The sequence below is a fragment of the Bufo gargarizans genome, unplaced genomic scaffold (genome assembly GCF_014858855.1).
Source record: "Bufo gargarizans isolate SCDJY-AF-19 unplaced genomic scaffold, ASM1485885v1 original_scaffold_1687_pilon, whole genome shotgun sequence".
Lineage (NCBI taxonomy): Eukaryota > Metazoa > Chordata > Amphibia > Anura > Bufonidae > Bufo > Bufo gargarizans.
In genome coordinates, this window is record NW_025334467.1 from 88,001 (window position 1) to 158,378 (window position 70,378).

A 70,378-nucleotide genomic window follows, 5' to 3' on the forward strand; every position below is an offset into this window, starting at 1 on the left:
ACAATGGACTGTTCCAGTGGTGGGTGACGTGAAGCCTGATTCTCTGCTACGACATGAAGACTGATTCTCTGCTGACATGAAGCCAGATTCTCTGTTACGGGACCTCTCTCCTCTGCCTGGGTGCCGGGCCTAAATATTTGACAATGGACTGTTACAGTGGTGGGTGACGTGAAGCATGATTCTCTGCTATGATATGAAGACTGATTCTCTGCTGACATGAAGCCAGATTCTCTGTTACGGGACCTCTCTCCTCTGCCTGGGTGCCTGGGCCTAAATATATGACAATGGACTGTTACAGTGGTAAGTGACGTGAAGCCTGATTCTCTGCTATGACATGCAGACTGATTCTCTGCTGACATGAAGCCAGATTCTCTGTTACGGGACCTCTCTCCTCTGCCTGGGTGCCGGGGCCTAAATATATGACAATGGACTGTTCCAGTGTTGGGTGACGTGAAGCATGATTCTCTGCTACGACATGAAGACTGATTCTCTGCTGACATGAAGCCAGATTCTCTGTTAAGGGACCTCTCTCCTCTGCCTGGGTGCCGGGGCCTAAATATATGACAATGGACTGTTCCAGTGTTGGGTGACGTGAAGCATGATTCTGTGCTGCGACATGAAGACTGATTCTCTGCTGACATGAAGCCAGATTCTCTGTTACGGGACCTCTCTCCTCTGCCTGGGTGCCGGGCCTAAATATCTGACAATGGACTGTTACAGTGGTGGGTGACGTGAAGCATGATTCTCTGCTATGATATGAAGACTGATTCTCTGCTGACATGAAGCCAGATTCTCTGTTACGGGACCTCTCTCTTCTGCCTGGGTGCCAGGGCCTAAATTTATGACAATTGACTGTTCCAGTGGTGGGTGACGTGAAGCATGATTCTCTGCTATGATATGAAGACTGATTCTCTGCTGACATGAAGCCAGATTCTCTGTTACGGGACCTCTCTCCTCTGCCTGGGTGCCGGGACCTAAATTTTTGACAATGGACTGTACCAGTGTTGGGTGACGTAAAGCATAATTCTATGCTATGTCATGAAGACTGATTCTCTGCTGACATGGAGCCAGATTCTCTGTTACGGGACCTCTCTCCTCTGTCTGGGTGCCGGGGCCTAAATTTATGACAATGGACTGTTCCAGTGTTGGTTGACGTGAAGCACGATTCTCTGCTACGACATGAAGACTGATTCTCTGCTGAGATGAAGCCTGAATCTCTGTTATGGGACCTCTCTCCTCTGCCTGGGTGCCGGGGCCTAAATATCTGACAATGGAATGTTCCAGTGTTGGGTGACGTAAAGCATGATTCTATGCTATGACATGAAGACTGATTCTCTGCTTTGATATGAAGACTGATTCTCTGTTACGGGACCTCTCTCCTCTGCCTGGGCGCCGGGACCTAAATTTTTGACTATGGACTGTACCAGTGTTGGGTGACGTAAAGCATGATTCTATGCTATGACATGAAGACTATTCTCTGCTGACATGAAGCCACATTCTCTGTTACGGGACCTCTCTCCTCTGCCTGGGTGCCTGGGCCTAAATATCTGACAATGGACTGTTCCAGTGTTGGGTGACGTGAAGCATGATTCTCTGCTATGATATGAAGACTGATTCTTTACTGACATGAAGCCTGAATCTCTGTTATGGGACCTCTCTCCTCTGCCTGGGTGCCTGGGCCTAAATATCTGACAATGGACTGTTCCAGTGTTGGGTGACGTGAAGCATGATTCTCTGCTATGATATGAAGACTGATTCTCTGATGACATGAAGCCAGATTCTCTGTTACGGGACCTCTTTCCTCTGCCTGGGTGCTGGGGCCTAAATTTATGGCAATGGACTGTTACAGTGGTGGGTGACGTGAAGCATGATTCTCTGCTATGACATGCACACTGATTCTCTGCTGACATGAAGACAAATTCTCTGTGACGGGACCTCTCTCCTCTGCCTGGGTGCCTGGGCCTAAATATATGACAATGGACTGTTACAGTGGTGGGTGACGTGAAGCATGATTCTCTGCTATGACATGAAGACTGATTCTCTGGTGACATGAAGCCAGATTCTCTGTTACGGGACCTCTCTCATCTGCCTGGGCCTAAATATATGACAATGGACTGTTACAGTGGTGGGTGACGTGAAGCATGATTCTCTGCTATGACATGAAGCCTGATTCTCTGCTGACATGAAGCCAGATTCTCAATTACGGGACCTCTCTCCTCTGCCTGGGCCTAAATATCCGACAATGGACTGTTCCAGTGTTGGGTGACATTAAGCATGATTCTCTTTTATAATATGAAGACTGTTTCTCTGCTGACATAAAGCCAGATTCTCTGTTACAGGACCTCTCTCTTCTGCCTGGGTGCCGGGGCCTAAATTTATGACAATGGACTGTTACAGAGGTGGGTGACGTGAAGCCTGATTCTCTGCTATGATACGAAGCCAGATTCTCTGCTGACATGAAGACAGATTCTCTGTTACGGGATCTCTCTCCTCTGCCTGGGTGCCGGGCCTAAATATCTGACAATGGACTGTTCCAGTGTTGGGTGACATGAAGCATGATTCTCTGCTATGATATGAAGACTGATTCTCTGCTGACATGAAGCCAGATTCTCTGTTACGGGACCTCTCTCTTCTGTCTGGGTGTCGGGGCCTAAAGATATGACAATGGACTGTTCCAGTGTTGGGTGACGTGAAGCATGATTCTCTGCTACGACATGAAGACTGATTCTCTGCTGACATGAAGCCAGATTCTCTGTTACGGGACCTCTCTCCTCTGCCTGGGTGCCGGGCCTAAATATCTGACAATGGACTGTTACAGTGGTGGGTGACTTGAAGCATGATTCTCTGATATGATATGAAGACTGATTCTCTGCTGACATGAAGCCAGATTCTCTGTTACGGGACCTCTCTCTTCTGCCTGGGTGTCGGGACCTAAATTTATGACAATGGACTGTACCAGTGTTGGGTGACGTAAAGCATGATTCTCTGCTATGATATGAATACTGATTCTCTGCTGACATGAAGCCAGATTCTCTGTTACATGACCTCTCTCCTCTGCCTGGGCCTACATATATGACAATGGACTGTTACAGTGGTGGGTGACGTGAAGCATGATTCTCTGCTATGACATGCAGACTGATTCTCTGCTGACATGATGCCAGATTCTCTGTTACGGGACCTCTCTCCTCTGCCTGGGTGCTGGGGCCTAATTTTATGACAATGGACTGTTACAGTGGTGGATGAGTTGAAGCATGATTCTCTGCTATGACTTGCACACTGATTCTCTGCAGACATGAAGACAGATTCTCTGTTACGGTTTCTCTCTCATCTGCCTGGGTGCCTGGGCCTAAATATCTGACAATGGGCTGTTCCAGTGTTGGGTGACGTGAAGCATGATTCTCTGCTATGATATGAAGACTGATTCTCTGCTGACATGAAGACAGATTCTCTGTTACAGGACCTCTCTCCTCTGCCTGGGTGCCTGGGCCTACAAATATGACAATTGACTGTTACAGTGGTGGGTGACGTGAAGCATAATTCTCTGCTATGACATGCAGACTGATTCTCTGCTGACATGAAGCCAGATTCTCAATTACGGGACCTCTCTCCTCTGCCTGGGCCTAAATATCCGACAATGGACTGTTCCAGTGTTGGGTGACATTAAGCATGATTCTCTGCTATGATATGAAGACTGTTTCTCTGCTGACATGAAGCCAGATTCTCTGTTACAGGACCTCTCTCTTCTGCCTGGGTGCCGGGGCCTAAATTTATGACAATGGACTGTTACAGAGGTGGGTGACGTGAAGCCTGATTCTCTGCTATGATATGAAGACTGATTCTCTGCTGACATGAAGCCAGATTCTCTGTTACGGGACCTCTCTTCACTGCCTGGGTGCCGGGGCCTAAATTTATGACAATGGACTGTTACAGTGGTGGGTGACGTGAAGCTTGATTCTCTGCTATTACATGCAGACTGATTCTCTGCTGACATGTAGCCAGATTCTCTGTTACGGGACCTCTCTCCTCTGTCTGGGTGCCGAGGCCTAAATATATGACCATGGACTGTTCCAGTGTTGGGTGACGTGAAGCATGATTCTCTGCTACGACATGAAGACTGATTCTCTGCTGACATGAAGCCAAATTCTCTGTTACGGGACCTCTCTCCTCTGCCTGGGTGCCGGGGCCTAAATATCTGACAATGGACTGTTACAGTGGTGGGTGACGTGAAGCATGATTCTCTGCTATGATATGAAGACTGATTCTCTGCTGACGTGAAGCCAGATTCTCTGTTACGTGACCTCTCTCCTCTGCCTGGGTGCCGGGACCTAAATTTTTGACAATGGACTCTACCAGTTTTGGGTGACGTAAAGCATGATTCTATGCTATGACATGAAGACTGATTCTCTGCTGACATGAAGCCAGATTCTCTGTTACGGGACCTCTCTCCTCTGCCTGGATGCCGGGGACTAAATATCTGACAATGGACTGTTCCAGTATTGGGTGACGTGAAGCATGATTCTCTGCTATGATATGAAGACTGATTCTCTGCTGACATGAAGCCAGATTCTCTGTTACTGGACCTCTCTCCTCTGCCTGGGTGTCGGGGCCTAAATTTATGACAATGGACTGTTCTAGTGTTGGGTGACGTGAAGCATGATTCTATGCTATGACATTAAGACTGATTCTCTGGTGACATGAAGCCAAATTCTCTGTTACGGGACCTCTCTCCTCTGCCTGGGTGCCGGGGCCTAAATATCTGACAATGGACTGTTACATTGGTGGGTGACGTGAAGCATGATTCTCTGCTATGATATGAAGACTGATTTTCTGCTGACATGAAGCCAGATTCTCTGTTACGGGACCTCTCTCCTCTGCCTGGGTCCCGGGACCTAAATTTTTGACAATGGACTGTACCAGTGTTGGGTGACGTAAAGCATAATTCTATGCTATGTCATGAAGACTGATTATCTGCTGACATGAAGCCAGATTCTCTGTTACGGGACCTCTCCCCACTGCCTGGGTTCCCGGGGCCTAAATTTATGACAATGGACTGTTACAGTGGTGGGTGACGTGAAGCCTGATTCTCTGCTATGACATGCAGACTGATTCTCTGCTGACATGTAGCCAGATTCTCTGTTACAGGACCTCTCTCCTCTGTCTGGGTGCCGAGGCCTAAATATATGACCATGGACTGTTCCAGTGTTGGGTGACGTGAAGCCTGATTCTCTGCTATGACATGAAGACTGATTCTCTGCTGACATGAAGCCAGATTCTCTGTTACGGGACCTCTCTCCTCCGCCTGGATGCCGGGGCCTAAATATATGACAATGGACTGTTCCAGTGTTGGGTGACATAAAGCATGATTCTATGCTATGACATGAAGACTGATTCTCTGCTGACATGAAGCCAGATTCTCTGTTACGGGACCTCTCTCCTCTGCCTGGGTGCCGGGGCCTAAATATCTGACAATGGACTGTTCCAGTGTTGGGTGACGTGAAGCATGATTCTCTGCTATGATATGTAGACTGATTCTCTGCTGACATGAAGCCAGATTCTCTGTTACGGGACCTCTATCCTCTGCCTGGGTGCTGGGGCCTAAATTTATAGCAATGGACTGTTACAGTGGTGGGTGACGTGAAGCATGATTCTCTGCTATGACATGCACACTGATTCCCTGCAGACATGAAGACAGATTCTCTGTTACGGTTTCTCTCTCATCTGCCTGGGTGCCTGGGCCTAAATATCTGACAATGTGCTGTTCCAGTGTTGGGTGACGTGAAGCATGATTCTCTGCTATGATATGAAGACTGATTCTCTGCTGACATGAAGACAGATTCTCTGTTACAGGACCTCTCTCCTCTGCCTGGGTGCCTGGGCCTACATATATGACAATGGACTGTTACAGTGGTGGGTGAAGTGAAGCATGATTCTTTGCTATGACATGCAGACTGATTCTCTGCTGACATGAAGCCAGATTCTCAATTACGGGACCTCTCTCCTCTGCCTGGGCCTAAATATCCGACAATGGACTGTTCCAGTGTTGGGTGACATTAAGCATGATTCTCTGCTATGATATGAAGACTGTTTCTCTGCTGACATGAAGCCAGATTCTCTGTTACAGGACCTCTCTCTTCTGCCTGGGTGCCGGGGCCTAAATTTATGACAATGGACTGTTACAGAGGTGGGTGACGTGAAGCCTGATTCTCTGCTATGATATGAAGACTGATTCTCTGCTGACATGAAGCCAGATTCTCTGTTACGGGACCTCTCTTCACTGTCTGGGTGCCGGGGCCTAAATTTATGACAATGGACTGTTACAGTAGTGGGTGACGTGAAGCATGATTCTCTGCTATGATATGAAGACTGATTCTCTGCTGACATGAAGACAGATTCTCTGTTACAGGACCTCTCTCCTCTGCCTGGGTGCCTGGGCCTACATATATGACAATGGACTGTTACAGTGGTGGGTGAAGTGAAGCATGATTCTTTGCTATGACATGCAGACTGATTCTCTGCTGACATGAAGCCAGATTCTCAATTACGGGACCTCTCTCCTCTGCCTGGGCCTAAATATCCGACAATGGACTGTTCCAGTGTTGGGTGACATTAAGCATGATTCTCTGCTATGATATGAAGACTGTTTCTCTGCTGACATGAAGCCAGATTCTCTGTTACAGGACCTCTCTCTTCTGCCTGGGTGCCGGGGCCTAAATTTATGACAATGGACTGTTACAGAGGTGGGTGACGTGAAGCCTGATTCTCTGCTATGATATGAAGACTGATTCTCTGCTGACATGAAGCCAGATTCTCTGTTACGGGACCTCTCTTCACTGTCTGGGTGCCGGGGCCTAAATTTATGACAATGGACTGTTACAGTGGTGGGTGACGTGAAGCCTGATTCTCTGCTATGACATGCAGACTGATTCTCTGCTGACATGTAGCCAGATTCTCTGTTACGGGACCTCTCTCCTCTGTCTCGGTGCCGAGGCCTAAATATATGACCATGGACTGTACCAGTGTTGGGTGACGTGAAGCCTGATTCTCTGCTACGACATGAAGACTGATTCTCTGCTGACATGAAGCCAAATTCTCTGTTACGGGACCTCTCTCCTCTGCCTGGGTGCCGGGGCCTAAATATATGAGAATGGACTGTTACAGTGGTGGGTGACGTGAAGCATGATTCTATGCTATGACATGAAGACTGTTGCTCTGCTGACATGAAGCCAGATTCTCTGTTACGGGACCTCTCTTCACTGCCTGGGTGCCGGGGCCTAAATTTATGACAATGGACTGTTACAGTGGTGGGTGACGTGAAGCTTGATTCTCTGCTATTACATGCAGACTGATTCTCTGCTGACATGTAGCCAGATTCTCTGTTACGGGACCTCTCTCCTCTGTCTGGGTGCCGAGGCCTAAATATATGACCATGGACTGTTCCAGTGTTGGGTGACGTGAAGCATGATTCTCTGCTACGACATGAAGACTGATTCTCTGCTGACATGAAGCCAAATTCTCTGTTACGGGACCTCTCTCCTCTGCCTGGGTGCCGGGGCCTAAATATCTGACAATGGACTGTTACAGTGGTGGGTGACGTGAAGCATGATTCTCTGCTATGATATGAAGACTGATTCTCTGCTGACGTGAAGCCAGATTCTCTGTTACGTGACCTCTCTCCTCTGCCTGGGTGCCGGGACCTAAATTTTTGACAATGGACTCTACCAGTTTTGGGTGACGTAAAGCATGATTCTATGCTATGACATGAAGACTGATTCTCTGCTGACATGAAGCCAGATTCTCTGTTACGGGACCTCTCTCCTCTGCCTGGATGCCGGGGACTAAATATCTGACAATGGACTGTTCCAGTATTGGGTGACGTGAAGCATGATTCTCTGCTATGATATGAAGACTGATTCTCTGCTGACATGAAGCCAGATTCTCTGTTACGGGACCTCTCTCCTCTGCCTGGGTGCCTGGGCCTACATATATGACAATGGACTGTTACAGTGGTGGGTGAAGTGAAGCATGATTCTTTGCTATGACATGCAGACTGATTCTCTGCTGACATGAAGCCAGATTCTCAATTACGGGACCTCTCTCCTCTGCCTGGGCCTAAATATCCGACAATGGACTGTTCCAGTGTTGGGTGACATTAAGCATGATTCTCTGCTATGATATGAAGACTGTTTCTCTGCTGACATGAAGCCAGATTCTCTGTTACAGGACCTCTCTCTTCTGCCTGGGTGCCGGGGCCTAAATTTATGACAATGGACTGTTACAGAGGTGGGTGACGTGAAGCCTGATTCTCTGCTATGATATGAAGACTGATTCTCTGCTGACATGAAGCCAGATTCTCTGTTACGGGACCTCTCTTCACTGTCTGGGTGCCGGGGCCTAAATTTATGACAATGGACTGTTACAGTGGTGGGTGACGTGAAGCCTGATTCTCTGCTATGACATGCAGACTGATTCTCTGCTGACATGTAGCCAGATTCTCTGTTACGGGACCTCTCTCCTCTGTCTCGGTGCCGAGGCCTAAATATATGACCATGGACTGTTCCAGTGTTGGGTGACGTGAAGCCTGATTCTCTGCTACGACATGAAGACTGATTCTCTGCTGACATGAAGCCAAATTCTCTGTTACGGGACCTCTCTCCTCTGCCTGGGTGCCGGGGCCTAAATATATGAGAATGGACTGTTACAGTGGTGGGTGACGTGAAGCATGATTCTCTGCTATGATATGAAGACTGATTCTCTGCTGACGTGAAGCCAGATTCTCTGTCACGTGACCTCTCTCCTCTGCCTGGGTGCCTGGGACTAAATATCTGACAATGGACTGTTCCAGTATTGGGTGACGTGAAGCATGATTCTATGCTATGACATGAAGACTGTTGCTCTGCTGACATGAAGCCAGATTCTCTGTTACGGGACCTCTCTCCTCTGCCTGGGTGCCGGGGACTAAATATCTGACAATGGACTCTACCAGTTTTGGGTGACGTAAAGCATGATTCTATGCTATGACATGAAGACTGATTCTCTGCTGACATGAAGCCAGATTCTCTGTTACGGGACCTCACTCCTCTGCCTGGATGCCGGGGACTAAATATCTGACAATAGACTGTTCCAGTATTGGGTGACGTGAAGCATGATTCTCTGCTATGATATGAAGACTGATTCTCTGCTGACATGAAGCCAGATTCTCTGTTACTGGACCTCTCTCCTCTGCCTCGGTGTCGGGGCCTAAATTTATGACAATGGACTGTTCTAGTGTTGGGTGACGTGAAGCATGATTCTATGCTATGACATGAAGACTGATTCTCTGGAGACATGAAGCCAAATTCTCTGTAACGGGACCTCTCTCCTCTGCCTGGGTGCCGGGGCCTAAATATCTGACAATGGACTGTTACATTGGTGGGTGACGTGAAGCATGATTCTCTGCTATGATATGAAGACTGATTTTCTGCTGACATGAAGCCAGATTCTCTGTTACGGGACCTCTCTCCTCTGCCTGGGTGCCGGGACCTAAATTTTTGACAATGGACTGTACCAGTGTTGGGTGACGTAAAGCATAAATCTATGCTATGTCATAAAGACTGATTCTCTGCTGACATAAAGCCAGATTCTCTGTTACGGGACCTCTCTCCACTGCCTGGGTTCCCGGGGCCTAAATTTATGACAATGGACTGTTACAGTGGTGGGTGACGTGAAGCCTGATTCTCTGCTATGACATGCAGACTGATTCTCTGCTGACATGTAGCCAGATTCTCTGTTACAGGACCTCTCTCCTCTGTCTGGGTGCCGAGGCCTAAATATATGACTATGGACTGTTCCAGTGTTGGGTGACGTGAAGCCTGATTCTCTCCTACGACATGAAGACTGATTCTCTGCTGACCTGAAGCCAGATTCTCTGTTACGGGACCTCTCTCCTCTGCCTGGATGCCGGGGCCTAAATATCTGACAATGGACTGTTCCAGTGTTGGGTGACGTAAAGCATGATTCTATTCTATGACATGAAGACTGATTCTCTGCTGACATGAAGCCAGATTCTCTGTTACGGGACCTCTCTCCTCTGCCTGGGTGCCGGGGCCTAAATATCTGACAATGGACTGTTCCAGTGTTGGGTGACGTGAAGCATGATTCTCTGCTATGATATGAAGACTGATTCTCTGCTGACATGAAGCCTGAATCTCTGTTATGGGACCTGTCTCCTCTGCATGGGTGCCTGGGCCTAAATATCTGACAATGGACTGTTCCAGTGTTGGGTGACGTGAAGCATGATTCTCTGCTATGATATGAAGACTGATTCTCTGCTGACATGAAGACAGATTCTCTGTTACAGGACCTCTCTCCTCTGCCTGGGTGCCTGGGCCTACATATATGACAATGGACTGTTACAGTGGTGGGTGACGTGAAGCATGATTCTCTGCTATGACATGCAGACTGATTCTCTGCTGACATGAAGCCAGATTCTCAATTACGGGACCTCTCTCCTCTGCCTGGGCCTAAATATCCGACAATGGACTGTTCCAGTGTTGGGTGACATTAAGCATGATTCTCTGCTATGATATGAAGACTGTTTCTCTGCTGACATGAAGCCATATTCTCTGTTACGGGACCTCTCTTCACTGCCTGGGTGCCGGGGCCTAAATTTATGACAATGGACTGTTACAGTGGTGGGTGACGTGAAGCCTGATTCTCTGCTATGACATGCAGACTGATTCTCTGCTGACATGTAGCCAGATTCTCTGTTACGGGACCTCTCTCCTCTGTCTGGGTGCCGAGGCCTAAATATATGACCATGGACTGTTCTAGTGTTGGGTGACGTGAAGCCTGATTCTCTGCTACGACATGAAGACTGATTCTCTGCTGACGTGAAGCCAGATTCTCTGTTACGGGACCTCTCTCCTCTGCCTGGGTGCCGGGACCTAAATTTTTTACAATGGACTGTACCAGTTTTGGGTGACATTAAGCATGATTCTCTGCTATGATATGAAGACTGATTCTCTGCTGACATGAAGCCAGATTCTCTGTTACAGGACCTCTCTCTTCTGCCTGGGTGCCGGGGCCTAAATTTATGACAATGGACTGTTACAGAGGTGGGTGACGTGAAGCCTGATTCTCTGCTATGATATGAAGACTGATTTTCTGCTGACATGAAGCCAGATTCTCTGTTACGGGACCTCTCTTCACTGCCTGGGTGCCGGGGCCTAAATTTATGACAATGGACTGTTACGGTGGTGGGTGACGTGAAGCCTGATTCTCTGCTATGACATGCAGACTGATTCTCTGCTGACATGTAGCCAGATTCTCTGTTACGGGACCTCTCTCCTCTGTCTGGGTGCCGAGGCCTAAATATATGACCATGGACTGTTCCAGTGTTGGGTGACGTGAAGCCTGATTCTCTGCTACGACATGAAGACTGATTCTCTGCTGACATGAAGCCAAATTCTCTGTTACGGGACCTCTCTCCTCTGCCTGGGTGCCGGGGCCTAAATATCTGACAATGGACTGTTACAGTGTTGGGTGACGTGAAGCATGATTCTCTGCTATGATATGAAGACTGATTCTCTGCTGACGTGAAGCCAGATTCTCTTTTACGGGACCTCTCTCCTCTGCCTGGGTGCCGGGACCTAAATTTTTTACAATGGACTGTACCAGTTTTGGGTGATGTAATGCATGATTCTATGCTATGATATGAAGACTGTTTCTCTGCTGACATGAAGCCTGAATCTCTGTTATTAAACCTCTCTCCTCTGCCTGGGTGCCTGGGCCTAAATATCTGACAATGGACTGCTCCAGTATTGGGTGACGTGAAGCATGATTCTCTGCTATGATATGAAGACTGATTGTCTGCTGACATGAAGCCAGATTCTCCTTTACGGGACCTCTCTCCTCTGCCTGGGTGCCGGGGCCTAAATTTATGACAATGGACTGTTCTAGTGTTGGGTGACGTGAAGCATGATTCTATGCTATGACATGAAGACTGATTCTCTGGTGACATGAAGCCAAATTCTCTGTTACGGGACCTCTCTCCTCTGCCTGGGTGCCGGGACCTAAATATCTGACAATGGACTGTTACAGTGGTGGGTGACGTGAAGCATGATTCTCTGCTATGACATGAAGACTGATTCTCTGCTGACATGAAGCCAGATTCTCTGTTACGGGACCTCTCTCCTCTGCCTGGGTGCCGGGACTTAAATTTTTGACAATGGACTGTACCAGTGTTGGGTGACGTGAAGCCTGATTCTCTGCTATGTCATGAAGACTGATTCTCTGCTGACATGAAGCCAGATTCTATGTTACGGGACCTCTCTCCTCTGCCTGGGTGCCGGGGCCTAAATATCTGAAAATGGACTGTTCCATTGTTGGGTGACGTGAAGCATGATTCTCTGCTATGATATGAAGACTTATTCTCTGCTGACATGGAGCCAGATTCTTTGTTACGGGACCTCTCTCCTCTGTCTGGGTGCCGGGGCCTAAATTTATGACAATGGACTGTTCCAGTGTTGGGTGACGTAAAGCATGATTCTCTGCTACGACATGAAGACTGATTCTCTGCTGAGATGAAGCCTGAATCTCTGTTATGGGACCTCTCTCCTCTGCCTGGGTGCTGGGGCCTAAATATCTGACAATGGAATGTTCCAGTGTTGGGTGACGTAAAGCATGATTCTATGCTATGACATGAAGACTGATTCTCTGCTGACATGATGCCAGATTCTCTGTTACGGGACCTCTCTCCTCTGTCTGGGTGCCGGGGCCTAAATTTATGACAATGGACTGTTCCAGTGGTGGGTGACATGAAGCATGATTCTCTGCTTTGATATGAAGACTGATTCTCTGCTGACATGAAGCCAGATTCTCTGTTACGGGACCTCTCTCCTCTGCCTGGGCGCCGGGACCTAAATTTTTGACAATGGACTGTACCAGTGTTGGGTGAAGTAAAGCATGATTCTATGCTATGACATGAAGACTATTCTCTGCTGACATGAAGCCATATTCTCTGTTACGGGACCTCTCTCCTCTGCCTGGGTGCCGGGGCCTAAATATCTGACAATGGACTGTTCCAGTGTTGGGTGACGTGAAGCATGATTCTCTGCTATGATATGAAGACTGATTCTCTGCTGACATGAAGCCTGAATCTCTGTTATGGGACCTCTCTCCTCTGCCTGGGTGCCTGGGCCTAAATATCTGACAATGGACTGTTCCAGTGTTGGGTGATGTGAAGCCTGATTCTCTGCTATGATATGAAGCCAGATTCTCTGCTGACATGAAGCCAGATTCTCTGTTACGGGACCTCTCTCCTCTGTCTGGGTGCCGGGGCCTAAATATCTGACAATGGACTGTTCCAGTGTTGGGTGACGTGAAGCATGTGTAAGAAGGAACAAGGAGCTGTCATTGACGGAAGATACGTGTCACCGAGGTTCCTGGCCTCGGTGAGGTAAGAACCGGATTTTCTTCCTGAAGTGTCAGTTCTGTAGTGCAGTCTGACACTTCAGCTGTCAGAATGGCTGTAAAGCCAATCCGGGCCGGTTCTTATTGGGAGCAGCCAAAGAGCAGGGTGGGTGGCTGTTCCCCACGGTTCCAGGCCGGGTTTTGGCTGGAATATAAAAACCCAGCCAGCATGTTCAGGTGGTGTGGATTATCCTCCATGACAGAGGAGCTGAGGAGTCTGTGGTCTGAGACACTGAGGGATCTGTTTGTGCTAGCCATAGGCTGGGGAAACAGGCCACTAAAGACTGCTGCGGACTCTGGGTGAAAATCATCTGCTGACCAGGTGACGTCTTTTTGCACTGTGAACTTTGTGTGGTGTGAACAGGCACCAAGACTGAACACTTTCTTTTGGCTTGTTTTCTGGCTATGTGTGAATAAACACTGAACTTTGATTTAAACCTTGTTTTTTGCCTCTGTACTGCGTCCGCTTACCCTGCCTACCATAGCGAATCCCCACATTTGGTGTCGGATGCGGGCAAACGCAGTGAGGCAGGCCTGAAGGCCGAAATGTTTTTTTTATCCGGGCACAAGTGCATGTCCTACATTAAGCCGGCAAGGTTACGACCCGTATCCACTGACAAAATGGAGGCGGTCGTGAAGGCCCTCGTGGAGGCTAACTTGCAGCAGCGGGAGGCTAACAAGCAGCAACAAGAAACGAACCAGCTGCTATTGCAACATGTGATGGCGTTGCAGGCGTCAGGAGCGTCCCAGAATGTCCACGATGCCCGGAAAGCTGTCCGCGCGGCGATTCCGAAGATGACCCCCTCGGATGACGTCGAGACCTATCTGGCGGTCTTCGAAAAAGTGGCCGTGAGGGAAAAGTTACCCCGAGACCAGTGGGCTGAGGTCGTTGCTCCGTTCCTAGCGTCCGGTCCCCAGCAAGTATTGTTTGATCTCCCAGATGATCAGGCGGCCGACTACCCGACAGTAAAAGGTGAGATCCTGGCGAGACTCGGGGTGAATGTATTGGTCCGGGCCCAGAGGGTGCATTGGTGGGAATTTAACCCGGCTGAACCCGCTAGACCACAATATTATGATCTGCTGCACCGTTTGCAAAAATGGCTGCAGCCGGACATGTTGACTCCCACTGCTATGTTGGATCGGCTGTTGGCGGATGTGTTTTGGAGGGCTTTGCCGTACCCTCTCCAGCACTGGATCGGCCAGGTGTCTCCGAATAATGCCCTGGAGATGGTCGACCTGGTGGAGCGCTATGAGGCCACCAGAAATCTACAGGGGGGTTCTTTTGGGAGGGGGCCAGTCAAACCCCGGAAAACTCCACCCCAGACCCGGCGGCCGGTGCCAGCTAGACCCGCCCGGGATGTACCCCTTGCCGACCTAAACCCGGTGGTCTGCTGGCGTTGTCAGGAGCCTGGACACATAAGGGCGGACTGTCCCCATCGGGGGGAACCCATGGACACCAACTATGGCTTCCGCCACTCATTATATGCCAGGATGTTGTGTGCCACAGGAACTTCAGAGACTATGGACAATAGCCACCTGTGCCAGGTGGAAGTGGGGGGCACTCTGGCGGTGGCTCTGCTGGATTCAGGGAGCCTGGTGTCCCTGGTAAGAGCTGCCCTGGTGCGGCCGGCTGAGTATACTGGCCGAAAAGTCAGTGTTGTTTGCATACATGGGGACTTAAAGGAGTATCCCACCGCCCTGGTCTCTCTGTCAATGGTGGCCGGCAGGTGGATGCATGAGGTGGCCGTCGCCACAAAGCTACCATATGAATTGATCATTGGGAGAGACTTCCCCGGGTTCCCGGCACTCTGGCCGGATATGAAAGTTACCCGGGAGACAGATGTACCCCTAGCAGAGTGGCCTGACTCAGGGGGGAGGCCAGAACCTTGGGAACCGGAGTCAGAAGGACCAGCTGTAGGGGTGACCGCCACTTCGGTGGAAGAGGGGGAGACAACCCCGTTAAGTGTGATGGTGGGAGACGTAGAGGATTTGCCGCCGGGTCATGAGCTGGCAGACCTCAATGTCTCTAGGGATAATTTCGGTACAGCACAACACCAGGATCCGACTCTATCTCGAGCCTGGGAAAATGTGGTAGTAGTTGAGGGTGAGCCGCAACAGCCGGGGGCCGAATCTATGTTCCCCCGTTTTGTGGTTCAACAGGAGATGCTGTACCGGGTAAATAAACTACGGGGTGAACATATTGAACAGCTGGTGGTGCCCCAGGCATATCGCAAGCTCGTGTTGAAATTAGCCCACCAACATGTTCTTGGGGGACACCTGGGCCAGCAGAAAACGCAGGACCGGATTTTACAGCGGTTTTACTGGCCCATTGTGTTCAGAGAGGTAGAAGAGTTTTGCAAGTCTTGCCCAACCTGCCAGATAACCAGCCCCCAGCCACATTTCCGTAGTCCTCTGGTCCCTCTCCCGATTATTGAGGTTCCCTTCGAGCGGATCGCTATGGATCTCATAGGCCCAGTACCGAAGTCAGCTAGAGGGCACCAGCACATCCTGGTCATCCTCGACTATGCCACGCGGTACCCGGAGGCGGTGCCCCTGCGTCATACGTCAGCCAAACTCATAGCTAAGGAGTTAATGGAAATGTTTTCTAGAGTGGGTCTGCCTAAGGAGGTTCTGACTGACCAAGGGATCCCGTTTATGTCCAAGGTCATGAGGGAACTCTGTAAGTTGCTCCAAATAAAACAGTTACGGACATCCGTGTATCATCCGCAAACGGATGGCCTGGTAGAGAGGTTTAACCAGACGCTAAAAAATATGCTGAAAAGAGTGGTGTCTAAGGATTGGAGGGACTGGGACCTTCTTCTGCCCTATCTCATGTTCGCAGTGCGAGAAGTGCCCCAGGCCTCTACTGGGTTCTCGCCCTTCGAACTGCTATACGGCAGACACCCTCGTGGTTTATTGGACGTCGCCAAAGAGGCGTGGGAACAACAAACCACACCGCACAAAAGTGTAGTTGAGTATGTCACCCAGATGCAGGGACGGATGGAAACAGTGTTACCTCTGGTTAGGGAGCATATGGAGGCAGCGCAGCGAGCCCAGAGTAGGGTCTATAATCGGCAGGCTCGGGTCCGAAACTTTAACCCGTGTGATCGGGTGTTGGTTCTGGTACCGACTGTTGATAGTAAGTTCCTAGCTAGGTGGCAGGGGCCCTACGAGGTACTAGAAAAAATTGGACCGGTAGATTACAAAGTACACCAGCCAGGGAGGCGAAAGCCGCAGCAGGTGTACCATGTGAATCTGCTCAAGCCGTGGAAGGAAAGGGAAACCTGTACGGAAGACAGCCCACGACCAGGGTTCCTAGGGGAAGCGCTTTCGGCCCCTCAGTCTGAAGCAGGGGAAGCGGCTGTCACAGTGAAAATTGCTGACAGCCTCTCCTCTAAACAGGCTCAGGAAGCCAGGGAGTTCATTAGTCGGAATACGGATGTGTTCTCAGACCTCCCTGGACGCACGTCCGTAGTCCGGCATGACATTGTCACTGAGCCTCAGGCGAAAGTCCGGTTAAAACCGTACCGGGTACCCGAGGCTAGGCGACAAGCCATCACGGAGGAAGTGCAGCTAATGCTCCAGCTGGGTGTCATCGAGGAGTCAAAAAGTGAGTGGGCCAGTCCAATAGTATTAATACCCAAGCCAGACGGGACGTTGCGGTTCTGTAATGACTTCCGCAAACTTAATGAGGTGTCCAAGTTTGACGCGTATCCCATGCCCCGAGTGGATGAGCTTATTGAAAAGTTGGGCCAAGCCCGGTATTTTTCTGTGTTGGACCTCACCAAAGGGTACTGGCAGGTACCCTTGACGGAGGCTGCCAAAGAAAAAACGGCTTTCGTCACGCCAGAGGGGCTGTATCAGTACAAGGTATTACCCTTTGGTCTACATGGCGCTCCCGCCACGTTTCAAAGGTTAATGGACATTGTACTCCGTCCACATCGTCGGTACGCTTCGGCGTACCTGGACGATATCGTTGTCCATAGCACCGACTGGGAAAGTCACTTACCTAAAGTACAGGCTGTAGTGGACTCCCTTAGGAAAGCTGGCTTAACCGCTAACCCGAAAAAGTGCTCAATAGGGTTAGAAGAGACCAAGTACCTGGGGTATGTCATTGGGCGCGGAATGATCAAACCTCAGGTGAACAAAATTGAGGCAATTAGGAATTGGCCCCGACCTGTCACTACTCGGCAAGTAAAGTCGTTCCTGGGTATGGTGGGGTACTATATGAGGTTTGTCCCCAATTTTGCTACAGTCGCTGCACCATTGACAGGCCTTTTGAAGGGACGCAAGTCAGTGACGGTCCACTGGAATGAGCAGGCGGAAAAGGCTTTCTCCGCTTTGAAGTCGGCCCTGTGTGGGTCCCCGGTTTTGGTGACACCCAACTTCAAAAGGAAGTTTATAGTGCAGACCGATGCCTCAGAGGTAGGTCTCGGTGCTGTACTATCTCAAGATATTGACGGGGAGGAGCATCCCGTTGTCTTCCTCAGCCGGAAGCTCACCCCAGCTGAGACTAGGTACAGTATAGTGGAGAGAGAGTGCCTGGCCATCAAGTGGGCACTCGAGTCTCTCCGCTACTACCTTTTGGGGAGAAGGTTCCGTCTGGTGACCGACCACTCCCCCCTGAAATGGATGAGCCAGGCCAGGGAGAGGAATGCTCGAGTCACCAGGTGGTTCTTATCTTTGCAAAATTTTAAGTTTTCCGTGGAACACAGGGCAGGCAGGTTACAAGGAAACGCGGATGCCCTGTCCCGCGTACACTGTCTGGCAAGTGTTCACCCCCTCAGGGTTGAACAAAGGGGGAAGGTATGTAAGAAGGAACAAGGAGCCGTCATTGACGGAAGATACGTGTCACCGAGGTTCCTGGCCTCGGTGAGGTAAGAACCGGATTTTCTTCCTGAAGTGTCAGTTCTGTAGTGCAGTCTGACACTTCAGCTGTCAGAATGGCTGTAAAGCCAATCCGGGCCGGTTCTTATTGGGAGCAGCCAAAGAGCAGGGTGGGTGGCTGTTCCCCACGGTTCCAGGCCGGGTTTTGGCTGGAATATAAAAACCCAGCCAGCATGTTCAGGTGTGGATTATCCTCCATGACAGAGGAGCTGAGGAGTCTGTGGTCTGAGACACTGAGGGATCTGTTTGTGCTAGCCATAGGCTGGGGAAACAGGCCACTAAAGACTGCTGCGGACTCTGGGTGAAAATCATCTGCTGACCAGGTGACGTCTTTTTGCACTGTGAAATTTGTGTGGTGTGAACAGGCACCAAGACTGAACACTTTCTTTTGGCTTGTTTTCTGGCTATGTGTGAATAAACACTGAACTTTGATTTAAACCTTGTTTTTTGCCTCTGTACTGCGTCCGCTTACCCTGCCTACCAAAGCGAATCCCCACACATGATTCTCTGCTATGATATGAAGACTGATTCTCTGTTACTGGACCTCTCTCCTCTGCCTCGGTGTCGGGGCCTAAATTTATGACAATGGACTGTTCCAGTGTTGGGTGACGTGAAGCATGATTCTCTGCTGACATGAAGCCAGATTCTCTGTTACTGGACCTCTCTCCTCTGCCTCGGTGTCGGGGCCTAAATTTATGACAATGGACTGTTACAGTGGTGGGTGACGTGAAGCATGATTCTCTGCTATGACATGAAGACTGATTCTCTGGTGACATGAAGCCAGATTCTCTGTTACGGGACCTCTCTCCTCTGCCTGGGCCTAAATATATGACAATGGACTGTTCCAGTGTTGGGTGACGTGAAGCATGATTTTCTGCTATGATATGAAGACTGATTCTCTGCTGACATGAAGCCAGATTCTCTGTTACAGGACCTCTCTCTTCTGCCTGGGTGCCGGGGCCTAAATTTATGACAATGGACTGTTCCAGTATTGGGTGACGTGAAGCCTGATTCTCTGCTATGATATGAAGACTGATTCTCTGCTGACATGAAGCCAGATTCTCTGTTACGGGTCCTCTCTCCTCTGCCTGGGCCTAAATATCTGACAATGGACTGTTCCAGTGTTGGGTGACGTGAAGCATGATTCTCTGCTATGATATGAAGACTGATTCTCTGCTGACATGAAGCCAGATTCTCTGTTACGGGACCTCTCTCCTCTGCCTGGGTACCTGGGCCTAAATATCTGACAATGGACTGTTCCAGTATTGGGTGACGTGAAGCCTGATTCTCTGCTACGACATGAAGACTGATTCTCTGCTGACATGTATCCAGATTCTCTTTTACGGGACCTCTCTCCTCTGCCTGGGTGCCGGGGCCTAAATATCTGACAATGGACTGTTACAGTGGTGGGTGATGTGAAGCATGATTCTCTGCTATGATATGAAGACTGATTCTCTGCTGACATGAAGCCAGATTCTCTGTTACGGGACCTTTCTCCTCTGCCTGGGTGCCGGGGCCTAAATATCTGACAATGGACTGTTCCAGTGTTGGGTGACGTGAAGCATGATTCTCTGCTATGATATGAAGACTGATTCTCTGCTGACATGAAGCCAGATTCTCTGTTACGGGACCTCTCTCCTCTGCCTGGGTGCCGGGACCTACATTTTTGACAATGGACTGTACCAGTGTTGGGTGACGTAAAGCATAATTCTATGCTATGTCATGAAGACTGATTCTCTGCTGACATGAAGCCAAATTCTCTGTTACGGGACCTCTCTCCTCTGCCTGGGTGCCGGGGCCTAAATATCTGACAATGGACTGTTACAGTGGTGGGTGACGTGAAGCATGATTCTCTGCTATGATATGAAGACTGATTCTCTGCTGACGTGAAGCCATATTCTCTGTTACGGGACCTCTCTCCTCTGCCTGGGTGCCGGGACCTAAATTTTTTACAATGGACTGTACCAGTTTTGGGTGACATTAAGCATGATTCTCTGCTATGATATGAAGACTGTTTCTCTGCTGACATGAAGGCAGATTCTCTGTTACAGGACCTCTCTCTTCTGCCTGGGTGCCGGGGCCTAAATTTATGACAATGGACTGTTACAGAGGTGGGTGACGTGAAGCCTGATTCTCTGCTATGATATGAAGACTGATTCTCTGCTGACATGAAGCCAGATTCTCTGTTACGAGACCTCTCTTCACTGCCTGGGTGTCGGGGCCTAAATTTATGACAATGGACTGTTACAGTGGTGGGTGACGTGAAGCCTGATTCTCTGCTATGACATGCAGACTGATTCTCTGCTGACATGTAGCCAGATTCTCTGTTACGGGACCTCTCTCCTCTGTCTGGGTGCCGAGGCCTAAATATATGACCATGGACTGTTCCAGTGTTGGGTGACGTGAAGCCTGATTCTCTGCTACGACATGAAGACTGATTCTCTGCTGACATGAAGCCAAATTCTCTGTTACGGGACCTCTCTCCTCTGCCTGGGTGCCGGGGCCTAAATATCTGACAATGGACTGTTACAGTGGTGGGTGACGTGAAGCATGATTCTCTGCTATGATATGAAGACTGATTCTCTGCTGACGTGAAGCCAGATTCTCTGTTACGGGACCTCTCTCCTCTGACTGCGTGCCGGGACCTAAATTTTTTACAATGCACTGTACCAGTTTTGGGTGATGTAATGCATGATTCTATGCTATGATATGAAGACTGTTTCTCTGCTGACATGAAGCCTGAATCTCTGTTATTAAACCTCTCTCCTCTGCCTGGGTGCCTGGGCCTAAATATCTGACAATGGACTGTTCCAGTATTGGGTGACGTGAAGCATGATTCTCTGCTATGATATGAAGACTGATTCTCTGCTGACATGAAGCCAGATTCTCTGTTACGGGACCTCTCTCCTCTGCCTGGGTGCCGGGGCCTAAATTTATGACAATGGACTGTTCTAGTGTTGGGTGACGTGAAGCATGATTCTATGCTATGACATGAAGACTGATTCTTTGGTGACATGAAGCCAAATTCTCTGTTACGGGACCTCTCTCCTCTGCCTGGGTGCCGGGACCTAAATATCTGACAATGGACTGTTACAGTGGTTGGTGACGTGAAGCATGATTCTCTGCTATGATATGAAGACTGATTCTCTGCTGACATGAAGCCAGATTCTCTGTTACGGGACCTCTCTCCTCTGCCTGGGTGCCGGGACCTAAATTTTTGACAATGGACTGTACCAGTGTTGGGTGACGTAAAGCATAATTCTATGCTATGTCATGAAGACTGATTCTCTGCTGACATGAAGCCAGATTCTATGTTACGGGACCTCTCTCCTCTGCCTGGGTGCCGGGGCCTAAATATCTGAAAATGGACTGTTTCATTGTTGGGTGACGTGAAGCATGATTCTCTGCTAACATGGAGCCAGATTCTCTGTTACGGGACCTCTCTCCTCTGTCTGGGTGCCGGGGCCTAAATTTATGACAATGGACTGTTCCAGTGTTGGGTGACGTAAAGCACGATTCTCTGCTACGACATGAAGACTGATTCTCTGCTGAGATGAAGCCTGAATCTCTGTTATGGGACCTCTCTCCTCTGCCTGGGTGCTGGGGCCTAAATATCTGACAATGGAATGTTCCAGTGTTGGGTGACGTAAAGCATGATTCTATGCTTTGACATGAAGACTGATTCTCTGCTGACATGAAGCCAGATTCTCTGTTACGGGACCTCTCTCCTCTGCCTGGGCGCCGGGACCTAAATTTTTGACAATGGACTGTACCAGTGTTGGGTGACGTGAAGCATGATTCTATGCTATGACATGAAGACTATTCTCTGCTGACATGAAGCCATATTCTCTGTTACGGGACCTCTCTCCTCTGCCTGGGTGCCGGGGCCTAAATATCTGACAATGGACTGTTCCAGTGTTGGGTGACGTGAAGCATGATTCTCTGCTATGATATGAAGACTGATTCTCTGCTGACATGAAGCCTGAATCTCTGTTATGGGACCTCTCTCCTCTGCCTGGGTGCCTGGGCCTAAATATCTGACAATGGACTGTTCCAGTGTTGGGTGACGTGAAGCATGATTCTCTGCTGACATGAAGCCAGATTCTCTGTTACGGGACCTCTATCCTCTGCCTGGGTGCTGGGGCCTAAATTTATGGCAATGGACTGTTACAGTGGTGGGTGACGTGAAGCATGATTCTCTGCTATGACATGAAGACTGATTCTCTGGTGACATGAAGCCAGATTCTCTGTTACGGGACCTCTCTCCTCTGCCTGGGCCTAAATATCTGACAATGGACTGTTACAGTGGTGGGTGACGTGAAGCCTGATTCTCTGCTATGACATGCAGACTGATTCTCTGCTGACATGTAGCCAGATTCTCTGTTACGGGACCTCTCTCCTCTGTCTGGGTGCCGAGGCCTAAATATATGACCATGGACTGTTCCAGTGTTGGGTGACGTGAAGCCTGATTCTCTGCTACGACATGAAGACTGATTCTCTGCTGACATAAAGCCAAATTCTCTGTTACGGGACCTCTCTCCTCTGCCTGGGTGCCGGGGCCTAAATATCTGACAATGGACTGTTACAGTGGTGGGTGACGTGAAGCATGATTCTCTGCTATGATATGAAGACTGATTCTCTGCTGACGTGAAGCCAGATTCTCTGTTACGGGACCTCTCTCCTCTGACTGCGTGCCGGGACCTAAATTTTTTACAATGCACTGTTCCAGTGTTGGGTGATGTGAAGCATGATTCTATGCTATGATATGAAGACTGTTTCTCTGCTGACATGAAGCCTGAATCTCTGTTATTAAACCTCTCTCCTCTGCCTGGGTGCCTGGGCCTAAATATCTGACAATGGACTGTTCCAGTATTGGGTGACGTGAAGCATGATTCTCTGCTATGATATGAAGACTGATTCTCTGCTGACATGAAGCCAGATTCTCTGTTACGGGACCTCTCTCCTCTGCCTGGGTGCCGGGGCCTAAATTTATGACAATGGACTGTTCTAGTGTTGGGTGACGTGAAGCATGATTCTATGCTATGACATGAAGACTGATTCTTTGGTGACATGAAGCCAAATTCTCTGTTACGGGACCTCTCTCCTCTGCCTGGGTGCCGGGACCTAAATATCTGACAATGGACTGTTACAGTGGTGGGTGACGTGAAGCATGATTCTCTGCTATGATATGAAGACTGATTCTCTGCTGACATGAAGCCAGATTCTCTGTTACGGGACCTCTCTCCTCTGCCTGGGTGCCGGGACCTAAATTTTTGACAATGGACTGTACCAGTGTTGGGTGACGTAAAGCATAATTCTATGCTATGTCATGAAGACTGATTCTCTGCTGACATGAAGCCAGATTCTATGTTACGGGACCTCTCTCCTCTGCCTGGGTGCCGGGGCCTAAATATCTGAAAATGGACTGTTCCATTGTTGGGTGACGTGAAGCATGATTCTCTGCTAACATGGAGCCAGATTCTCTGTTACGGGACCTCTCTCCTCTGTCTGGGTGCCGGGGCCTAAATTTATGACAATGGACTGTTCCAGTGTTGGGTGACGTAAAGCACGATTCTCTGCTACGACATGAAGACTGATTCTCTGCTGAGATGAAGCCTGAATCTCTGTTATGGGACCTCTCTCCTCTGCCTGGGTGCTGGGGCCTAAATATCTGAAAATGGAATGTTCCAGTGTTGGGTGACGTAAAGCATGATTCTATGCTATGACATGAAGACTGATTCTCTGCTGACATGAAGCCAGATTCTCTGTTACGGGACCTCTCTCCTCTGCCTGGGCGCCGGGACCTAAATTTTTGACAATGGACTGTACCAGTGTTGGGTGACGTGAAGCATGATTCTATGCTATGACATGAAGACTATTCTCTGCTGACATGAAGCCATATTCTCTGTTACGGGACCTCTCTCCTCTGCCTGGGTGCCGGGGCCTAAATATCTGACAATGGACTGTTCCAGTGTTGGGTGACGTGAAGCATGATTCTCTGCTATGATATGAAGACTGATTCTCTGCTGACATGAAGCCTGAATCTCTGTTATGGGACCTCTCTCCTCTGCCTGGGTGCCTGGGCCTAAATATCTGACAATGGACTGTTCCAGTGTTGGGTGACGTGAAGCATGATTCTCTGCTGACATGAAGCCAGATTCTCTGTTACGGGACCTCTATCCTCTGCCTGGGTGCTGGGGCCTAAATTTATGGCAATGGACTGTTACAGTGGTGGGTGACGTGAAGCATGATTCTCTGCTATGACATGAAGACTGATTCTCTGGTGACATGAAGCCAGATTCTCTGTTACGGGACCTCTCTCCTCTGCCTGGGCCTAAATATCTGACAATGGACTGTTCCAGTGTTGGGTGACGTGAAGCCTGATTCTCTGCTATGATATGAAGACTGATTCTCTGCTGACATGAAGCCAGATTCTCTGTTACAGGACCTCTCTCTTCTGCCTTGGTGCCGGGGCCTAAATTTATGACAATGGACTGTTACAGTGGTGGGTGACGTGAAGCCTGATTCTCTGCTATGATATGAAGACTGATTCTCTGCTGACATGAAGCCAGATTCTCTGTTACGGGTCCTCTCTCATCTGCCTGGGCCTAAATATCTGACAATGGACTGTTCCAGTGTTGGGTGACGTGAAGCATGATTCTCTGCTATGATATGAAGACTGATTCTCTGCTGACATGAAGCCAGATTCTCTGTTACGGGACCTCTCTCCTCTGCCTGGGTACCTGGGCCTAAATATCTGACAATGGACTGTTCCAGTATTGGGTGACGTGAAGCCTGATTCTCTGCTACGACATGAAGACTGATTCTCTGCTGACATGTATCCAGATTCTCTTTTACGGGACCTCTCTCCTCTGCCTGGGTGCCGGGGCCTAAATATCTGACAATGGACTGTTACAGTGGTGGGTGACGTGAAGCATGATTCTTTGCTATGATATGAAGACTGATTCTCTGCTGACATGAAGCCAGATTCTCTGTTACGGGACCTTTCTCCTCTGCCTGGGTGCCGGGGCCTAAATATCTGACAATGGACTGTTCCAGTGTTGGGTGACGTGAAGCATGATTCTCTGCTATGATATGAAGACTGATTCTCTGCTGACATGAAGCCAGATTCTCTGCTACGGGACCTCTCATCCTCTGCCTGGGTGCCGGGGCCTAAAAATCTGACAATGGACTGTTCCAGTGTTGGGTGATATTAAGCATGATTCTCTGCTATGATATGAAGACTGATTCTCTGCTGACATGCAGCCAGATTCTTTGTGACGGGACCTCTCTCCTCTGCCTGGGCCTAAATATCTGACAATGGACTGTTGCAGTGGTGGCTGACGTGAAGCATGATTCTCTGCTCTGATATGAAGACTGATTCTCTGCTGACATGAAGCCAGATTCTCTGTTACGGGACCTTTCTCCTCTGCCTGGGTGACGGGGCCTAAATTTATGACAATGGACTGTTACAGTGGTGGGTGACGTGAAGCATGATTCTCTGCGGTAACGCTAGTGGAATTTACAATACAAGCTATCCTGCTCCATGCCCATTCACTACACCCATCATCCTCCTCCATGCCCATTCACTACTCCGATCATCCTTCTCAGTGTGGCGCTCCCGGGGGACAGGCTGTGCGGCCGCTCAGGACAGGAGGACGAGGCTCCGCTCCTACGGGCACATAACGGCTGAGGGGTCCAGAGCTCTGCTATTGGCTGGGAGAGCTCAGGATCTCGTCGCTCATTTGAATTTCCCGCCTATAGTTGAGCTGCTGATCTACAGGAGGAGCCGGTCATGTGACCCGTACCAGCGCCGCTCATTGGCGTCTTTGTCTCTGCAGCTCCGGGACGGATTAACCCCTCAGTCTCCGAGCACAGCTCGTCTTGTAGCTGCGGGGACAGGAGCGGTGGAGAACACCCGGGGCTCGGGATTTAGATTACTGGGGCTTTCTGTATTGTAGACCTCCGGCTGTACTGAGCACAGGGCGCCGCTGATCTCGGACAATTGTCCGGCTCCCCGCCCCCTGATGTGCGGGCGGTGTTAACCCCTCAGTGGCTGAGCGCAGAAGGAATTGTAGCTTCTCCCCGGGAAGATGTGGGCGGCTCTGAGAAGAGCCTTTGTGCTGTGAGGACGGAGGCAGCATTAACCCCCGAAGCCGTAGAGAGTGCGGCCCTGGCGCTTGAGCGCGTAGACCACGTCCATGGCGGTGACGGTCTTCCTCTTGGCGTGCTCGGTGTAGGTGACGGCGTCCCGGATGACGTTCTCCAGGAAGACTTTCAGCACCCCGCGGGTCTCCTCATAGATGAGGCCGGAGATGCGCTTGACGCCTCCCCTGCGAGCTAGACGGCGGATGGCAGGCTTGGTGATGCCCTGGATGTTATCACGGAGCACCTTCCTGTGCCGCTTGGCGCCGCCTTTCCCGAGCCCTTTCCCTCCTTTACCGCGACCAGACATCTTCTAGGTGTGAGCAGAAAGCAGTGACTGCTCAGCCCAGAGCCCTCCTTTATATGGAGCATGGGCGGACCTGGAGGAGAACTGCACGGAGAGGCTGGGGGCGGGGCTGTTCCTGAACTCCAGGCCCCGCCCTCCCGCTCTGATTGGCTGAACTCAGAAGTGCTGGTGGTTTTCATTTTCCAGCCCCCGTATTACCAGCCTGTAAATTACATTATATTAAAGATTAAAGCCTCTATAATATATTATCAGCCTCCACATTATATTACAGCCTCCATACTACCAGCCTCTGCATTACATTACAGCCTCCATATTATATTACCGGCCTCTACATTACAGTATAGCCTCTAAATTACATTACAGCCTCCATACTACCAACCTCCACATTACATCACAGCCTCCACATAATACTGACAGCCTCCACATTACATTACAGCCTCTATTTTACATTACAGCCTCCATTTTGTATTATCAATCTCAACATTATTTTAAAGCCTTCATATTTTCAGCCTCCATATTATATTACAGCCTCTATGCTACATTACCGGCCTACACATTATATTACCGTCATCTACATTACATCACAGCATAAACATTATGTTACAGCCTCCATATTTTCAGCCTCCACATTACATCACAGCCTCCACATTATATTACAGCCTTCATATTACCATCCTCTGCATTACATTACAGACTCCAAATTATATTACAGCCTCCATATTACATTACCGGCCTGCACATTATATTACTAGCCTCTACATTACATTACAGCCTCCATACTACCAGCCTCCACATTACATTACAGACTCCAAATTATATTACAGCCTCCATATAACATTACTGGCCTGCACATTATATCCTCCGCATTATATTAAAGTATCTATATTATATTACAGCCTCCATATTATATTAACAGTCATAACATTACCGGCCTCTACATTCCAGCCTTCATATTACATTACCAGTATCCACATTATATTACAGCCTCCACATTATATTACATCCTTCATATTACCGGCCTCTGCATTACATTACAGCCTCAATATTACATTACCCGCCTCCACATTATATTACTGCTCCCTATTACCAGCCTCTACATTACAGTCTCCATATTACATTACCAGCCTCCATATTTCATCACAGCCTCCATATTATAAGCCTCTACATTACATTTCAGCCTTCATGCTACCAGCCTCCACAGTACATTACAGCCTCCACATTATATTACAGCCTTCATCCTACCAGCCTCCACATTACATTGCAGCTTCTATATTACATTTCAGCCTCCATTTTATATTATCAACCTCAGCATTATATTGCAGCCTTCATATTTTAAGTCTCTACATTACATTATAGCCTCCACATCATATTACAGCCTCTATATTACCAGCCTCCACATTAGATTACAGCCTCCATGTTACATTTCCAGCCTTCGTATTACCGGCCTCTACATTACAGTCTCCATGTTACATTACCGGCCTCCACATTATATTACAAACTTCATATGATCAGCCTCCACATTACATCACAGCCTAAACATTATGTTACAGCCTCCATATTGCTAGCCTCTACATTACATTACAGTCTCTATACTACCAGCCTCCATATTACCAGCCTCCATTTAAAATTACCGGCCTCCGTGTTATATTACAGCCTCCGTATTCATGGCCTCTACATTACAGTTTACATGTTACATTTCCAGCCTCCATAATATATTACAGACTCCATATTACCGTTCTCCACATTGCATCACTGCTTCCAAAATATATTACAGCCTTCATATTACCAGCCTCTGCATTAAATTACAGCATCCAAATTATATTACAGCCTCCATATTGCCAGCCTCCACTTAACATTACCTGTCTGTATGTTACATTACTGCCCTCCATGTTACATTACAGCCTCTGTATTACTGGCCTCTACCTTACAGGCTACATGTTACATTACCAGCCTCCATATTATATTACAGACTCCATATTACCATTCTCCACATTGCATCACTGCTTCCACAATATATTACAGCCTTCATATTACCAGCCTCCACTTAACATTACCTGTCTCTATGTTACATTACCGGCCTCCATGTTACATTACAGCCTCTGTATTACTGGCCTCTACATTACAGTCTACAGGTTACATTACCAGCCTCCATATTATATTACCGGCGTCCATATTATATTACAGCCTCCATATTACCGGCCTCTACATTACATCATCCATATTACCAGCCTGTAAATTACATCATATCCTCCACATTATATTAAAACATCTATATTTTATTATCAACCTCAACATTATATTACAGCCTCCATACTACCAGCCTCTGCATTACATTACAGCCTCCATACTACCAGCCTCCACATTACATTACAGACTCCAAATTATATTACAGCCTCCATATAACATTACCGGCCTGCACATTATATCCTCCGCGTTATATTAAAGTATCTATATTATATTACAGCCTCCATATTATATTAACAGTCATAACATTACCGGCCTCTACATTACATTACAGCCTTCATATTACATTACCAGTATCCACATTATATAACAGCCTCCATATTACTGGCCTCCACATTATATAACAGCCTCCATATTATATTACAGCCTCCACATTATATTACATCCTTCATATTACCGGCCTCTGCATTACATTACAGCCTCAATATTACATTACCCGCCTCCACATTATATTACTGCTCCCTATTACCGGCCTCTACATTACAGTCTCCATATTACATTATTAACGTCCATATTTTCAGCCTCCACATTTCATCACAGCCTCCATATTATAAGCCTCTACATTACATTTCAGCCTTCATGCTACCAGCCTCCATACTACCAGCCTCCACATTACATTGCAGCTTCTATATTACATTTCAGCCTCCATTTTATATTATCAACCTCAGCATTTTATTGCAGCCTTCATATTTTCAGCCTCTACATTACATTATAGCCTCCACATCATATTACAGCCTCTATATTACCAGCCTCCACATTAGATTACAGCCTCCATGTTACATTTCCAGCCTTCGTATTACCGGCCTCTACATTACAGTCTCCATGTTACATTACCGGCCTCCACATTATATTACAGACTTCATATTATCAGCCTCTACATTACATCACAGCCTAAAGATTATGTTACAGCCTCCATATTTTCAGCCTCCATATTGCTAGCCTCTACATTACAGTCTCTATACTACCAGCCTCCACATTACATCACAGCCTCCACATTATATTACAGCCTCCATATTACCAGCTTACATTTAAAATTACCGGCCTCCGTGTTATATTACAGCCTCTGTATTACTGGCCTCTACATTACAGTCTACATGTTACATTACAAGCCTCCATATTACCGTTCTCCACATTGCATCACTGCTTCCACAATATATTACAGCCTTCATATTACCAGCCTCTGCATTAAATTACAGCATCCAAATTATATTACAGCCTCCATATTACCAGCCTCCACTTAACATTACCTGTCTCTATGTTACATTACCGGCCTCCATGTTACATTACAGCCTCTGTATTACTGGCCTCTACATTACAGTATACATGTTACATTACCAGCCTCCACATTATATTACAGACTCCATATTACCGTCCTCTACATTACATCACAGCCTAAACATTATGTTACAGCCTCTATATTTTCAGCCTCCACATTATATGACAGCCTCCATATAACTAGCCTCCACATTACCAGCCTCTACATTACATTATAGCCTCCACATTATATTACAGCATCTATATTACCAACCTCCACATTACATTACAGCCTCTGTATTATATTACCAGCCTCTAAATTATATGACAGCCTCAATATTACCCGCCTCTACATTACAGCCTGCACAATATAGGACAGCCTCCATATTATGGGAATCTACATTAAAGCATCCACATTATATTACAGCCTCCATATTACATTACCAACGTCCACATTATATAACAGCCTCCATATTATATTACAGCCTCCATGTTACATTTCCAGCCTTCATATTACCGGCCTCTACATTAGTCTCCATGTTACATTACCAGCCTCCACATTATATTGCAGACTCCATATTACCGTCCTCTACATTACATCACAGCCTAAACATTATGTTACAGCCTCCATATTACTATCATCTAAATTACAGCCTCTATACTGCCATTCTCCAAATGATATTACAGACTCCATATTACCAGCCTCTATGTAACATTACCGGAATCCAAATAATATTACAGCTTCCGTATGACCGCCTCTACATTACAGTCTCTATGTTACATTACCGGCCTCCACATTATATTACAGACTTCATATTATCGTCTTCTACAGCCTCCATATTACTAGCCTCTACATTACAGTCTCTATACTACCAGCCTCCACATTATATTACAGCCTCCATTTAACATTGCCGGCCTTCATGTTATATTACAGCCTCTGTATTTATGGCCTCTACATTACAGTCTACGTGCTACATTACCAGCCTCCACATTATATTACAGACTCCATATTGCCGTTCTCTACATTCCATCACAGCCTAAACATTATGTTACAGCCTCCATATTTTCAGCCTCCACATTATATGACAGCCTCCATATAACTAGCCTCCACATTACCAGCCTCTACATTACATTATAGCCTCCACATTATATTACAGCATCTATATTACCAACCTCCACATTACATTACAGCCTCTGTATTATATTACCAGCCTCTACATTATATGACAGCCTCAATATTACCGGCCTCTACATTACAGCCTCCACATTACATTACCAACGTCCACATTATATAACAGCCTCCACATTATATTACAGCCTCCATGTTACATTTCCAGCCTTCATATTACCGGCCTCTACATTACAGTCTCCATGTTACATTACCAGCCTCCACATTATATTGCAGACTCCATATTACCGTCCTCTACATTACATCACAGCCTAAACATTATGTTACAGCCTCCATATTACTATCATCTAAATTACAGCCTCTATACTGCCATTCTCCAAATGATATTACAGACTTTATATTACCAGCCTCTATGTAACATTACCGGAATCCAAATAATATTACAGCCTCCGTATGACCGCCTCTACATTACAGTCTCTATGTTACATTACCGGCCTCCACATTATATTACAGACTTCATATTATCGTCTTCTACAGCCTCCATATTTTCAGCCTCCATATTACTAGCCTCTACATTACAGTCTCTATACTACCAGCCTCCACATTATATTACAGCCTCCATTTAACATTGCCGGCCTTCATGCCTCCATATAACTAGCCTCCACATTACCAGCCTCTACATTACATTATAGCCTCCACATTACATTATAGCCTCCACATTACCAACCTCAACATTACATTATAGCCTCTGTACTATATTACCAGCCTCTGTATTATATTACCAGCCTCTACATTATATGACAGCCTCAATATTACCCGCCTCTACATTACATTACAGCCTCCATATTATGGGCCTCTACATTAAAGCCTCCATATTATATTACCAGCCTCCATACTATACTGTCCTATACCATACTGTGCTGTACTATACCGTACTATACTATAATATACTGTGCTGTACTATAATATACTGTGCTGTACTGTACTATACTATAATACACTGTGCTGTACTATAATATACTGTGCTATATTATACTATAATATACTGTGCTATACTTTAATATACTGTGCTGTACTATACTATACTGTGCTGTACTATAATATACTGTGCTGTACTATAATATACTGTACTATACTATAATATACTGTGCTGTACTATACTATAATATACTGTGCTGTACTATAATATACTGTGCTGTACTATAATATACTGTACTATACTATAATATACTGTGCTGTACTATACTGTACTATACTATAATATACTGTGCTGTACTATACTATAATATACTGTGCTGTACTATACTGTACTATACTATAATACACTGTGCTGTACTATACTATAATATACTGTGCTGTACTATACTGTACTATACTATAATACACTGTGCTGTACTATACTATAATATACTGTGCTATACTATACTATAATATACTGTGCTATACTTTAATATACTGTGCTATACTTTAATATACTGTGCTGTACTATACTATGCTGTACTATAATATACTGTGCTGTACTATAATATACTGTGCTGTACTATACTATACTGTACTATACTATAATATACTGTGCTGTACTATACTATACTTTGCTGTACTATAATATACTGTGCTGTACTATGCTATACTGTACTATACTATAATATACTGTACTATACTATAATATACTGTGCTGTACTATACTGTACTGTACTATAATATACTGTGCTATACTATAATATACTGTGCTATACTATAATATACTGTGCTGTACTATACTATAATATACTGTGCTATAATATTCGGGTGCTATACTATAATATACTGTGCTGTACTATACTATACTGTGCTATACTATAATATACTGTGTTGTACTATAATATACTGTACTATACTATAATGTGCTGTACTATAATATACTGTGCTGTACTATTCTATACTATACTGTACTATAATATACTGTACTATACTATACTTTGCTGTACTATAATATACTGTGTTGTACTATAATATACTGTGCTGTACTATAATATACTGTACTATACTATAATATACTGTGCTGTACTATAATATATACTGTACTATAATATACTGTACTATACTATAATATACTGTACTGTACTATACTGTGCTGTACTATGCTATACTGTGCTGTACTATAATATACTGTGCTGTACTATACTATAATATACTGTGCTGTACTATAATATACTGTGCTGTACTATTCTATACTATACTGTACTATAATATACTGTACTATACTATATTGTGCTATAATATACTGTTCTGTACTATACTGTACTATACTATAATATACTATGCTGTACTATACTATAATATACTGTGCTGTACTATACTATACTATAATATACTGTGCTGTACTATACTGTGCTATAATATACTGTGCTGTACTATTCTATACTGTACTATACTATAATATACTCTGCTGTACTATGCTATACTGTACTATACTATAATATACTGTACTATGCTATACTATAATATACTGTGCTGTACTATAATATACTATACTGTACTATAATATACTATACTGTTCTATACTGTACTATAAAATACTTTGCCGTATTGTCCTGAGGTTACGGAGGTGCAATGAGGGGGATTATAGGGGCAGTTTTCTCCACATTTATTACTCCCCAGAATATTTCCGGGGGTCAGTAAAGCGGGGTCCATACTTCTGGGGGGCGGGGCCATACTCTGCCCCATTGTACCGGAACCCCCTCTGCTGCAGCCCTGGCCACAAGACGCATCTCTGCTCCCTGAGAGCCCTGTACACACATGAGGCGGCATCACTGCAGCGGGGAATGTGCGGGGACACGGAGCACTGGAGCCCGGGAGCCGGCAGGGAGCGGAGGCCGCCGCCTGTGTTACCCTCCCGGGCTCTCCGCGGCTCCAGCTCCTCCCCGCAGCGTCCGAGCAGCTTCCTGCGGCCCCACCTTGTGGGGAAGAGCCCTGGGATGGGGACGAGGGCCGGGAAGAGAGGGAACCAGCCCCCGCAGCGGAGCCATCGGGCCGGATCCAGCCGGATGTGCAGAACGTCAGGCAGAGCGGGAGGACTGTGGCGGAGATCCCGGGGCCTGCTCCCGCCTCCTCCGCCACAGACGGCGGCACACGGTGAGGGGGGATGTCCGGGAGGAGGCAGGCGCGGAGAAGGCGGCCTCTGCTGTCCGGTTCTAGCCGCTAAAGGGCTCTTCTCCCGGGCAGGGAAGCACAAGGGGAGAGCGGAGCTGCAGCCGGGCTGAGCGGGGTGAGGGCGGGGCCTGTGTCCGGTGTCAGCCAATAGCCGCGCAGGAGGGCGGAGCTCAGCAGCCAATCACTGCGCAGCGCTCCACATATAAGAGGCGGCCCCGGCTCCGGCCTCAGTGTTTTCTCCAGGAGAAGTCTTTGTATTTACGTCCCGCACAAGATGGCAGAGACCGCGCCAGCAGCCGCCGCTCCTCCTCCCGCCGAAGCGGCCGCCAAGTCCAAGAGGCAGCCGAAGAAATCCGCCGCTGCAGGGGGCGCCAAGAAAAGCAAGAAGCCTTCCGGTCCCAGCGTGTCCGAGCTCCTCGTCACAGCCGTGTCCGCCTCCAAGGAGCGCAGCGGGGTGTCTCTGGCCGCCCTGAAGAAGGCTCTGGCTGCAGGAGGATGCGATGTGGAGAAGAATAATAGCCGCATCAAGGTGGCCATCAGGGCTCTGGTCACCAAGGGGACCCTCACCCAGGTGAAGGGCAGCGGCGCCTCCGGCTCCTTCAAGCTCAACAAGAAGCAGCAGGAGACCAAGGACAAGGCGGCCAAGAAGAAGCCGGCGGCGGCCAAGAAACCTGCAGCTACTGCGGCCAAGAAACCCGCTAAATCCCCGAAGAAGCCCAAGAAGGCTCCGGCCAAGAGCCCGAAAAAGACCAAGAAACCAGACGCGGCCAAGAAAGCAGCCAAGAGCCCCAAGAAGCCGAAGGCTGCCCCCAAGCCCAAGAAGCTGGCCAAGAGTCCGGCTAAGAAGGCGGCCAAACCCAAGGCTGCCAAGAGTCCGGCTAAGAAAGCGGCGAAAGCCAAGAAGAGCGCGGCCAAGAAGTAACCGGCGCCGCCCGCACTTCTCTCCCAAAGGCTCTTCTCAGAGCCACCACCTCCTCCTCAGACGAGCTCCACTCCGCCCTTCTGCCCTCGTTCTCCGCTCACGGCGGGCGGGGGCTCCGGCTCCTCTGCGGGAAGGAATAGGGTTAACCCTGTCTGCGCCGCTCTCTTCAGTCTATCAGGGCCTCTCTGCTCGGCTGATACCCGCCCCTCACTGCGCCCCGCCCTCTGCTGGTAGTGATGCCGCCGCTGAGTGTACTGTGCGTGCAGGGGGTGCGCTCTATCCCTGGACACCAGCGCAGCGATGGAGCCGCTCTTCTCCGCACAGTGAATACCGGACTGCTTCTCCGTTGGGGAGCGGGAGAAGGCGGCCACTGACGGGTTAATACTGAGCAGGCTATGGGGATGTAAGCCCCGCCCCCCGGCTCTTTTGAATGAATATTTGTGAGCCCCGCCCCTCCTGCTGCTCCGCCCCCCGTCTCATCTGAATGGATGATGTGAGCAACTCCCCTCCTGCTGCTCCGCCCCCGGCTCAGCTGAATGGATGATGTGAGCTCCTGCTGCTCCGCCCCCCGCTCCTGCTCTTCTCAGAGCCCCCACCTTCTCTAGGACGGAGCTGCCGCATTGTGTGACTACATGGAAGCCTCATGTCCGAGGCGGATTATTCCCTCATTATAGACCACTGATCGGGAGGATGAGGGGAGTAGTGATCGGTCAGAGAGAAGGATGGGGGGAGTAGTGATTGGACATTTGAGGAGGATGGGGGGAGTAGTGATTGGACACTTGAGGAGGAGGAGAAGGTAGTGAAGGACGAGCGGCTGGATGGATCCACAGAGCCGGGCACTCGGGGATACACCGGGACACTGTGCTATGGGGGCGGCCGGCAATTGGTGGAGGAAAGAGGGCGTGTCCTCACGAGCCTTTTCAGGTCATCTGCTTCCTCATTGGCTGCAGGATTTGGCGCTGAAAACCGGATTTGGATTCAGCCAATCACAGAGGAGTTCTCCCTGCGCCACCCGGGTATAAGAGGTGACGCGGAGCGGGGCTGTCAGTCTCATCTGTACAAAGAAGAGAACGATGTCTGGACGCGGCAAACAAGGAGGCAAAGTGCGGGCTAAGGCCAAGACCCGCTCATCCCGGGCAGGGCTCCAGTTCCCGGTCGGCCGTGTGCACAGGCTCCTCCGCAAGGGCAACTACGCCGAGAGGGTGGGCGCCGGCGCTCCCGTCTACTTGGCCGCTGTGCTCGAGTATCTCACCGCCGAGATCCTGGAGCTGGCCGGCAATGCCGCCCGCGACAACAAGAAGACCCGCATCATCCCCCGTCACCTGCAGCTGGCCGTGCGCAACGACGAGGAGCTCAACAAGCTGCTGGGCGGCGTCACCATCGCCCAGGGAGGCGTCCTGCCCAACATCCAGGCCGTGCTGCTGCCCAAGAAGACCGAGAGCAGCAAGCCGGCCAAGAGCAAGTGAGCCCGGCTCTGCCCCGCCCCAAACCAAAGGCTCTTCTAAGGGCCACCCACATGGTCTGTACGACTGAGCTGGCGATGCCGCTGATCTCCGCTGTGGAGGCGCCACACAGGGGCACTTACCGCTCCTGACCAGAGATGGGATGTTTTAGAACAGGAGGGGAGCTGGGGGCACTGGTCTGGGCATTATACTGAGTGGGGGGCACTGCTGGAGGCGTCCTATTATATGGACAGCACTGGGAGGGCTTTATACCGCTGCAGCCTGCTCCTAGACTCCGTGTGCTGCTCTAGTGACTCAGAGAATAGGAGGAGTCTATAAGTCAGTAGGATGATGGGATTCTTAGCCTCAGCGCACGACCCCCTGTACTGTGTGCGCCTCCGCTCCTCCCTGCTGCTCGGACATGGATCGGACAGCACTACTCCGGACATAGTGCGGGCAGACATTGCTGCTGGAGAGGGTTTGGTCGCTGATCTCTAACCGGACTGTAATTGAGCGGGAATTTCAAAAGCCAGAGATCAGCCAATCACTGTAAAGCACTTGTCCTATAGCTCCGCCCCCTTCTCCCGCTACCCCTGCAGCGCTGAGTGGAGAGGGCGGATGGAGGCGGTTATCGGTCACGGTCAGCGAGTCCCTGATAGACGGGGGACATACAGAGAGAGCGCCTTCTGGATAAAGGAACTGCTCTTACTAATCACAGGGCTGAAAGGGTTAACCCGCCTCCTGTGAGCAGAGGTGAAGGGCGGAGTGGAGCTCGTCTGAGGAGGAGGTGGTGGCTCTGAGAAGAGCCTTTGTTGGGTGCGGGGCGCAGATCTAAGCCCTCTCCCCACGGATCCTGCGGGCCAGCTGGATATCCTTGGGCATGATGGTGACCCTCTTAGGCGTGGATGGCGCAGAGGTTGGTGTCCTCGAAGAGCCCGACCAGGTAAGCCTCGCTGGCCTCCTGCAGGGCCATGACGGCCGAGCTCTGGAAGCGAAGGTCGGTCTTGAAGTCCTGGGCGATCTCTCTGACCAGGCGCTGGAAGGGCAGCTTCCGGATGAGCAGCTCGGTGGACTTCTGGTAGCGCCGGATCTCCCGGAGAGCGACGGTCCCGGGCCGGTAGCGGTGAGGCTTCTTGACTCCGCCAGTGGCGGGGGCGCTCTTCCTGGCGGCCTTAGTGGCCAGCTGCTTGCGAGGAGCTTTCCCGCCGGTGGACTTACGCGCTGTCTGCTTGGTTCTGGCCATGGCGCTGCAGAGATCTGTACACAGCAAGAGAATGAGGTGTGGAACGGACCGTGCAGATCATTTATACTCCCGGCCTCGTCCTCATTGGCTCATGTAAACCACACCCCTACATCCCTATTGGTTTATTCGTACACAGATGTGCCGCCAAAACTTCCATTACCAATCATCGTTCACAGTCTGTACGACTGAGCTGGCGATGCCGCTGATCTCCGCTGTGGAGGCGTCCTGTGCTCTGATGGTCCGGGCGTCACACAGGGGCACTTACCGCTCCTGACATGCGGCGAGTACATTGCTGCTGTAGAGGGTTCGTCCCCCTGTGTGTAATGGACTGCTCCTCCACGGCCGCTGAATTCTAACCGGACTGTAATTGAGCGGGAATTTCAAAAGCCAGAGATCAGCCAATCACTGTAAAGCACTTGTTCTATAGCTCCGCCCCTTCTCCAGTCTCTGCGCTGGTGTCCAGTGATAGAGCGCACGGCGGGGCTCACATCCATCCATTAGCAGATCACTACTTCCCTCATTCTCCTCACTGGCTGACCACTACTCCCCTAATCATCCTCAATACCATATAACTACTTCACTCATTCTCCTCATTGACCAACTGATCTCTGGCCGATCATTACTCCCCCCATCCTCAGTGTCCAATCACTACTCCCCCATCCTTCTCTTTGGCCGATCACTACTCCCCTCATCCTCCTGAGTATACGATCACTACTCCCCTCATCCTCCCGATCAGTGGTCTATAATGAGGGAATAATCCGCCTCGGACATGAGGCTTCCATGTAGTCACACAATGCGGCAGCTCCGTCCTAGAGAAGGTGGGGGCTCTGAGTGGCGCAGGAGCGGGGGGCGGAGCAGCAGGAGGGGCGGGGCTCACATTCATCTATTCAGCTGAGCCGGGGGGCGTAGCAGCAGAAGGGGCGGGGCTCGCACCATCCATTCAGCTGAGCCGGGGGGCGGAGCAGCAGAAGGGGCGGGGCTCGCATCTATCAATTTACTGAGCCGGGGGGCGGAGCAGCAAGAGGGAAGGGGCTCACATATAACCATTCAGTTTAGCCGGAGGGCGGAGCAGCAGGAGGGGCGGGGCTCACATCCATCCATTCAGATGAGCTGGGGGCGGAGCTTCTCCACGCCCGCTGAATTCTTACCGGACGGTAATTGAGCGGGAATTTCAAAAAGCCATGGTACTAGTTCTATAGCCCCGCCCCCATAGCCTGCTCAGTATTAACCCGTCAGTGGCCGCCTTCTCCCGCTCCCCAACAGAGAAGGGGAGAACAGTCCCGTATTCACTGCGCGGAGAAGAGCGGCTCCATCGCTGCGCTGGTGTCCAGGGATAGAGCGCACGATCCCCCTGCACGCACAGTACACTCAGCGGCGGCATCACCACCAGTAGAGGGCGGGCGCAGTGAGGGGCGGGGCGGGTATCAGCCGAGCAGAGAGGCCCTGATAGACTGAGGAGAGATGTGAGCCGAGCCCCGCCCCTCTGTTTGCTCCGCCCCCGGCTCAGCTGGATGGATGTGAGGCTGCCAATTGGGAGAAGTGGAGACACCACGTGACCCTCTCCTCCAGTAGATCAGCGCGCAGTCAGCGGCAGCTCATTTGCATGGCCCGTGTATAAATACCGCTGCGGTGGGAGGAGGCGAACAGACGAGATTGTGTCTTCAGTCAGAATGCCCGAGCCCGCCAAGTCCGCCCCAGCGCCCAAGAAGGGCTCCAAGAAAGCCGTCACCAAGGTCCAGAAGAAGGACGGCAAGAAGCGGAGGAAGAGCAGGAAGGAGAGCTATGCCATCTACGTCTACAAGGTGCTGAAGCAGGTGCACCCCGACACCGGCATCTCCTCCAAGGCCATGGGCATCATGAACTCCTTCGTCAACGACATCTTCGAGCGCATCGCAGGGGAAGCCTCCCGCCTGGCTCACTACAACAAGCGCTCCACCATCACCTCCCGGGAGATCCAGACCGCCGTGCGCCTGCTGCTGCCCGGAGAGCTGGCCAAGCACGCCGTCTCCGAGGGCACCAAGGCCGTCACCAAGTACACCAGCGCCAAGTGAGCGCCCCCCGCTCTCCGGACCCAAAGGCTCTTCTCAGAGCCCCCACCCTGTCTCCAGCGGAGCTGCTCCCGCGTCTCCCCGTTCTCACAGTGGCTGCGGTTTCCCTCACTGTCAGCTAGATGAGATGCGGTACCGCTAGTGGAAGTTACAATACAAGCTATCCTGCTCCATGCCCATTCACTACTCCCATCATCCTCCTCCAGTGCCCATTCACTGACTCCGATCATCCTCCTCCATGCCCATTCACTGCTCCCATCATCCTCCTCCATGCCCATTCACTGCTCCCATCATCCTCCTCCATGCCCATTCACTGCTCCCATCATCCTCCTCCATGCCCATTCACTGCTCCCATCATCCTCCTCCATGCCCATTCACTGCTCCCATCATCCTCCTCCATGCCCATTCACTGCTCCCATCCTCCTCCTCGGTGTGGCGCTCCCTGGGGACAGGCTGTGCGGCCGCTCAGGACAGGAGGACGAGGCTCCGCTCCTACGGGCACATAACGGCTGAGGGGTCCAGAGCTCTGCTACTATAGGCTGGGAGAGCTCAGGATCTCGTCGCTCATTTGGATTTCCCGCCTATAGTTGAGCTGCTGATCTACAGGAGGAGCCGGCCATGTGACCCGTACCAGCGCCGCTCATTGGCGTCTTTGTCTCTGCAGCTCCGGGACGGATTAACCCCTCAGTCTCCGAGCACAGCTCGTCTTGTGGCTGCGGGGGCAGGAGCGGTGGAGAACACCCGGGGCTCGGGATTTACATTACTGGGGCTTTCTGTATTGTAGACCCCCGGCTGTACTGAGCACAGGGCGCCGCTGATCTCGGACAATTGTCCGGCTCTCCGCCCCATGATGTGCGGGCGGTGTTAACCCCTCAGTGGCTGAGCGCAGACGGAATTGTAGCTTCTCCCCGGGAAGATGTGGGCGGCTCTGAGAAGAGCCTTTGTGCTGTGAGGACGGAGGCAGCATTAACCCCCGAAGCCGTAGAGAGTGCGGCCCTGGCGCTTGAGCGCGTAGACCACGTCCATGGCGGTGACGGTCTTCCTCTTGGCGTGCTCGGTGTAGGTGACGGCGTCCCGGATGACGTTCTCCAGGAAGACTTTCAGCACCCCGCGGGTCTCCTCATAGATGAGGCCGGAGATGCGCTTGACGCCTCCCCTGCGAGCTAGACGGCGGATGGCAGGCTTGGTGATGCCCTGGATGTTATCGCGGAGCACCTTCCTGTGCCGCTTGGCGCCGCCTTTCCCGAGCCCTTTCCCTCCTTTACCGCGACCAGACATCTTCTAGGTGTGAGCAGAAAGCAGTGACTGCTCAGCCCAGAGCCCTCCTTTATATGGAGCATGGGCGGACCTGGAGGAGAACTGCACGGAGAGGCTGGGGGCGGGGCTGTTCCTGAACTCCAGGCCCCGCCCTCCCGCTCTGATTGGCTGAGCTCAGAAGTGCTGGTGGTTTTCATTTTCCAGCCTCCGTATTACCAGCCTGTAAATTACATTATATTAAAGCCTCTATAATATATTATCAACCTCAACATTATAGCCTCCACATTATATTACAGCCTCCATACTACCAGCCTCTGCATTACATTACAGCCTCCACCTTACATTACAGCCTCCACCTTACATTACAGCCTACACATTTTATTACAGCCTCTGCATTACATTACAGCCTCCATATTATATTACCAACGTCCATATTATATTACAGCCTCCATATTACCAGCCTGTAAATTACATTACAGCCTCCATACTACCAGCCTCCACATTACATTACAGACTCCAAATTATATTACAGCCTCCATATAACATTACCGGCCTGCACATTATATCCTCTGCATTATATTAAAGTATCTACATTACAGCCTTCATATTACATTACCAGTATCCACATTATATAACAGCCTCCATATTACTGGCCTCCACATTATATAACAGCCTCCATATTATATTACAGCCTCCACATTATATTACATCCTTCATATTACCGGCCTCTGCATTACATTACAGCCTCAATATTACATTACCCGCCTCCACATTATATTACTGCTCCCTATTACCTGCCTCTACATTACAGTCTCCATATTACATTACCAGCCTCCATATTTTCAGCCTCCACATTTCATCACAGCCTCCATATTATAAGCCTCTACATTACATTTCAGCCTACATACTACCAGCCTCCACAGTACATTACAGCCTCCACATTATATTACAGCCTCCATACTACCAGCCTCCACATTACATTGCAGCTTCTATATTACATTTCAGCCTCTATTTTATATTATCAACCTCAGCATTATATTGCAGCCTTCATATTTTCAGCCTCTACATTACATTATAGCCTCCACATCATATTACAGCCTCTATATTACCAGCCTCCACATTAGATTACAGCCTCCATGTTACATTTCCAGCCTTCGTATTACCGGCCTCTACATTAAAGTTTCCATGTTACATTACCGGCCTCCACATTATATTACAGACTTCATATTATCAGCCTCTACATTACATCACAGCCTAAACATTATGTTACAGCCTCCATATTTTCAGCCTCCATATTGCTAGCCTCTACATTACATTACAGTCTCTATACTACCAGCCTCCACATTACATCACAGCCTCCATATTACCAGCTTACATTTAAAATTACCGGCCTCTGTGTTATATTACAGCCTCTGTATTACTGGCCTCTACATTACAGTCTACATGTTACATTACCAGCCTCCATATTATATTACAGACTCCATATTACCGTTCTCCACATTGCATCACTGCTTCCACAATATATTACAGCCTTCATATTACCAGCCTCTGCATTAAATTACAGCATCCAAATTATATTACAGCCTCCACTTAACATTACCTGTCTCTATGTTACATTACCGGCCTCCATGTTACATTACAGCCTCTGTATTACTGGCCTCTACATTACAGTCTACATGTTACATTACCAGCCTCCACATTATATTACAGACTCCATATTACCGTCCTCTACATTACATCACAGCCTAAACATTGTTACAGCCTCCATATTTTCAGCCTCCACATTATATGACAGCCTCCATATAACTAGCCTCCACATTACATTATAGCCTCCACATTATATTACAGCATCTATATTACCAACCTCCACATTACATTACAGCCTCTGTATTATATTACCAGCCTCTACATTATATGACAGCCTCAATATTACTGGCCTCTACATTACAGCCTCCACATTATATGACAGCCTCCATATTATGGGCATCTACATTAAAGCATCCACATTATATTACAGCCTCCATATTACATTACCAACGTCCACATTATATAACAGCCTCCACATAATATTACAGCCTCCATGTTACATTTCCAGCCTTCGTATTACCGGCCTCTACATTACAGTCTCCATGTTACATTACCAGCCTCCACATTATATTACAGACTCCATATTACCATCCTCTACATTACATCACAGCCTCCATATTACTATCCTCTAAATTACAGCCTCTATACTGCCATTCTCCAAATTATATTACAGACTCCATATTACCAGCCTCTACTTAACATTACCGGCATCCACATACTATTACAGCCTCCGTATGACGGCCTCTACATTACAGTCTCTATGTTACATTACCGGCCTCCACATTATATTACAGACTAAATATTATCGTCCTCTACAGCCTCCATATTTTCAGCCTCCATATTACTAGCTTCTACATTACATTACAGTCTCTATACTACCAGCCTCCACATTATATTACAGCCTCCATTTAACATTGTCGGCCTTCATGTTATATTACAGCCTCTGTATTAATGGCCTCTACATTACAGTCTACGTGTTACATTACCAGCCTCCATATTATATTACAGACTCCATATTGCCGTTCTCTACATTACATCACAGCCTAAACATTATGTTACAGCCTCCATATTTTCAGCCTCCACATTATATGACAGCCTCCATATAACTAGCCTCCACATTACAGCCTCTACATTACATTATAGCCTCCACATTATATTACAGCCTCTATATTACCAACCTCAACATTACATTATAGCCTCTGTATTATATTACCAGCCTCTACATTATATGACAGCCTCAATATTACCCGCCTCTACATTACATTACAGCCTCCATATTATATTACCGGCCTCCACATTATATGACAGCCTCCATATTATGGGCCTCTACATTAAAGCATCCACATGATATTACAGCCTCCACATGATATTACCAGCCTCCATACTATATACTGTCCTATACCATACTGTGCTGTACTATACTGTGCTGTACTATACTATACCGTAATATACTGTGCTATAATATACTGTGCTGTACTATACTATAATATACTGTACTATAATATACTGTGCTGTACTATAATATACTGTGCTGTACTATACTATAATATAATATACTGTGCTATAATATACTGTGCTGTACTATAATATACTGTGCTGTACTATGCTATACTATAATATACTGTGCTGTACTATACTATAATATACTGTGCTATAATATACTGTACTATACTATACTATACTATACTATAATATACTGTGCTGTACTATACTATAATATACTGTGCTGTACTATACTATAATATACTATACTATAATATACTGTGCTGTACTATACTATAATATACTGTGCTATAATATACTGTGCTGTACTATACTATAATATACTATACTGTGCTGTACTATACTATAATATACTGTGCTATACTGTACTATAATATACTATACTATAATATACTGTGCTATAATATACTGTTCTGTACTATACTATATCGTGCTGTTCTATACTATACTATACTGTACTGTGCTGTACTATAATATACTGTGCTGTACTATACTATAATATACTGTGCTGTACTATACTGTACTATACTATACTGTGCTGTACTATACTATACTGTACTATTCTATACTGTGCTATACTATGCTGTACTATGCTATACTATAATATACTATACTGTACTATTCTATACTGTACTTTGCCGTATTGTCCTGAGATTACGGAGGTGCAATGAGGGGGATTATAGGGGCAGTTTTCTCCACATTTCTTACTCCCCAGAATGTTTCCGGGGGTCAGTAAAGCGGGGTCCATACTTCTGGGGGGCGGGGCCATACTCTGCCCCATTGTACCGGAACCCCCTCTGCTGCAGCCCTGGCCACAAGACGCATCTCTGCTCCCTGAGAGCCCTGTACACACATGAGGCGGCATCACTGCAGCGGGGAATGTGCGGGGACACGGAGCACTGGAGCCCGGGAGCCGGCAGGGAGCGGAGGCCGCCGCCTGTTTTACCCTCCCGGGCTCTCCGCGGCTCCAGCTCCTCCCCGCAGCGTCCGAGCAGCTTCCTGCGGCCCCACCTTGTGGGGAAGAGCCCCGGGATGGGGACGAGGGCCGGGAAGAGAGGGAACGAGCCCTCGCAGCGGAGCCATCGGGCCGGATCCAGCCGGATGTGCAGAACGTCAGGCAGAGCGGGAGGACTGTGGCGGAGATCCCGGGGCCTGCTCCCGCCTCCTCCGCCACAGACGGCGGCACACGGTGAGGGGGGATGTCCGGGAGGAGGCAGGCGCGGAGAAGGCGGCCTCTCCTGTCCGGTTCTAGCCGCTAAAGGGCTCTTCTCCCGGGCAGGGAAGCACAAGGGGAGAGCGGAGCTGCAGCCGGGCTGAGCGGGGTGAGGGCGGGGCCTGTGTCCGGTGTCAGCCAATAGCCGCGCAGGAGGGCGGAGCTCAGCAGCCAATCACTGCGCAGCGCTCCACATATAAGAGGCGGCCCCGGCCTCAGTGTTTTCTACAGAAGTCTTTGTATTTACGTCCCACACAAGATGGCAGAGACCGCGCCAGCAGCCGCCGCTCCTCCTCCCGCCGAAGCGGCCGCCAAGTCCAAGAGGCAGCCGAAGAAATCCGCCGCTGCAGGGGGCGCCAAGAAAAGCAAGAAGCCGTCCGGTCCCAGCGTGTCCGAGCTCCTCGTCACAGCCGTGTCCGCCTCCAAGGAGCGCAGCGGGGTGTCTCTGGCCGCCCTGAAGAAGGCTCTGGCTGCAGGAGGATGCGATGTGGAGAAGAATAATAGCCGCATCAAGGTGGCCATCAGGGCTCTGGTCACCAAGGGGACCCTCACCCAGGTGAAGGGCAGCGGCGCCTCCGGCTCCTTCAAGCTCAACAAGAAGCAGCAGGAGACCAAGGACAAGGCGGCCAAGAAGAAGCCGGCGGCGGCCAAGAAACCTGCAGCTACTGCGGCCAAGAAACCCTCTAAATCCCCGAAGAAGCCCAAGAAGGCTCCGGCCAAGAGCCCGAAAAAGACCAAGAAACCAGACGCGGCCAAGAAAGCAGCCAAGAGCCCCAAGAAGCCGAAGGCTGCCCCCAAGCCCAAGAAGCTGGCCAAGAGTCCGGCTAAGAAGGCGGCCAAACCCAAGGCTGCCAAGAGTCCGGCTAAGAAAGCGGCGAAAGCCAAGAAGAGCGCGGCCAAGAAGTAACCGGCGCCGCCCGCACCTCTCTCCCAAAGGCTCTTCTCAGAGCCGCCACCTCCTCCTCAGACGAGCTCCACTCCGCCCTTCTGCCCTCGTTTTCCGCTCACGGCGGGCGGGGGCTCCGGCTCCTCTGCGGGAAGGAATAGGGTTAACCCTGTCAGCGCCGCTCTCTTCAGTCTATCGGGGCCTCTCTGCTCGGCTTATACCCGCGCCGCCCTCTGCTGGTAGTGATGCCGCCGCTGAGTGTACTGTGCGTGCAGGGGGATCGTGCGCTCTATCCCTGGACACCAGCGCAGCGATGGAGCCGCTCTTCTCCGCACAGAGAATACGGGACTGTTCTCCCCTTCTCCGGTGGGGAGCGGGAGCAGGCGGCCACTGACGGGTTAATACTGAGCAGCTACGGGGGGCGGGGCTATGTAACTAGTACCATCGCTTTTGAAATTCCCGCTCAATTAACGTCCGGTTAGAATTCAGCGGCCGGGGACAAGCTCCGCCCCGACTCATCTGAATAGATGCGAGCCCCGCCCCTTCTGCCCCGCCCCCGGCTCTCTGAATGGATGATGTGAGCCCCTCCCCTCCTGCTGCTCCGCCCCCCCCTCCTGCTCTTCTCAGAGCCCCCACCTTCTCTAGGACGGAGCTGCCGCATTGTGTGAATACATGGAAGCCTCATGTCCGAGGCGGATTATTCCCTCGTTATAGACCACTGATCGGGAGGATGAGGGGAGTAGTGATCGTATACTCGGGAGGATGAGGGGAGTAGTGATTGGACACTGAGGATGGGGGGGGGAGTAGTGATTGGACACTTGAGGAGGATGGGGGGAGTAGTGATTGGACACTTGAGGAGGAGGTAGTGAGGGACGAGCGGCTGGATGGATCCACAGAGCCGGGCACTCGGGGATACACCGGGACACTGTGCTATGGGGGCGGCCGGCAATTGGTGGAGAAAAGGGGGCGTGTCCTCACGAGCCTTTTCAGGTCATCTGCTTCCTCATTGGCTGCAGGATTTGGCGCTGAAAACCGGATTTGGATTCAGCCAATCACAGAGGAGCTCTCCCTGCGCCACCCGGTATAAGAGGTGACGGGCGGAGCGGGGCAGTCAGTCTCATCTGTACAGAGCAGAGAACGATGTCTGGACGCGGCAAACAAGGAGGCAAGGTGCGGGCTAAGGCCAAGACCCGCTCATCCCGGGCAGGGCTCCAGTTTCCGGTCGGCCGTGTGCACAGGCTCCTCCGCAAGGGCAACTACGCCCAGAGGGTGGGCGCCGGCGCTCCCGTCTACTTGGCCGCTGTGCTCGAGTATCTCACCGCCGAGATCCTGGAGCTGGCCGGCAATGCCGCCCGCGACAACAAGAAGACCCGCATCATCCCCCGTCACCTGCAGCTGGCCGTGCGCAACGACGAGGAGCTCAACAAGCTGCTGGGCGGAGTCACCATCGCCCAGGGCGGCGTCCTGCCCAACATCCAGGCCGTGCTGCTGCCCAAGAAGACCGAGAGCAGCAAGCCGGCCAAGAGCAAGTGAGCCCGGCTCTGCCCCGCCCCGAACCAAAGGCTCTTCTAAGAGCCCCCCACATGGTCTGTACGACTGAGCTGGCGATGCCGCTGATCTCCGCTGTGGAGGCGTCACACAGGGGCACTTACCGCTCCCGACCAGAGATGGGATGTTTTACATGAATGGAGTCTTTGGCTTCAGTTGCTGACCAGTGACCCGGAGCCGGATAGGTAATAAGTGTTAGACCAGTGGTGACCTGACGGAGGACTAGAGGGGGAGCTGGGGGCACTGGTCTGGGCATTATACTGAGTGGGGGGCACTGCTGGAGGCGTCCTAATATATGGACAGCACTGGGAGGGCTTTCTACCGCTGCAGCCTGGTCCTAGACTCCGTGTGCTGCTCTAGTGACTCAGAGAATAGGAGGAGTATATAAGTCAGTAGGATGATGGGATTCTTAGCCTCAGCGCACGACCCCCTGTCCTGTGTGCGCCTCCGCTCCCCCCCTGCTGCTCGGACACGGATCGGACAGCGCTACTCCGGACATAGTGCGGCAGACATTGCTACTGGAGAGGGTTTGGCCGCTGATCTCTAACCGGACTGTAATTGAGCGGGAATTTCAAAAGCCAGAGATCAGCCAATCACTGTAAAGCACTTGTCCTATAGCTCCGCCCCCTTCTCCCGCTACCCCTGCAGCGCTGAGTGGAGATGGCGGTGGGCAGGGAGGATGGAGGCGGTTATCGGTCACGGTCAGCGAGTCCCTGATAGACGGGGGAGATACAGAGAGAGCGCCTTCTGGATAAAGGAACTGCTCTTACTAATCACAGGGCTGAAAGGGTTAACCCGCCTCCTGTGAGCAGAGGTGAAGGGCGGAGTGGAGCTCGTCTGAGGAGGAGGTGGTGGTGGCTCTGAGAAGAGCCTTTGTTGGGTGCGGGGCGCAGATCTAAGCCCTCTCCCCACGGATCCTGCGGGCCAGCTGGATATCCTTGGGCATGATGGTGACCCTCTTGGCGTGGATGGCGCAGAGGTTGGTGTCCTCGAAGAGCCCGACCAGGTAAGCCTCGCTGGCCTCCTGCAGGGCCATGACGGCCGAGCTCTGGAAGCGAAGGTCGGTCTTGAAGTCCTGGGCGATCTCTCTGACCAGGCGCTGGAAGGGCAGCTTCCGGATGAGCAGCTCGGTGGACTTCTGGTAGCGCCGGATCTCCCGGAGAGCGACGGTCCCGGGCCGGTAGCGGTGAGGCTTCTTGACTCCGCCAGTGGCGGGGGCGCTCTTCCTGGCGGCCTTAGTGGCCAGCTGCTTGCGGGGAGCTTTCCCACCGGTGGACTTACGCGCTGTCTGCTTGGTTCTGGCCATGGCGCTGCAGAGATCTGTACACAGCAAGTGACTGAGGTGAGGAGCGGACCGTGCAGATCATTTATACTCCCGGCCTCGTCCTCATTGGCTCATGTAAACCACACCCCTACATCCCTATTGGTTTATTCGTACACAGATGTGCCGCCAAAACCTCCGTTACCAATCATCGTTCACAAGAGGCGGAGCCCAACCTCATCCTATCCGGCAGTCCCAACTGATGGGCGTGTCTCCAGGTAATAAGCCCCTTCTACATGAAGCGTGCGGTCAGTCCCTTCCCACCACCTCCTCCTCAGACGAGCTTCACTCCGCCCTTGATCTCCGCTCACAGCGGGCGGGGGCTCCGGCTCCTCTGCGGGAAGGAATAGGGTTAACCCTGTCAGCGCCGCTCTCTTCAGTCTATCAGGGCCTCGCTGCTCGGCTGATAACCGCCCGCCCCTCACTGCGCCCCGCCCTCTGCTGGCAGTGATGCCGCCGCTGAGTGTACTGTGCGTGCAGGGGGATCGTGCGCTCTATCCCTGGACACCAGCGCAGCGATGGAGCCGCTCTTCTCCGCACAGTGAATACAAGACTGTTCTCTCCTTCTCCGGTGGGGAGCGGGCGGCCACTGACGGGTTAATACTGAGCAGGCTATGGGGGCGGGGCTACAGAACTAGTACCATGGCTTTTAAAATTCCCGCTCAATTACCGTCCGGTAAGAATTCAGCGGCCGTGGACAAGCTCCGCCCTCGGCTCGTCTGAATGAATAGAAGTGAGCCCCACCACTCCTGATACTCCGCCCCCCCGGCTCTGCTGAATGGGTGGATGGATCACTACTCCCCTCATCCTCCTCTTGTGCGTTTCCGCGGGCTGTGCGGCCGCTCAGTGCAGGAACGGAGGAGGAGGCTCAGCTCCTACCGGGCACATAACGGCTGAGGGAGGGGGGGCCTGAGCTCTGCTCCTATTGGCTGGGAGAGCTCAGGATCTCGTCGCTCACTGGCTCATTTGAATTTCCCGCCTATAGTTGAGCTGCTGATCTACAGGAGGAGCCGGTCATGTGACCCGTACCAGCGCCGCTCATTGGCGTCCCGGTCTCTGCAGCTCCGGGACGGATTAACCCCTCAGTCTCCGAGCACAGCTCGTCTTGTGGCTGCGGGGACAGGAGCGGTGGAGAACACCCGGGGCTCGGCATCTACATTACTGGGGCTTTCTGTATTGTAGACCTCCGGCTGTACTGAGCACAGGGCGCCGCTGATCTCGGCCAATTGTCCGGCTCCCTGATGTGCGGGCGGTGTTAACCCCTCAGTGGCTGAGCGCAGAAGGAATTGTAGCTTCTCCCCGGGAAGATGTGGGCGGCTCTGAGAAGAGCCTTTGTGCTGTGAGGACGGAGGCAGCATTAACCCCCGAAGCCGTAGAGAGTGCGGCCCTGGCGCTTGAGCGCGTAGACCACGTCCATGGCGGTGACTGTCTTCCTCTTGGCGTGCTCGGTGTAGGTGACTGCGTCCCGGATGACATTCTCCAGGAAGACTTTCAGCACCCCGCGGGTCTCCTCATAGATGAGGCCGGAGATGCGCTTGACGCCTCCCCTGCGAGCTAGACGGCGGATGGCAGGCTTGGTGATGCCCTGGATGTTATCACGGAGCACCTTCCTGTGCCGCTTGGCGCCGCCTTTCCCGAGCCCTTTCCCTCCTTTACCGCGACCAGACATCTTCTAGGTGTGAGCAGAAAGCAGTGACTGCTCAGCCCAGAGCCCTCCTTTATATGGAGCATGGGCGGACCTGGAGGAGAACTGCACGGAGAGGCTGGGGGCGGGGCTGTTCCTGAACTCCAGGCCCCGCCCTCCAACTCTGATTGGCTGAGCTCAGAAGTGCTGGTGGTTTTCATTTTCCAGCCTATAAATTACATTATATCCTCCACATTATATTAAAGCCTCTATATTATATTATCAACCTCAACATTATATTACAGCCTCCATACTACCAGCCTCTGCATTACATTACAGCCTCCATATTATATTACCGGCCTCCACATTATATTACAGCCTCCATATTACCGGCCTCTACATTTCAGTCTCCATATTACATTTACGGCCTCCACATTACATCACAGCTTAAACATTATGTTACAGCCTCCATATTTTCAGCCTCCACATTAATTTACAGCCTCCATATTACCAGCCTCTACATTACAGCCCCCATACTACCAGCCTCCAAATGATATTATTAGCCTCCATATTATCGGCCTCTTCATTACATGACAGCCTCCATATTATATTACTGGCCTCCACATTATATTACAGACTCCATTTTACCGTCATCTACATTACATCACAGCCTAAACATTATGTTACAGCCTCCATATTTTTAGCCTCCAGATTACATCACAGCCTCCACATTATATTACTAGCCTCTACATTACATTACAGCCTCCACATTATATTACAGCCTTCATATTACCATCCTCTGCATTACATTACAGACTCCAAATTATATTACAGCCTCCATATTATATTACCAGCCTCCACATTATAATACAGCCTCTGTATTACCGGCCTCTACATTACATCACAGCTTAAACATTGTTACAGCCTCCACATTAATTAACAGCCTCCATATTACCAGCATGTAAATTACATTATATCCTCCGCATTATATTAAAGCCTCTATATTATATTATCAACCTCAACATTATATTGCAGCCTGCACATTACATTACAGCCTCCACATTCTATTACAGCCTCCATACTTCCAGCCTCTGCATTACATTATAGCCTCCACCTTACATCTATGTTTCTATTACAGCCTCCATATTACAGCCTTCATATTACATTACCAGAATCCACATCATATAACAGCCTCCATATTACCGGCCTCCACATTATATAACAGACTCCATATTATCGTCCTCTACATTACATCACAGCCTAAACATTTTGTTACAGCCTCCATATTTTCAGCCTCCACATTATATGACAGCCTCCATATTACCAGCCTCTACATTACATTATAGCCTCCACATTATATTACAGCCTCTATATTACCAGCCTCCACATTACATTACAGCCTCCGTATGATATTACCAGCCTCTACATAATATGGCAGCCTCAATATTACCGGCCTCTACATTACAGCCGCCATATTAAATTACCGGCCTTCACATTATATGACAGTCTCCATATTATGGGCCTCTACATTAAAGCATACACATTATATTACAGCCTCCATATTACATTACTAGCATCCACATTATATAACAGCCTCCATATTACCGGCCTCCACATTATACTACAGGCTCCATATTAACCGCCTCCATATTATATTAGAGCCTCCAATTAACGGCCGCCACAATTTATTATAGCGTCCATATTACATTACATCCTACACATTGTATTACAGCTTCCATATAACATTATTAGCCTCCCCATTTTATTACATCTACCATTTTATCAGTCGCAACATATCACAGCCTCCATATTACCAGTCTCCACATTATATTATCGTCTCCATATTATATTAGAGCCTCCAATTAACGGCCACCACAATTTATTATAGCGTCCATATTACATTACATCCTACACATTGTATTACAGCTTCCATATAACATTATTAGCCTCCCCATTTTATTACATCTTCCATTTTATCAGTCGCATCATATCACAGCCTCCATATTACCAGCCTCCACATTATATTATCGTCTCCATATTACAGCCTCTACATGATATTACAGCCTTCATATTACAAAATCCACATTATATAACAGCCTCCATATTACCGGCGTCCACATTACATTACAGCCTCCATATTACATTACAAGCGTCCATATTACAATACAGCCTCCATATTATATTACAGCCTCCACATTATATTGCAGCCTTTACATTATGTTACAGCCTCCACATTACCAGCCTCCACATTATATTAAAGCCTCCACATGATAGTACAGCCTCCAAATTATATTAAAGCCTCCACATTACATTATAGTCTCCACATTACATTACAGCCTCCACATTATATTACAGCCTCCATATTACCAGTCTCCACATTACATCACAGCCTCCATATTATATTACAGCCTCCACATTATATTACAGCCTCCATATTACCAGTCTCCACATTACATCACAGCCTCCATATTATATTACAGCCTCCACATTATATTACAGCCTCCATATTACCAGTCTCCACATTACATCACAGCCTCCACATTATATAACAGCCTACAGATTTCAGCCGTCACACTATATTACAGCATCCATATTATATAACAGCCTACAGATTACAGCCTCCACATTACATTACAGCCTCCACATTATATTACAGCCTCCACATTATATTACAGCCTCCACATTATATTACAGCCTACAGATTTCAGCCTCCACACTATAGTACAGCCTCCATATTACCAGCCGGTCCTCATTAAGGTCATACTGGGGGAGGTAGAAGCATCACCAGCTCCATATGCAACAACTTCCGTCTATAATGAGCAGCTTTCTTCAGCCTCCCTCTGAAGACACCACCCGGCTCCAGCAGCAGGACCTCCAGCAGAACCTGACCCAGCAGGCGGTGACAGACTTGGACTGCACCCTGTAACCCCTGATCCAAGATGGGCGAGTTTTCCATGGACATGCTCCCCTGCCCGGCCAGAGCGGGGGGCACAGATACCCCTGAGAGAACTCGCCTTTCCTTCCAGAATGTTCAGTGATGAATAGAGTTGAGCGGACACCTGGATGTGCGGGTTCGATGGGTTCGGCCGAACTTCACAAAAAAGTTTAAGTTCGGGACCCGAACTTGACCCCGAACCCCATTGAAGTCAATGGGGACCCGAACTTGACCCCGAACCCCATTGAAGTCAATGGGGACCCGAACTTTTGAGCACTAAAATGGCCATAAAAATGTCCTGGAAAGGGCTGCAAATGGCATCAACATGTGGTGAAGAGCAGGAGAAGTGTCCTCTAACCACACGTTCAGACAGTGCACCGGCTGCAGGGCAGGGAGCACCTCCAAGGGCAAGCTCAGGCCATGTGCCCAATGTGGAGACCCAGAAGCTGCAGGGGCAGACCCGTCAGCCAGTCCGTGTAGGCGTGCGCACACTTACTGCTCCACCATGTCGCACGTCCCCGTGACGTCCACCATCCATTTGGATATCTGCTCTACCAACGTTCCATGTTCTTTTCTGCGCCGACCATGGTGATCACGGTTATCGACAAATCAGGGTTCCAGGCCGGAGAGGGAGCGCGAGAAAGAGAGGCCACCGCCAAGGGAGGTCAATGTTTTTAAATGAAATATGATTGAGCGGAAAAGTGGGAGAAGTTGTTCCAGTTTAAGCATTGAATGGAAGGAGGGAGCGCGCGGCAATTACAGAGGAGCTTCTGAAAGGTAAGTCCCCGTCACCTGCAGAGCAGGGGTTTAATCACCGCAAAAATGGTCAAATGTAGGGATGAGCGAACTCGAACTGTATAGTTCGGGTTCGTACCGAATTTTGGGGTGTCCGTGACACGGACCCGAACCCGGACATTTTCGTAAAAGTTCGGGTTCGGTGTTCGTCGCTTTCTTGGCGCTTTTGTGACGCTTTCTTGGCGCTTTTTGAAAGGCTGCAAAGCGTCATACTACTTGCCCCAAGAGGCCGTCACAGCCATGCCTACTATTGGCATGGCTGTGATTGGCCAGAGCACCATGTGACCCAGCCTCTATTTAAGCTGGAGTCACATAGCGCCGCCCGTCACTCTGCTCTGATCAGTGTAGGGAGAGGTTGCGGCTGCGACGTTAGGGCGAGATTAGGCAGATTAACTCCTCCAAAGGACTTCATTCAGAGATCGATCTGCAGCTGTGGGTCATTGAGCTGCTGATCCTCAATTGCTCACTGTTTTTAGGCTGCCCAGACCGTTTGTCAGTCACTTTTTTCTGGGGTGATCGGCGGCCATTTTGTGTCTTGTAGTGCGCCAGCACAAGCTGCGACCAAGTGCATTTAACCCTCAATGGTGTGGTTGTTTTTTGGCTAAAGCCTACATCAGGGGCAAGCTGCGCCCGTCACCAAGTGCATTTAACCCTCAATGGTGTGGTTATTTTTTGGCCATATCCCAGTCTAATTCTGTCAGTAAATCCATACCGGTCACCCAGCGCCTAAATACTAGGCCTCAAATTTATATCCCGCTAAATCTGTCGTTACCGCTGTCCTGTTGTGGCTGGGAAAGTTATTTAGTGTCCGTCAAAGCACATTTCTTGTTCTGGGTTGAAATACAATTCCCAATTTAGCAATTTCCTAATTTAGTGGTTTCTGCTATATCAGAGCTATTTGAAATCTATCCCTAAAAGGGTATATAATATTCAAGGTGCACATAGGGTCATTCAGAATAACTTCACACACACCCGCTACTGTGCATATCCCAGTCTAATTCTGTCACTAAACCCATACCGGTCACCCAGCGCCTAAATACTAGGCCTCAAATTTATATCCCGCTGAATTTGAATACAATACATTGGGCCAAATAATATTTTTGTTGTTGTGGTGAACGATAACAATGAGGAAAACATCTAGTAAGGGACGCGGACGTGGACATGGTCGTGGTGGTGTTAGTGGACCCTCTGGTGCTGGGAGAGGACGTGACACGTCCTAGTGAACCAACTACCTCAGGTCCCAGTAGCCGCCATAATTTACAGCGATATATGGTGGGGCCCAATGCCGTTCTAAGGATGGTAAGGCCTGAGCAGGTACAGGCATTAGTCAATTGGGTGGCCGACAGTGGATCCAGCACGTTCACATTATCTCCCACCCAGTCTTCTGCAGAAAGCGCACAGATGGCGCCTGAAAACCAAGCCCATCAGTCTGTCACATCACCCCCATGCATACCAGGGAAACTGTCTCAGCCTCAAGTTATGCAGCAGTCTCTTATGCTGTTTGAAGACTCCGCTGGCAGGGTTTCCCAAGGGCATCCACCTAGCCCTTCCCCAGCGGTGGAAGACATAGAATGCACTGACGCACAACCACTTATGTTTCCTGATGATGAGGACATGGGAATACCACCTCAGCACGTCTCTGATGATGACGAAACACAGGTGCCAACTGCTGCGTCTTTCTGCAGTGTGCAGACTGAACAGGAGGTCAGGGAGGAAGACTGGGGGGAAGACGATGCAGGGGACGATGAGGTCCTAGACCCCACATGGAATGAAGGTCGTGCCACTGACTTTCACAGTTCGGAGGAAGAGGCAGTGGTGAGACCGAGCCAACAGCGTAGCAAAAGAGGGAGCAGTGGGCAAAAGCAGAACACCTGCCGCCAAGAGACTCCGCCTGCTACTGACCGCCGCCATCTGGGACCGAGCACCCCAAAGGCAGCTTCAAGGAGTTCCCCGGCATGGCACTTCTTCAAACAATGTGCTGACGACAAGACCCGAGTGGTTTGCACGCTGTGCCATCAGAGCCTGAAGCGAGGCATTAACGCTCTGAACCTGAGCACAACCTGCATGACCAGGCACCTGCATGCAAAGCATGAACTGCAGTGGAGTAACCACCTTAAACCAAGGAAGTCACTCAGGCTCCCCCTGCTACCTCTTCTGCTGCAGCCGCCTCGGCCTCTTCTGCTGCTGCCGCCTCGGCCTCTTCTGCTGCTGCCGCCTCGGCCTCTTCTGCTGCTGCCGCCTCGGCCTCTTCTGCTGCCGCCGCCTCGGCCTCTTCTGCTGCTGCCGCCTCGGCCTCTTCTGCTGCTGCCGCCTCGGCCTCTTCTGCTGCTGCCGCCTCGGCCTCTTCTGCTGCTGCCGCCTCGGCCTCTTCTGCTGCTGCCGCCTCGGCCCCTTCTGCTGCTGCCGCCTCGGCCTCTTCTGCTGCTGCCGCCTCGGCCTCTTCCTCCGCCTCTGGAGGAACGTTGGCACCTGCCGCCCAGCAAACAGGGGATGTACCACCAACACCACCACCTCGTCACCAAGCATCTCCACCATGTCACACGGCAGCGTTCAGCTCTCCATCTCACAAACATTTGAGAGAAAGCGTAAATTCCCACCTAGCCACCCTCGATCCCTGGCCCTGAATGCCAGCATTTCTAAACTACTGGCCTATGAAATGCTGTCATTCAGGCTGGTGGACACAGACAGCTTCAAACAGCTCATGTCGCTTGCTGTCCCACAGTATGTTGTTCCCAGCCGCCACTACTTCTCCAAGAGAGCCGTGCCTTCCCTGCACAACCAAGTATCCGATAAAATCAAGTGTGCACTGCGCAACGCCATCTGTAGCAAGGTCCACCTAACCACAGATACGTGGACCAGTAAGCACGGCCAGGGACGCTATATCTCCCTAACTGCACACTGGGTAAATGTAGTGGCAGCTGGGCCCCAGGCGGAGAGCTGTTTGGCGCACGTCCTTCCGCCGCCAAGGATCGCAGGGCAACATTCTTTGCCTCCTGTTGCCACCTCCTCCTACTCGGCTTCCTCCTCCTCTTCTTCCACCTGCTCATCCAGTCAGCCACACACCTTCACCACCAACTTCAGCACAGCCCGGGGTAAACGTCAGCAGGCCATTCTGAAACTCATATGTTTGGGGGACAGGCCCCACACCGCACAGGAGTTGTGGCGGGGTATAGAACAACAGACCGACGAGTGGTTGCTGCCGGTGAGCCTCAAGCCCGGCCTGGTGGTGTGCGATAATGGGCGAAATCTCGTTGCAGCTCTGGGACTAGCCGGTTTGACGCACATCCCTTGCTTGGCGCATGTGCTGAATTTGGTGGTGCAGAAGTTCATACACAACTACCCCGACATGTCAGAGCTGCTGCATAAAGTGCGGGCCGTCTGTTCGCGCTTCCGGCGTTCACATCCTGCTGCTGCTCGCCTGTCTGCGCTACAGCGTAACTTCGGCCTTCCCGCTCACCGCCTCATATGCGACGTGCCCACCAGGTGGAACTCCACCTTGCACATGCTGGACAGACTGTGCGAGCAGCAGCAGGCCATAGTGGAGTTTCAGCTGCAGCACGCACGGGTCAGTCGCACTGCGGAACAGCACCACTTCACCACCAATCACTGGGCCTCCATGCGAGACCTGTGTGCCCTGTTGCGCTGTTTCCAGTACTCCACCAACATGGCCAGTGGCGATGACGCCGTTATCAGCGTTACAATACCACTTCTATGTCTCCTTGAGAAAACACTTAGGGCGATGATGGAAGAGGAGGTGGCCCAGGAGGAGGAGGAGGAGGAAGAGGGGTCATTTTTAGCACTTTCAGGCCAGTCTCTTCGAAGTGACTCAGAGGGAGGTTTTTGGCAACAGCAGAGGCCAGGTACAAATGTGGCCAGCCAGGGCCCACTACTGGAGGACGAGGAGGACGAGGATGAGGTGGAGGAGGATGAGGATGAAGCATGGTCACAGCGGGGTGGCACCCAACGCAGCTCGGGTCCATCACTGGTGCGTGGCTGGTGGGAAAGGCAGGACGATGACGATACGCCTCCCACAGAGGACAGCTTGTCCTTACCCCTGGGCAGCCTGGCACACATGAGCGACTACATGCTGCAGTGCCTGCGCAACGACAGCAGAGTTGCCCACATTTTAACCTGTGCGGACTACTGGGTTGCCACCCTGCTGGATCCACGCTACAAAGACAATGTGCCCACCTTACTTCCTGCACTGGAGCGTGATAGGAAGATGCGCGAGTACAAGCGCACGTTGGTAGACGCGCTACTGAGAGCATTCCCAAATGTCACAGGGGAACAAGTGGAAGCCCAAGGCCAAGGCAGAGGAGGAGCAAGAGGTCGCCAAGGCAGCTGTGTCACGGCCAGCTCCTCTGAGGGCAGGGTTAGCATGGCAGAGATGTGGAAAAGTTTTGTCAACACGCCACAGCTAACTGCACCACCACCTGATACGCAACGTGTTAGCAGGAGGCAACATTTCACTAACATGGTGGAACAGTACGTGTGCACACCCCTCCACGTACTGACTGATGGTTCGGCCCCATTCAACTTCAGGGTCTCTAAATTGTCCACGTGGCCAGAGCTAGCCTTTTATGCCTTGGAGGTGCTGGCCTGCCCGGCGGCCAGCGTTTTGTCTGAACGTGTATTCAGCACGGCAGGGGGCGTCATTACAGACAAACGCAGCCGCCTGTCTACAGCCAATGTGGACAAGCTGACGTTCATAAAAATGAACCAGGCATGGATCCCACAGGACCTGTCCGTCCCTTGTCCAGATTAGACATTAACTACCTCCCCTTAACCATATATTATTGGACTCCAGGGCACTTCCTCATTCAATCCTATTTTTATTTTCATTTTACCATTATATTGCGAGGCTACCCAAAGTTGAATGAACCTCTCCTGTGTCTGGGTGCCGGGGCCTAAATATCTGACAATGGACTGTTCCAATGTTGGCTGACGTGAAGCCTGATTCTCTGCTATGATATGAAGACTGATTCTCTGCTGACATGAAGCCAGATTCTCTGTTACAGGACCTCTCTCCTCTGCCTGTGTGCTGGGCCTAAATATATGACAATGGACTGTTCCAGTGGTGGGTGACGTGAAGCCTGATTCTCTGCTATGATATGAAGACTGATTCTCTGCTGACATGAAGCCAGATTCTCTGTTACGGGACCTCTCTCCTCTGCCTGGGTGCTGGGCCTAAATATCTGACAATGGACTGTTCCAGTGGTGGGTGACGTGAAGCCAGATTCTCTGTTACGGGACCTCTCTCCTCTGTCTGGGTGCTGGGCCTAAATATATGCCAATGGACTGTTGCAGTGGTGGCTGACATGAAGCCTGATTCTCTGCTATGACATGCAGACTAATTCTCTGCTGACATGAAGCCAGATTGTCTGTTACGGGACCTCTCTCCTCTGCCTGGGTGCTGGGCCTAAATTTATGACAATGGACTGTTGCAGTGGTGGCTGACGTGAAGCCTGATTCTCTGCTATGACATGCAGACTGATTCTCTGCTGACATGAAGCCAGATTCTCTGTTACGGGACCTCTCTCCTCTGTCTGGGTGCTGGGCCTAAATATATGACAATGGACTGTTCCAGTGGTGGGTGACGTGAAGCCTGATTCTCTGCTGACGTGAAGCCAGATTCTCTGCTATGGGACCTCTCTCCAATTGATTTTGGTTAATTTTTATTTATTTAATTTTTATTTTAATTCATTTCCCTATCCACATTTGTTTGCAGGGGATTTACCTACATGTTGCTGCCTTTTGCAGCCCTCTAGCCTTTTCCTGGGCTGTTTTACAGCCTTTTTAGTGCCGAAAAGTTCGGGTCCCCATTGACTTCAATGGGGTTCGGGTTCGGGACGAAGTTCGGATCGTTTTCGGATCCCGAACCCGAACATTTCCAGGATGTTCGGCCGAACTTCTCGAACCCGAACATCCAGGTGTTCGCTCAACTCTAGTATCAAGGTTTTTCTGAATCGCTAAGAGTGAGTTCTTAGGATTTGAGGTCATTATCATAATATCGTCCGCAAACCTTATGTTCCGTACCTCCCAGCTTTACTCCTTGGATTGCAGCGTCGGCTCTTAATTTGAGGAGGAGGGGTTCTAAAGCGAGGACGAAAAGCAAGGGGGAAAGAGGGCACCCCTGCCTGGTACCATTTTGGATATCAAAGGGGTCTGATAAGTCCCCGTTGATCAAAACGGAGGCCGAAGCCTGAGCCTACATTGCGAACGTGGCTTGTACAAAGGGATCAGGCAGGCCAAATCGGTAAAGAATATGTCGCAAAAAAGACCAATTGATTCTATCGAATGCTTTTTCTGCATCCGTACTCAATAGGAGGAGAGGTCTGGACCGGGTAACAGAAAATTGCATTCTATTTAAGACTCTGGTGGTATTGTCCCTACCTTCGCCTACCTGATCCCCAGGCACCACTAAAGGAAGAAGAGCTGCTAAACGATTGGCTAATAGTTTCGCTAATAACTTAAGGTCAATATTGAGGAGAGAAATGGGTCTGTAGTTGGCACATTGTTTAGGGTCTTTCCCTTCTGTTGGGATCAGGGTAATATGAGCTAATGTCATATCCCTGGAGAGTTCTCTCCCTAGTAAGGTAAATTGCATACTGACAGGAGGTGGGGGAGTCTACATTGCTGATAAGTTCTATAATACGTTACTGGAAGGCCATCTGGGCCCGGGCTTTTGCCAGAGGGAGTCTGTTTTAGAGCAGTTGAAAGTTCCTCTAAAGTGAACGGGGAAGCAAGTTTTTGTTTCTGACCGTTGGAGATAGTTGGTATCGCAAGTGAATCTAGGAAGGAAGAAATAATAGATGAGTGAGTCTCGGTGGTGAGTGTTTGGGGTAAATTGTAAAGGGCTTCGTAGAACTCACGAAATGTGGCCCCTATAGCTTTGGAAGAAAAGAGGGGTGTTCCTTGAGGGGAATCTATTTGATGAATAAAGTTTGTTGATTTCCTGTTCTTTATTCTGCGCATCATAAATTTAGATGCTTTATCACCATGCGCAGAAAATGAGTGTTGTGAATTGAGGAATAATTTGGCTGTGGAGCGCTGCAGCGAGGATTCCAGCTCCACAGCCAGAGAACTCCTGAAGTTGTGTTGCAGAAAGAGAACGTTTATGCAAGGATTCCGAGGATTGGATTCTGTGACATAAGGATTCAAGCTTTTTGTTTCTCTCCTTTTTTAGATAAGCTCCAATACTTATAAAATGACCTCTGATATAAGGTTTCTGGGCGTCCCATAATGAAAAGGCAGAGATATCAGGATCTTTCTTTATAGTAAAGTATTGCTCAAGAAGACCAGCAATCCTATCCCTCGTATCGCGGTTACCGAATAAGGATTCGTTTAGACGCCACTTGAATTGGTTGCGTTTAGATAAAGGGGCCGAAACTGTTAGTGAAATTGGGGCATGGTCTGAGAGGTGGATAGACCCTATTTGGGGGTTGTGACAGAGCTGGAGGTGTTCCTTAGATACAAACAAGTAGTCCAAGCGTTGGTATGTACCATGAGCATTGGAGTAGAAAGTATAGTCAGCTGTGGTTGGATATAACGTACGCCAAACATCTATAAGGTGCAAACTCCATAAACCCTCTCTTATGAAGCGCAGGGTTTTGAGCGCCAGGGCCGATTTAGATGTCGAGGAATCTAGTTGCGGGTTTAAGGTGGCGTTGAGGTCGCCTCCCACCACAACCAAACCTTCAGCAAAGGATTTGATAATGGGAAATATCTTAGCAAACCAGCTAGAGTGGCCGGTATTCGGTGCATATAGGTTGATAAACGTATACATCTGGGGGCCAATACTGCCTTTAACCAATAAGTATCAGCCATCAGGGTCCTGCAGGTGAGAGATATATTGAAATGGAACCTTCCTCTGAAACCCAACACTCACCCCCCCAGAAGCAGATGAGTTGCTACCACAGTGGAACCATATGAGAGGTTGGGGTAATGATTACAAAGTGCGTCTCCTGGAGAAGAAGAACTGTGGCTCCTGATTTGCGTAACAATGAGAAAACCTGACTCCGTTTAGAGGGAGAATTAAAGCCTTTGACATTGTAAGACGCAAATGATAGGTCAGCCATAATGTGTGCTGTAGTTTGAGGGTCCACCCCTCTCCAGGAGAGCGCATTCTGAGTCCAGGTGGGTGAGATGGGTTGCAGAGGGGCCCGTTGCACCAGTGAAATCTTTAGAATGCAGATTGCATGGACCTTAAGAACAGAGGAAACAAAATGAACAATACAAAAAATACAAAAAATGAGGTGACTGGAGAGTCTCGTATAACAGTTCCCATTACAAGGGGTTTGACCAATGTCGGTTACAAGGGTCCCAAGGGGGGAAATGGTCAATCAACCCTATTGTGATCCTCTGCGCACAAAATGTGCATCTCTGTGCTGAGATTAAGAGACAGACATATAAGAGGCTGTGAGAACAGGTGAGAACAGGTGGGGGGGGAGGAAGATATTGGGTTTGTTGAGGGTATGATAGGAGGGCTATGCAGAGTATTGCAGCATACAACTGATTTTTTAGAGGGGAAGGGATAGATGGGAGGTAGGAAAAGCAAAGGGAATAGATAAGGGGGAAAAACGGAAGAGTCAAAGCGAGTCGTTACGCTTATAGAGCCAGTCTCTATGGTGTGAGTTGTGTGTTCCTCCGCTTGAACTTCTGGGCCTTTGGTGTACGTGGAGGCTCAAAGGGTAAGGGCTTCGGCAGGTCAGGAAGCTCTGTAATATCCGGATAACGTTCCCAGTTCTCGATCTCTAGAGGTGGGATCTGTAGGTGATCGTAGGCTCCCATCAGGTCGGTGAAGGCGTCCTGCATGGAAGAACGAAATCCCAAAGGGAAAGGTCCATCTATACAGGATCTTCTTCATCCTGAGCCAGTCTGTCAAGTTCTATTGTTGGGTGACATGAACCCCCTTTTACCGTGTATTAACCCCTGCTGTGCCTGGGTGACAGGGGCCTAAATCTCCCAAAATCCTCTGTTCTATTGCTGGGTGACATGAACCCCCTTTTGCCGTGTATTAACCCCTGCTGTGCCTGGGTGACAGGGGCCTAAATCTCCCAAAATCCTCTGTTCTATTGCTGGGTGACATGAACCCCCTTTTGCCGTGTATTAACCCCTGCTGTGCCTGGGTGACAGGGGCCTAAATCTCCCAAAATCCTCTGTTCTATTGCTGGGTGACATGTAACCCCCTTTTGCCGTGTATTAACCCCTGCTGTGCCTGGGTGACAGGGGCCTCGTTCTCTCAAAATCCTCTGTTCTATTGCTGGGTGACATGAACCCCCTTTTGCCGTGTATTAACCCCTGCTGTGCCTGGGTGACAGGGGCCTCGTTCTCTCAAAATCCTCTGTTCTATTGCTAGGGTGACATGAACCCCCTTTTGCCGTGTATTAACCCCTGCTGTGCCTGGGTGACAGGGGCCTAATTCTCTCAAAATCCTCTGTTCTATTGCTAGGTGACATGAACCCCCTTTTGCCGTGTATTAACCCCTGCTGTGCCTGGGTGACAGGGGCCTAAATTTCTCAAAATCCTCTGTTCTATTGCTAGGTGACATGAACCCCCTTTTGCCGTGTATTAACCCCTGCTGTGCCTGGGTGACAGGGGCCTAAATCTCTCAAAATCCTCTGTTCTATTGCTGGGTGACATGAACCCCCTTTTGCCGTGTATTAACCCCTGCTGTGCCTGGGTGACAGGGGCCTAAATCTCCCAAAATCCTCTGTTCTATTGCTGGGTGACATGAACCCCCTTTTGCCGTGTATTAACCCCTGCTGTGCCTGGGTGACAGGGGCCTAAATCTCCCAAAATCCTCTGTTCTATTGCTGGGTGACATGAACCCCCTTTTGCCGTGTATTAACCCCTGCTGTGCCTGGGTGACAGGGGCCTAAATCTCCCAAAATCCTCTGTTCTATTGCTGGGTGACATGTAACCCCCTTTTGCCGTGTATTAACCCCTGCTGTGCCTGGGTGACAGGGGCCTAAATCTCCAAAATCCTCTGTTCTATTGCTGGGTGACATGAACCCCCTTTTGCCGTGTATTAACCCCTGCTGTGCCTGGGTGACAGGGGCCTAAATCTCTCAAAATCCTCTGTTCTATTGCTGGGTGACATGAACCCCCTTTTGCCGTGTATTAACCCCTGCTGTGCCTGGGTGACAGGGGCCTCGTTCTCTCAAAATCCTCTGTTCTATTGCTGGGTGACATGAACCCCCTTTTGCCGTGTATTAACCCCTGCTGTGCCTGGGTGACAGGGGCCTAGTTCTCTCAAAATCCTCTGTTCTATTGCTAGGTGACATGAACCCCCTTTTGCCGTGTATTAACCCCTGCTGTGCCTGGGTGACAGGGGCCTAAATTTCTCAAAATCCTCTGTTCTATTGCTAGGTGACATGAACCCCCTTTTGCCGTGTATTAACCCCTGCTGTGCCTGGGTGACAGGGGCCTAAATTCTCTCAAAATCCTCTGTTCTATTGCTGGGTGACATGAACCCCCTTTTGCCGTGTATTAACCCCTGCTGTGCCTGGGTGACAGGGGCCTAAATCTCTCAAAATCCTCTGTTCTATTGCTGGGTGACATGAACCCCCTTTTGCCGTGTATTAACCCCTGCTGTGCCTGGGTGACAGGGGCCTAATCTCTCAAAATCCTCTGTTCTATTGCTGGGTGACATGAACCCCCTTTTGCCGTGTATTAACCCCTGCTGTGCCTGGGTGACAGGGGCCTAAATTCTCTCAAAATCCTCTGTTCTATTGCTAGGGTGACATGAACCCCCTTTTGCCGTGTATTAACCCCTGCTGTGCCTGGGTGACAGGGGCCTAAATCTCTCAAAATCCTCTGTTCTATTGCTGGGTGACATGAACCCCCTTTTGCCGTGTATTAACCCCTGCTGTGCCTGGGTGACAGGGGCCTAAATCTCTCAAAATCCTCTGTTCTATTGCTGGGTGACATGAACCCCCTTTTGCCGTGTATTAACCCCTGCTGTGCCTGGGTGACAGGGGCCTAAGTTCTCTCAAAATCCTCTGTTCTATTGCTGGGTGACATGAACCCCCTTTTGCCGTGTATTAACCCCTGCTGTGCCTGGGTGACAGGGGCCTAGTTCTCTCAAAATCCTCTGTTCTATTGCTGGGTGACATGAACCCCCTTTTGCCGTGTATTAACCCCTGCTGTGCCTGGGTGACAGGGGCCTCGTTCTCTCAAAATCCTCTGTTCTATTGCTGGGTGACATGAACCCCCTTTTGCCGTGTATTAACCCCTGCTGTGCCTGGGTGACAGGGGCCTAAATCTCTCAAAATCCTCTGTTCTATTGCTGGGTGACATGAACCCCCTTTTGCCGTGTATTAACCCCTGCTGTGCCTGGGTGACAGGGGCCTAAATCTCTCAAAATCCTCTGTTCTATTGCTGGGTGACATGAACCCCCTTTTGCCGTGTATTAACCCCTGCTGTGCCTGGGTGACAGGGGCCTAAATCTCTCAAAATCCTCTGTTCTATTGCTGGGTGACATGAACCCCCTTTTGCCGTGTATTAACCCCTGCTGTGCCTGGGTGACAGGGGCCTAAATCTCTCAAAATCCTCTGTTCTATTGCTGGGTGACATGAACCCCCTTTTGCCGTGTATTAACCCCTGCTGTGCCTGGGTGACAGGGGCCTAAGTCTCTCAAAATCCTCTGTTCTATTGCTGGGTGACATGAACCCCCTTTTGCCGTGTATTAACCCCTGCTGTGCCTGGGTGACAGGGGCCTAAATCTCTCAAAATCCTCTGTTCTATTGCTGGGTGACATGAACCCCCTTTTGCCGTGTATTAACCCCTGCTGTGCCTGGGTGACAGGGGCCTAAATCTCTCAAATCCTCTGTTCTATTGCTGGGTGACATGAACCCCCTTTTGCCGTGTATTAACCCCTGCTGTGCCTGGGTGACAGGGGCCTAAATCTCTCAAAATCCTCTGTTCTATTGCTGGGTGACATGAACCCCCTTTTGCCGTGTATTAACCCCTGCTGTGCCTGGGTGACAGGGGCCTAAATCTCTCAAAATCCTCTGTTCTATTGCTGGGTGACATGAACCCCCTTTTGCCGTGTATTAACCCCTGCTGTGCCTGGGTGACAGGGGCCTAAATCTCTCAAAATCCTCTGTTCTATTGCTGGGTGACATGAACCCCCTTTTGCCGTGTATTAACCCCTGCTGTGCCTGGGTGACAGGGGCCTAAATCTCTCAAAATCCTCTGTTCTATTGCTGGGTGACATGAACCCCCTTTTGCCGTGTATTAACCCCTGCTGTGCCTGGGTGACAGGGGCCTAAATCTCTCAAAATCCTCTGTTCTATTGCTGGGTGACATGAACCCCCTTTTGCCGTGTATTAACCCCTGCTGTGCCTGGGTGACAGGGGCCTAAATCTCTCAAAATCCTCTGTTCTATTGCTGGGTGACATGAACCCCCTTTTGCCGTGTATTAACCCCTGCTGTGCCTGGGTGACAGGGGCCTAAATCTCTCAAAATCCTCTGTTCTATTGCTGGGTGACATGAACCCCCTTTTGCCGTGTATTAACCCCTGCTGTGCCTGGGTGACAGGGGCCTAGTTCTCTCAAAATCCTCTGTTCTATTGCTGGGTGACATGAACCCCCTTTTGCCGTGTATTAACCCCTGCTGTGCCTGGGTGACAGGGGCCTAAATCTCTCAAAATCCTCTGTTCTATTGCTGGGTGACATGAACCCCCTTTTGCCGTGTATTAACCCCTGCTGTGCCTGGGTGACAGGGGCCTACGTTCTCTCAAAATCCTCTGTTCTATTGCTGGGTGACATGAACCCCCTTTTGCCGTGTATTAACCCCTGCTGTGCCTGGGTGACAGGGGCCTAAATCTCTCAAAATCCTCTGTTCTATTGCTGGGTGACATGAACCCCCTTTTGCCGTGTATTAACCCCTGCTGTGCCTGGGTGACAGGGGCCTAAATCTCTCAAAATCCTCTGTTCTATTGCTGGGTGACATGAACCCCCTTTTGCCGTGTATTAACCCCTGCTGTGCCTGGGTGACAGGGGCCTAAATCTCTCAAAATCCTCTGTTCTATTGCTGGGTGACATGAACCCCCTTTTGCCGTGTATTAACCCCTGCTGTGCCTGGGTGACAGGGGCCTAAATCTCTCAAAATCCTCTGTTCTATTGCTGGGTGACATGAACCCCCTTTTGCCGTGTATTAACCCCTGCTGTGCCTGGGTGACAGGGGCCTAAATCTCTCAAAATCCTCTGTTCTATTGCTGGGTGACATGAACCCCCTTTTGCCGTGTATTAACCCCTGCTGTGCCTGGGTGACAGGGGCCTAAGTCTCTCAAAATCCTCTGTTCTATTGCTGGGTGACATGAACCCCCTTTTGCCGTGTATTAACCCCTGCTGTGCCTGGGTGACAGGGGCCTAAATCTCTCAAAATCCTCTGTTCTATTGCTGGGTGACATGAACCCCCTTTTGCCGTGTATTAACCCCTGCTGTGCCTGGGTGACAGGGGCCTAAATCTCTCAAAATCCTCTGTTCTATTGCTGGGTGACATGAACCCCCTTTTGCCGTGTATTAACCCCTGCTGTGCCTGGGTGACAGGGGCCTAAATCTCTCAAAATCCTCTGTTCTATTGCTGGGTGACATGAACCCCCTTTTGCCGTGTATTAACCCCTGCTGTGCCTGGGTGACAGGGGCCTAAGTCTCTCAAAATCCTCTGTTCTATTGCTGGGTGACATGAACCCCCTTTTGCCGTGTATTAACCCCTGCTGTGCCTGGGTGACAGGGGCCTAAATCTCTCAAAATCCTCTGTTCTATTGCTGGGTGACATGAACCCCCTTTTGCCGTGTATTAACCCCTGCTGTGCCTGGGTGACAGGGGCCTAAATCTCTCAAAATCCTCTGTTCTATTGCTGGGTGACATGAACCCCCTTTTGCCGTGTATTAACCCCTGCTGTGCCTGGGTGACAGGGGCCTAAATCTCTCAAAATCCTCTGTTCTATTGCTGGGTGACATGAACCCCCTTTTGCCGTGTATTAACCCCTGCTGTGCCTGGGTGACAGGGGCCTAAATCTCTCAAAATCCTCTGTTCTATTGCTGGGTGACATGAACCCCCTTTTGCCGTGTATTAACCCCTGCTGTGCCTGGGTGACAGGGGCCTAAATCTCTCAAAATCCTCTGTTCTATTGCTGGGTGACATGAACCCCCTTTTGCCGTGTATTAACCCCTGCTGTGCCTGGGTGACAGGGGCCTAAATCTCTCAAAATCCTCTGTTCTATTGCTGGGTGACATGAACCCCCTTTTGCCGTGTATTAACCCCTGCTGTGCCTGGGTGACAGGGGCCTAAATCTCTCAAAATCCTCTGTTCTATTGCTGGGTGACATGAACCCCCTTTTGCCGTGTATTAACCCCTGCTGTGCCTGGGTGACAGGGGCCTAAATCTCTCAAAATCCTCTGTTCTATTGCTGGGTGACATGAACCCCCTTTTGCCGTGTATTAACCCCTGCTGTGCCTGGGTGACAGGGGCCTAAATCTCTCAAAATCCTCTGTTCTATTGCTGGGTGACATGAACCCCCTTTTGCCGTGTATTAACCCCTGCTGTGCCTGGGTGACAGGGGCCTAAATCTCTCAAAATCCTCTGTTCTATTGCTGGGTGACATGAACCCCCTTTTGCCGTGTATTAACCCCTGCTGTGCCTGGGTGACAGGGGCCTAAATCTCTCAAAATCCTCTGTTCTATTGCTGGGTGACATGAACCCCCTTTTGCCGTGTATTAACCCCTGCTGTGCCTGGGTGACAGGGGCCTAAATCTCTCAAAATCCTCTGTTCTATTGCTGGGTGACATGAACCCCCTTTTGCCGTGTATTAACCCCTGCTGTGCCTGGGTGACAGGGGCCTAAATCTCTCAAAATCCTCTGTTCTATTGCTGGGTGACATGAACCCCCTTTTGCCGTGTATTAACCCCTGCTGTGCCTGGGTGACAGGGGCCTAAATCTCTCAAAATCCTCTGTTCTATTGCTGGGTGACATGAACCCCCTTTTGCCGTGTATTAACCCCTGCTGTGCCTGGGTGACAGGGGCCTAAATCTCTCAAAATCCTCTGTTCTATTGCTGGGTGACATGAACCCCCTTTTGCCGTGTATTAACCCCTGCTGTGCCTGGGTGACAGGGGCCTAAATCTCTCAAAATCCTCTGTTCTATTGCTGGGTGACATGAACCCCCTTTTGCCGTGTATTAACCCTGCTGTGCCTGGGTGACAGGGGCCTAAATCTCTCAAAATCCTCTGTTCTATTGCTGGGTGACATGAACCCCTTTTGCCGTGTATTAACCCCTGCTGTGCCTGGGTGACAGGGGCCTAAATCTCCAAAATCCTCTGTTCTATTGCTGGGGTGACATTGAACCTCCTTTTGCCGTGTATTAACCCCTGCTGTGCCTGGGTGACAGGGGCCTAAGATTCTTCAAAATCCTCTGTTCTATTGCTGGGTGACATTACCCCCTTTTGCCGTGTATTAACCCCTGCTGTGCCTGGGTGACAGGGGCCTCGTTCTCAAATCCT

The 70,378-nt window shown here is 49.9% G+C and overlaps 8 protein-coding genes across 8 annotated transcripts; 5 read left to right on the forward strand and 3 right to left on the reverse strand.

The window, feature by feature from the left end:
- Window positions 1-25,905: 25,905 nt before the first annotated feature.
- On the reverse strand, window positions 25,906-27,004 carry LOC122923518 (histone H4). The gene has a single exon (XM_044274345.1). It carries the CDS (start codon window positions 26,789-26,791, stop codon window positions 26,480-26,482), a length of 312 nt encoding a protein of 103 aa, XP_044130280.1. The 5' UTR covers window positions 26,792-27,004; the 3' UTR covers window positions 25,906-26,479.
- Window positions 27,005-34,821: 7,817 nt separating this feature from the next.
- On the forward strand, window positions 34,822-35,471 carry LOC122923513 (histone H1B-like). Its single transcript, XM_044274340.1, has one exon. It carries the CDS (start codon window positions 34,822-34,824, stop codon window positions 35,467-35,469), a length of 648 nt encoding a protein of 215 aa, XP_044130275.1. The 3' UTR covers window positions 35,470-35,471.
- Window positions 35,472-36,542: 1,071 nt separating this feature from the next.
- LOC122923515 (histone H2A type 1) lies at window positions 36,543-36,949 on the forward strand. The gene has a single exon (XM_044274342.1). The coding sequence runs from the start codon at window positions 36,543-36,545 to the stop codon at window positions 36,933-36,935; it is 393 nt and encodes a 130-aa protein (XP_044130277.1). The 3' UTR covers window positions 36,936-36,949.
- A 2,828-nt stretch (window positions 36,950-39,777) lies between these two features.
- Window positions 39,778-40,243, forward strand: LOC122923517 (histone H2B 1.1). The gene has a single exon (XM_044274344.1). It carries the CDS (start codon window positions 39,825-39,827, stop codon window positions 40,203-40,205), a length of 381 nt encoding a protein of 126 aa, XP_044130279.1. The 5' UTR covers window positions 39,778-39,824; the 3' UTR covers window positions 40,206-40,243.
- A 799-nt stretch (window positions 40,244-41,042) lies between these two features.
- Window positions 41,043-41,719, reverse strand: LOC122923520 (histone H4). Its single transcript, XM_044274346.1, has one exon. It carries the CDS (start codon window positions 41,478-41,480, stop codon window positions 41,169-41,171), a length of 312 nt encoding a protein of 103 aa, XP_044130281.1. The 5' UTR covers window positions 41,481-41,719; the 3' UTR covers window positions 41,043-41,168.
- Window positions 41,720-45,678: 3,959 nt separating this feature from the next.
- LOC122923514 (histone H1B-like) lies at window positions 45,679-46,675 on the forward strand. The gene has a single exon (XM_044274341.1). The coding sequence runs from the start codon at window positions 46,022-46,024 to the stop codon at window positions 46,667-46,669; it is 648 nt and encodes a 215-aa protein (XP_044130276.1). The 5' UTR covers window positions 45,679-46,021; the 3' UTR covers window positions 46,670-46,675.
- Window positions 46,676-47,788: 1,113 nt separating this feature from the next.
- On the forward strand, window positions 47,789-48,295 carry LOC122923516 (histone H2A type 1-like). Its single transcript, XM_044274343.1, has one exon. It carries the CDS (start codon window positions 47,789-47,791, stop codon window positions 48,179-48,181), a length of 393 nt encoding a protein of 130 aa, XP_044130278.1. The 3' UTR covers window positions 48,182-48,295.
- Window positions 48,296-50,770: 2,475 nt separating this feature from the next.
- Window positions 50,771-51,495, reverse strand: LOC122923521 (histone H4). The gene has a single exon (XM_044274347.1). It carries the CDS (start codon window positions 51,184-51,186, stop codon window positions 50,875-50,877), a length of 312 nt encoding a protein of 103 aa, XP_044130282.1. The 5' UTR covers window positions 51,187-51,495; the 3' UTR covers window positions 50,771-50,874.
- Window positions 51,496-70,378: the final 18,883 nt, after the last annotated feature.

Coding starts and splice junctions, on each gene's coding strand:
- LOC122923518 (XM_044274345.1), bottom strand. CDS start 26,791: ATGTCTGGTCGCGGTAAAGGAGGGAAAGGGCTCGGGAAAGGCGGCGCC.
- LOC122923513 (XM_044274340.1), top strand. CDS start 34,822: ATGGCAGAGACCGCGCCAGCAGCCGCCGCTCCTCCTCCCGCCGAAGCG.
- LOC122923515 (XM_044274342.1), top strand. CDS start 36,543: ATGTCTGGACGCGGCAAACAAGGAGGCAAAGTGCGGGCTAAGGCCAAG.
- LOC122923517 (XM_044274344.1), top strand. CDS start 39,825: ATGCCCGAGCCCGCCAAGTCCGCCCCAGCGCCCAAGAAGGGCTCCAAG.
- LOC122923520 (XM_044274346.1), bottom strand. CDS start 41,480: ATGTCTGGTCGCGGTAAAGGAGGGAAAGGGCTCGGGAAAGGCGGCGCC.
- LOC122923514 (XM_044274341.1), top strand. CDS start 46,022: ATGGCAGAGACCGCGCCAGCAGCCGCCGCTCCTCCTCCCGCCGAAGCG.
- LOC122923516 (XM_044274343.1), top strand. CDS start 47,789: ATGTCTGGACGCGGCAAACAAGGAGGCAAGGTGCGGGCTAAGGCCAAG.
- LOC122923521 (XM_044274347.1), bottom strand. CDS start 51,186: ATGTCTGGTCGCGGTAAAGGAGGGAAAGGGCTCGGGAAAGGCGGCGCC.